This window comes from Cajanus cajan, chromosome 3 (assembly GCF_000230855.2).
Source record: "Cajanus cajan strain Asha chromosome 3, NIPB_CcT2T_4, whole genome shotgun sequence".
Lineage (NCBI taxonomy): Eukaryota > Viridiplantae > Streptophyta > Magnoliopsida > Fabales > Fabaceae > Cajanus > Cajanus cajan.
Window position 1 is genome coordinate 33,606,122 of NC_138519.1, and position 72,089 is coordinate 33,678,210.

At 34.4% G+C, this 72,089-nt stretch overlaps 3 protein-coding genes across 7 annotated transcripts; 2 read left to right on the plus strand and 1 right to left on the minus strand.

The window, feature by feature from the left end:
• The first annotated feature begins 5,364 nt into the window (after nucleotides 1–5,364).
• LOC109802687 (transposon Ty3-I Gag-Pol polyprotein) lies at nucleotides 5,365–14,896 on the plus strand. The gene is made up of 2 exons (XM_083070840.1): nucleotides 5,365–6,927; nucleotides 7,875–14,896. Exon 2 carries the CDS (start codon nucleotides 8,628–8,630, stop codon nucleotides 12,498–12,500), a length of 3,873 nt encoding a protein of 1,290 aa, XP_082926966.1. The 5' UTR covers nucleotides 5,365–6,927; nucleotides 7,875–8,627; the 3' UTR covers nucleotides 12,501–14,896.
• A 10,803-nt stretch (nucleotides 14,897–25,699) lies between these two features.
• Nucleotides 25,700–40,562, plus strand: LOC109797864 (putative ABC transporter C family member 15). Of its 3 annotated transcripts, none has more exons than XM_020358034.3 (12): nucleotides 25,700–25,864; nucleotides 27,546–27,628; nucleotides 32,289–34,636; nucleotides 34,743–34,829; nucleotides 35,192–35,845; nucleotides 36,323–36,487; nucleotides 36,823–37,117; nucleotides 37,505–37,719; nucleotides 38,386–38,691; nucleotides 39,200–39,263; nucleotides 39,353–39,592; nucleotides 39,932–40,562. In XM_020358034.3, the coding sequence occupies exons 2-12, from the start codon at nucleotides 27,586–27,588 to the stop codon at nucleotides 40,075–40,077; spliced, it is 4,563 nt and encodes a 1,520-aa protein (XP_020213623.2). In that variant the 5' UTR covers nucleotides 25,700–25,864; nucleotides 27,546–27,585; the 3' UTR covers nucleotides 40,078–40,562. The 3 variants fall into 3 exon arrangements, with proteins under 3 accessions (XP_020213623.2, XP_020213608.2, XP_020213616.2); XM_020358019.3 differs by lacking the exon at nucleotides 25,700–25,864 and adding an exon at nucleotides 27,271–27,431; XM_020358027.3 differs by lacking the exon at nucleotides 25,700–25,864 and adding an exon at nucleotides 27,276–27,451.
• Nucleotides 40,563–42,524: 1,962 nt separating this feature from the next.
• LOC109797547 (ribose-phosphate pyrophosphokinase 1) lies at nucleotides 42,525–53,309 on the minus strand. 3 transcript variants are annotated; one of them, XM_020357614.3, is made up of 9 exons: nucleotides 53,148–53,309; nucleotides 52,850–53,047; nucleotides 51,612–51,860; nucleotides 50,529–50,672; nucleotides 49,466–49,633; nucleotides 47,971–48,040; nucleotides 46,216–46,297; nucleotides 43,286–43,445; nucleotides 42,525–42,894 (listed from the first exon to the last, which is right to left on the minus strand). In XM_020357614.3, the coding sequence occupies exons 1-9, from the start codon at nucleotides 53,265–53,267 to the stop codon at nucleotides 42,856–42,858; spliced, it is 1,230 nt and encodes a 409-aa protein (XP_020213203.1). In that variant the 5' UTR covers nucleotides 53,268–53,309; the 3' UTR covers nucleotides 42,525–42,855. The 3 variants fall into 3 exon arrangements, with proteins under 3 accessions (XP_020213203.1, XP_020213211.1, XP_082926967.1); XM_020357622.3 differs by lacking the exon at nucleotides 42,525–42,894 and having other exon boundaries at nucleotides 43,110–43,445; XM_083070841.1 differs by lacking the exons at nucleotides 42,525–42,894; nucleotides 43,286–43,445 and adding an exon at nucleotides 44,111–44,317.
• Between the last annotated feature and the right edge of the window lie 18,780 nt (nucleotides 53,310–72,089).

Below are 72,089 nucleotides of genomic sequence, written 5' to 3' on the forward strand. Positions count from 1 at the left end.
ATATACATGTATTTATTTTATTTAATTATTTTGAGGAAAATTAGAAGTGGGTTAGAAGAGAAGGAAAATGGGTTGGGTTGACCCAGTCTAATAGATTAATTTTAAGAAAGGAGTCAGGTGGTGTTAACCCTATCTGCCTCATTTGCGTTCTGAAGGGTTAGGGAAAAAAAGAGGAGAAACAAAGAGCTCTAAGAAAGAGTACTCAGGAACGATCTTAGATCACACCAAGACCATTCATCTTCTGTTCATCCAGGTACGGGGGAGATGGGTTTCTTCATATGTGAATATAGGGGTGTTCGGGTAGTGAGGGCAATCCCTAAGTCCCTCTAGGAACTCTATTTAAAATTCTGAACGATTATCTGTGCAATCGATTTTCTAAATTCTTAATTCATTTGGAAAAACTTATTTCTTGAATTTTCTTTGAATTCCATTGGGGCTTTCTTGTTAATTCTTTATCCTTAAATTTGATGACTTGAATTTTATGTGTTAAGAAGAGTTTAGATTTTTTTTTGTAAAACTAATGGAAACCAATTTTTGAGGCTTGAGATGTGTATGGATTGATTTGGAACGTATGAAGAATATAAATGGAGTTAAACTGAACCAACGGGGTGTAGAAGTAGTGAAAATTGGTAAAAACCTTGTTGAAACTCGTAAAACGCAGGTTTAATTTCACAGAGGGGAGTCTGGGCAGAGATTTGGGCGCTCAGCGCCAGTTTTGGGCGTCGGGCGTCGGGACCCCGACATACGTTTGTAATTTTGCGATATCTTTCTGTGTAGTTATCCAAATCGAGTGTCGTTTGTTTTGTTAGAAACTAGACATCTGGGGCTACCATTTAGACACAAGAATCGTGTAAAAATATTAATATTTGATCAAGTTATGTGAGTTGCAATTTGAGCCTTCCAATCTGTGTGCGAACCACAACATCAATTTTTGTGAGCCCTGAATGGTAAGCTAAACGACTTTATTAGGATTTGTGTTCTTCATGAAAGTTGTAGATATTGATGTTAGGATTCTAATGGAGTTGGGATCACTTAGAAAGGATATGTATATCTCGAGTTATGGTTAAATTATTAACTGAATGTCATAGATATTGTGATGTGTGTGAAGAATTATGTGAAATTTGTGGTCTATGATGTTGATAACTTAATGATAGGTACCTAGCATGTGAGGATGATATTGCATGGATTGTTATTGACATGTGATGATGTTATATAATGGAGATGCATTAATTATGAGTTACGTGGGATGCATGAGTTGCATGAGACTTACGAGTTGCATGTGGTGCTTGAGAAGCCAGACGTGGCTATATTGCATTGGACCCTGGGCCCAGAGAGGGGTTGAGACAGGGGGGACCATGACGGGAGGCATTCCATGCGTGGGCCGTTGGGTGTTTAACTGCGCAGCTCACTGGCCACAGAGGGTTTAACGGTGGGTAGATTGCCTTTGCACGAGCCGCTGGGTGTTTAACCGTGCAACATACCGGCCCTGGGAGGGTGTGAGAACGGTATGCCCGCATTGGCAACAACTAAGGGAATTGACGAGGTACGCCCATTGTGCGGAGTGCCAAGTTGAGACTCTTAGGAGAGGAGATGTGTATGAGCATATAGTGAGCATGTGTATGAAAGCTTGTATGATTGAAAAAAAATGATGTTTGGTAATTATATGAGATGTATTTGTTGTTTATAGTTAATGATGATATATTGGTGCACGGTGTGGGGTGGGAATTGGGTAGCTCTATGTTCATATATGATGTTATCTATCTCTCACCGTCCTGTTTTTATGTGGTTTTCTTTTAGGTGAAGATGAAGGCACTCATAGTGTTGAGTTCTAAAGGGAAAGGCTTCTGCTCTGATAGGATGTGACATTGGGGCATGAATTTAGGATGCTTTAGTTATAAATTGTTATTTGTCGTTTGAGGAGACTTATTTTTAGGAGTTTTATATTCACCTTATATTTGTAAATTCTGGATCCCTTTCATTTTTCTTTAGAGACCTTGATAATTTTCTTTTAAGAGTAAAACTTTATTATTATTATTATTATTATTATTATTTCTATTTATTTCAAGACTTGTGAACCTATGAGTTTTTATTAAAATATGTGGATCCTTCTTGATGTTATATTTATTGAATTATTCTTATTGTTGTTACTTATCTATTATGGGGTAGAAGGGTGTCACAGAATTAAGGCATCACAAATTTTGTCTCTAATTTATAATATTAAATGTTCATAAATTAATAAATTTCTGTCACAAATTGTGACAAATTTAGTGAGGAATTTTTTTCCGTCACAATCTGTGACTTTGTCACAAATTTGTGACGGATTTGTAATTCTGTCTCAAATTTGTAACGGAATTTGTGACAGATTAACTCCGTCACAAATTTGTGCCTCTCATTAACGCTACACGTTGATAGGGATGTTGGCCTCTCAAGAGGGGTCTATTTTACGATATTTCACTTTTTATCGTGTTTTATCCTTGCTTGCACAATTTTTGGAAGACTTCCCAAAAGGTCACTCATCCCTACATTACTCCAAGTCAAGCACGCTTAACTGTGAAGTTCTTATGAGATAAGCTACCAAAATGTATATGCATGTTGTCAGTATAACTTGTACGAATTAATTCATTTAAGTCATCCTCAACTATACAATCTCATACTTGTACTATAATAATAATATATATATATATTACGAAAAAATAATAATAATAATATATTTAATTAATCTTTATTTATATATACTTACTTTTATAATTAACAATCTACTTATTTCTATTTAAAATTATAATTTAAATTATTTATTTTATAATTTATAATGATAATATAATTTATAAAATTATAAGTATTTATTTATTACATACTTATAAATTAAAATTTAACATTTTAAATAAATTATTAAATAATTTAATATATTTATTTATCTTAAATCAATGATATAAAATTCAAAAAATATATTTATCCATGTTTTATTTTCTAATTATCAACCATTAATAAAATACTAACTTAAAATCTTATCTAATTATATCATATTATTTTCACATCAAATTTAAAACAATATATTAGTTATACAAATATATTAAGATTATATAGTAAATTGTCAATAAGATTTTAGTTAAATAATTTAAAATAATTAATGTTTCAATTATATTGTTAATTAGCAAATAATTAATTCCAAAGCTAATTAATTTTTTCTATATTAATTATTAGTAAAATGTAACAAAGTGTAGTTTTAGGATTATGTGGTACAAGGATAATTAGAATATTTAAAAAATAATATTAAACGGGTACCCGCGGGTATGGATATCATCATACCCGCCCCCGCCCCATTTATAAGCGGGTAAAAAATTATCCGTCCCCATTATCCGCGGGTACCCAATTAGTTTATCCATTTATTATCCGTAGCGGATTCTCTCATCTTATTTTCTTACAAAAGTGAGGTTGATAAAGTTACCAACATGTGTTAAGCATGTTATAAAATTATGTTGGATGTAATTTGATTAATTTTCTAGCTTTGATTGGACCAATAAAATTTATGTATTTTAAGTTGTTTACTTTCATTTGGAATTATTATATTAAATTATTGTAGCTTTGTGATGAGACTTTAACTTACTTGTGAGATTGATGTATTTTAAGTTATTGATTATCTTGAATTTTTATTATTATTTCAACAAAATTAATGTTAAATAAAAGTTCAACATTAACATTGAATTTTTATTTTTAATATTTCAATGACATTAAAATATAAACTTAAAATTATTTGTAATATAATTTTTTTTAATTTCTTAAAAATTTTATAAATATCCATGGATATCCGTGGGTATTCAAGAAATTCATAGATACCCGCTTAAAGGATACCCGCGCGGATATGGGGTGGGTATGGACCAATTTTCATTAAGCGGGGCGGGGGCGGGTTTACTATTATCCGCCCCCATGGGGCCCCGTTGCCATCCCTAAACACACGCCATGAATTATTGAGCAGAATAACTTTACCAAAAGTTATTTTGTAAGTTATTTGATTCCTCCACTCTCTCTCTCTCTCTCTCTCTCTCTCTCTCTCTCTATATATATATATATATATGTATATATACTCTCTCTCTCTATATATACATAAAATTTTGTACATATGATTTAAGAGTAAAGAATTTTCAATTTAACGATTGGATTTACAAAATTCTCATTTAATATAAAGTTAATTGAGCGGTGTAATACTTAGTAAAAGTTAATTGTCAATTTTCGTAAAATTTTTTTACATTTTTGACAAATATAAATTTGTCGAACATATTCCATTGATAATATAACTTTTCTTACTAAATTTTTTTCATCAAAAATATAAATTTTTTGATGGATTAATTTGTCATAATTTTAAAAAACAATTTAACATATATTCTTTAATTCTGCATAATTCTTACATATAAAAATTTCATAAATAAAATTTAATATTTTGATAGGGATCAATAATTCTTCATAAATGTTGACAAAAATTCTGTTGCAAAATCCGATACTGACTTATTTATTATATTATTATGACGCATTTTTGTGAGAGAATATTTATAGAGGAACTTAATTTGTCACTAATTTTATTTTTTTATTCAGTGACGAATTTTGTGCCGCTCTAACTTTTTTCTCTAAAAAATTCGTCACTAATTTTATTTTTTTATTCAGTGATGGATTTTGTGACGGATTAAATTTTGTCTCTAAAAAATCCGTCACAAATTTTTTTTTATTTAGTGACGAATTTTGTGACGGATTAAATTTTGTCTCTAAAAAATTCGTCACAAAATCCGTCACTAATTTTTTTTTTATTCAGTGACAGTTTTTGTGACGAATTTTTTAGAGACAAAATTTAATCCGTCACTAATTTTATTTTTTTATTCACTAACGGATTTTTTAGAGACAAAATTTAATCTGTCACAAAATCCGTCACAAACTTCAATAAATGGTAGTCTGTCACAAAAATTAAAATTCCCTCACAAAATTCGTCACTATTAGTGACGATATTTTTTCGTCACAAAAATTCTTCATAAATATTAATTTTTCTAGTAGTGTAAAATGGCTATTATTTTTGGAGTAACATGTATATTTTAAACTTTAACTACATGTGTTTAAAATACTGTCAATTTTTTCTCCTTATTCAAATTCTCTTTTAGTTCTTTACACTTTCAGTCATTTAATTTTTTCATTTATTCTTCCACTAGTGTAAAACATAGATTTTATAACAGGTTTCTAAATCGATTATTTATCAACTGATTTTAAAAACAAAAAAGATAGTGGTATTTTGGTAATTAAATGAATTTTTTAATTAATTTAGTTGTGGTTTAATTATTGTAGAAAAATATATTTTTTCAATCGGTTAAATGAATGCCAATGTAAAATGTAGATTTTAGATTGATTATATTTTCAACGAATTTAATAAAATAAGTTTGTTATAAAGGCCCATCACTTAGACCCATTCATCTATGTGCAAACTTAACTCTTCTATTTAGCTTGTATCAATCATGGACATTCTTTCTTGTGCACACTTTCCCATTGAGACAATTACCTAACTCTTGTACTTTCAAGGGAAACCTAAAACTCCCTTTGAATTTGACATTCATTGAATATAATCAATTTAAATGTTTTCATTTACATTCATTGTGTCTTTATCTTTTACATATTTCATGTATTCAATCAGTTAGTCTATCTCAAAATTTGATTATGTTATATTAATAACTTTGAAACCCACAAAAGAATTTTGAATCTGTCGTAAATTCGATTTGGAGAAGAAAAAATCCAACATTTTTTTGTACGAGTTTGCATGTACTTGTTCTAAATCAGAGTTAAGATTATTATCAAATTCGATTTTAACAAATAGATTTCTGAAGCTTATTCACTAATCAAGGTCTCGAATGAATTTATTGCATAGAAGTAAAGTGATACAATCAGTCACATTTTCATATTTAAAATGGAGATTAAACACAACTTTTATTTAAAAAAATACAATTCTGAAATCCCTTGATGATTTTTTATTCCCTACCAGTTCTTTGATTATAGGAGTCTCATATAAAAATATATTGGTAAGAATAAAAATAAAAATTATCACTTTCACATTTGAGCTAAAATCGAAAATGTAAAGGTGGAAACAAATTTTGACCATAAAGCCAGTGATTTTAACATTTAATTATTGTGGTAATAAATTATTGAGAATCCAATTTAATAGCCTTACTCAAAGGTATGTCCCTAACTAATATTCGAATCTTGATGTCAAGCTTATTTTAAGAATCAGATAACGATCCAGTTGTAAATAAAATGAATCTCGACTACTTGGCTGACAATCTAAACTCAAAAATTTAGAGTTATTCGGATGCAAATTTTCAATTAGGAACCGATAAGATAATTAATGTGCAACTGTGCTAGTTGTTATGTAACACCCAAATTTTTATTATTATTATTTTTGTTAATGGCATTTTCGTAATTTTAATAAAGTTATAGGGATATTTTGGGTTTCGGAACGGGCCGTTCCAAATGTTGAAAATGTGAGGTTTTTGTAGTCCCAGAACGGGCCTGGAACGGGCCGTTCTGGTATGGAGAACGGGCCGTTCCGGATGGAGAACGAGCCGTTCTGCTGAGATTAAGAACGGGCCGTTCTGGTTTTAGAACGGGCCGTTCTGCTTTTTGGGAACGGGCCGTTCCGATTTTGGAACGGGCCGTTCCAGTTGAGAAATTTGCACAAATTCGAAGGATCCGGAACGGGCCGTTCCGAATTCAATACGGGCCGTTCCGGGTACACCAGTTTGCCTATAAATAGGGCAGGGGGGTGAAAATTTTTATACAGAGAAGAAGTGAAATCCTAGAGAGAGAAAGAGAAGAGAGAGAGAGAGAAAGAGAGAGAAAAGGAAAAGAAAGAGGGGATCCAGAGGAGGAGGTCCTGCCCAAGTTCCAACTCCGCCTATCCAGGTAAGGGGGGGAGTGAGAACCTCGCTCAAGGGTGTGGGGATAATTGTTGGATAGTTGTTTGTCGGATTGGCCCCCAATCCTTTGTCGTTATTCTGTTTAATTTCTATTTACTCTACTTTGCTTTTTGTTGAAGGTGCCGTTGTTCTGTCTAAATTTCTATTTACTTTACTTTGCTTTTTGTTGAAGGTGCCGTTGTTCTGTCCAATTTTCTATTTATTCTACTTTGTTTTTGCTGAAAGTGCCGTTGTTCTGTCTGATTTTCTATTTACTCTACCTTTTTCTTTGTTGAAGTAATAAATGAATATGAAATTAATGTTAATAATAAATGAGTTTTAATATGAACAAGAATGCTCTCTATGAATACCTATGCGGACCTTATGAGGAGTATTGATGACATGACCATGTGAAATATGGACAAATGACATGAGACCTAAGAATTGACTATTGAGACAAACTATGATTATGAGACTATGACAAATGAGGACATGATGTACTAAATGAAATTCTGTAATAAGTTAAATGTTGAGTTCATGAAATAATGAATGTATGACATGCATCATATGCATATATTACTCCAGGTGTGCCGCTGAGGCCGCATACCCACGACTAACAAGGTGTACTTTATGGTCACCCACGATGTAACATGCTAACAAGGTGTACCTTAGGGTCACCAGTGATGTAACCAGGTGTACCTTAGGGTCACCAACGATGAATTGTGAATCTTCCGTATGGCGCCACATGCATGCATTTATGAGTTGAGTCCATGACATCATAAGCATGATAAATGAGTATATATATGTGATATTGACTATTTATGTATTGTTTACATGTGACTTATATATGTTGTGTGTGTGTGTGCTATCTAGCAGTTATTTCTGCACCTGAAACTGAGTGAGATGTTTCTCACTCCCTTGTTGTTTTTGTATATGTTTTAAATTGTGTTGCAGATGATCAGCATCATGGGGATGTTGGTGATGAGGCTTAAGGCTTCAATTGGGCATGTTCTGATAGGATGTGACATCGGGGCATAGTTATTTTTAGTTTAATATGTTATTGTTTTAATAACTTTAGTTTCTCTTCTTTGTAATTTCTAACGAAGAGATAACGTAGATAAAGTTTATAATTCAAGGAAAATGTATGTTAAGAATTGTAATTTGAACGTTCTTGATAAAAGACCAGAATGAATATCTTTGTTATATTTTATTACATGATTTGGAAAATATAAATTGATTCCTAACCAGGAGGCACTGCCACCTTTACTGGAGTTAATTTATATTTCCTTTATTATTATTTGTATATATATGATTTCTTGTTTTTCACTAAATTGTATTGAAAATCTTAACTTCTTTTCTTTTATAATTCTTTTACACTGTAGTTATGATTTATGAGTTACGAATGTGAATCTTCTACCTTGTGATATTTGAAATATTTGTCAACTATGAAAGATTTTATTTACCCAAAAAGAAGAAAAGAAATATTTTATTGTTACATTTGTTGTATATTAATAATGGGGTAGAGGGTGTCACATTTAGTGGTATCAGAGCAGGTCGATCTAATCGACCGTGAGTTATGAGTTTACTATGCTTACTTGATTTATTATGTTTATTTGGTACATGAATGATGGACTAAACTGATTGTTAAACTTGTTATGCTAGTGTGATGATTGATTATGTTTATTGATTGTATTATTTTCTTAGACTATGGCTGGTAGAAATGATCGTGCGATTGCCGATGCTCTTCAAGCATTAGCACAAGCTATGAATAATAACAATAGGACTGAAGTTACTCCTAACTGGTTGGAGCAATTTCAACGAAATCACCCACCTACCTTTAAAGGAGGATATGACCCAGATGCTGCTATGAATTGGCTAACAGAAATAGAGAAAATTTTCAATGTTATGGATTGTCCCATCGCTCAGAAGGTGAAGTTGGCCACATTCATGTTGACTGCTGATGCTCACTTTTGGTGGGAAGGAGCACTTCGGAGGATGATTGATAAAGGGGTGCACTTGAATTGGGACAACTTCAAGAAGGTCTTTCTTGAGAAGTATTTCCCGGATGATGTGAGAAGTCGGAAAGAAATGGAATTCCTTGAGCTGAATCAAGGGAACGACACAGTGGCAGAGTATGCTGCCAAATTTGATGCTTTGGTTCGTTATTGTACACACTACCATGGTGAGGGTGGTGAAAGAGCTAAATGCATAAAATTTGTAAATGGTCTGCGTCCTGAAGTGAAAACTGCAATTAACTATCAGGAGATATATCACTTTCCCACTCTGGTCAATAAGTGCAGTATTTATGATCGGGACAACCGTGATCGTGCTGCTTTCTATAAAGGAGTTGGAGGTCCTATCCGTGCTGTGAGTTCTAGTACTTCGGGTAGGAGTAAGCCTTATTTCGCTCCTACTAGATTTCAAGGGAATAAAGTTGCTGCTAATAAAAGCAAGTCATTTACTAGAGGATCCACTGTTAGTGCTACTGAAAGTGTTGGAGGATCTGTGTCCACTCCTTCAGGAAGATGTGGAAAGTGTGGACGTATTGGTCATAATCGGTCTGAGTGTAATGACAACGAGGTTACTTGCTTCAATTGCAGGGGTAAGGGTCACATCAGTACCCACTGTCCCGAACCACGAAGAACACGTGTTATTGGATCGGGTTCGCAAACTGAGCGTCCAAAGACTGTGGGGAGAGTATTTGCTCTTAGTGGTACTGAAGCTTATCGGTCAGAAAATTTGATACAAGGTACTTGTTTCATAGCTGAGACTCCTTTTGTTGTACTATTTGATTCTGGTGCAACTCATTCCTTTATTTCTGTCTCTTGTGTCCAAAAATTGAATTTGCCTGTGTCTTTGTTAGATTTTGATCTAGTTGTTGAAACCCCTACTAATGGTCCTGTGACTACATCCCTAGTGTGTTTGAAATGTCCTTTGACAGTTTCTGATAAGCAGTTTCTAGTTGACTTAATTTGTTTGCCTCTTAGTCAATTAGATGTAATTCTTGGCATGGATTGGTTATCTTCTCACCATGTCCTTTTAAACTGCTTTGAGAAATCTATTTCCTTTGGTGAATGTAAGAGTACGGAATTTCTTAGTGCTGCTGACATTAAAACTTGTTTAAAAGACAATGAAAGAGTGTACATGATCTTAGCTTCTTTAACACTTGAGACTGATAGTAAGCTAGATGAAATTCCCTTAGTGAGAGAATTTCCAGAAGTATTTCCTAAAGATGTGTCTAGTTTACCACCTGAGAGAGAGATTGAGTTTAGCATAGACTTAGTACCAGGTACCCCACCTATATCTATAGCACCCTATAGGATGTCCCCTAAAGAGTTAGTTGAACTTAAGAAACAAATAGAGGAATTACAAGGAAAACAATTCATTAGGCCTAGTGTTTCGCCTTGGGGAGCGCCTGTTTTATTGGTTAAGAAGAAAGATGGGAGCATGAGGTTGTGCGTAGATTATAGGCAACTGAATAAAGTGACCATTAAGAATAAGTATCCTTTGCCTAGGATAGATGACCTTATGGATCAACTAGTTGGAGCTGGTGTGTTCAGTAAGATAGATTTAAGGTCAGGATACCATCAGATTAGAGTGAGAACTGAGGATGTTCCTAAGACTGCCTTTAGAACCCGCTATGGGCACTATGAGTATTTAGTTATGCCTTTTGGTGTGACTAATGCACCTGGTGTTTTTATGGACTACATGAATAGGATCTTTCACCCTTACTTGGATAGATTTGTAGTGGTCTTCATAGATGATATCCTAGTGTATTCCAAGACTAGGGAAGAGCATGTTGAGCACCTTAGGATCGTTCTTCAAACCCTTAAGGAGAAACAGTTGTATGCTAAATTGTCAAAATGTGAATTTTGGTTGGATAGTGTGAACTTTCTAGGACATGTGATATCCAAGGGTGGGATAGCTGTAGATCCTGCTAAGGTAGAAGCTGTGTTAGAGTGGAGAACACCTAAATCAGTATTTGAGATTAGGAGTTTCTTAGGACTAGCCGGTTATTACAGAAGGTTTATAGAGAATTTCTCTAGGTTAGCTCTTCCTTTGACTAAGCTGACGAAGAAAGACCAACCTTTTGTGTGGGATTCTAAGTGTGAGGAAAGTTTTCAAGAACTTAAGAGGAGATTAACTAGTGCTCCTGTGTTAGTATTACCTGATCCTAGTAAGACTTTTGAGGTATTTTGTGATGCTTCTAAATTGGGTTTAGGAGGAGTGCTTATGCAAGAGGGTAAGGTAGTAGCCTATGCTTCAAGACAACTTAAAATTCATGAGCAAAACTATCCTACCCATGACCTTGAGTTAGCTGCAATAGTTTTTGTGCTCAAGTTGTGGAGACATTACTTGTTTGGGTCTAGATTTGAGGTTTTTAGTGACCATAAAAGCCTTAAGTACTTGTTTGACCAAAAGGAATTGAATATGAGGCAGAGGAGATGGTTAGAGTTTCTTAAGGATTATGACTTTCAATTGAATTATCACCCTGGCAAGGCTAATGTTGTAGCTGATGCTTTGAGTAGAAAATCTTTGAGAATGTCTTCCTTGATGATTAGGGAAATGCAAATGATTGAGGAGTTTAGGGATATGAGCTTAGGGTGTGAGTTGACCTCTAAGAGTATTAAGTTGGGAGCTTTAAGAGTGACTAATAGCTTGATAGATGAGATTAGAGAAGGTCAGAAGATGGATCCTTTCTTATTGAGTCGGGTAGAGAAGTTGAATCAAGGTGTGAAAAGTGAGTTTAGAATTGGAGTGGATGGAGTTTTGAGACTTAAGGATAGGTTGTGTATTCCTAATGTGTCAGAACTTAAGAGAGCAATCCTGGAAGAAGGTCATAAGAGTATCCTTAGTATCCATCTAGGAGCCACTAAGATGTACCAAGACCTTAAGAAGATGTTTTGGTGGCCTAAGATGAAGAGGGAAGTGGAGGAATTTGTGTATGCTTGCTTAGTATGTCAGAAAGCTAAGGTAGAACACCAAAAACCTTCAGGTTTGATGCAACCTCTAGATGTGCCTGTGTGGAAGTGGGATAGCATCTCTATGGATTTTGTAGTTGGGTTACCTAAGACTGTGAAGAACTTGGATGCTATATGGGTCATTGTGGATAGATTGACTAAGTCTGCCCATTTTATTCCCATTAATATTAGGTACTCTTTGGAGAGGTTAACCAAGTTGTACATCAGTGAGATCGTGAGGTTGCATGGAGTTCCTACTAGTATTGTGTCTGATAGAGATCCTAGGTTCACCTCTAGATTTTGGGAGAGTTTGCATAAGGCTTTAGGCACTAAGCTTAGATTGAGTTCAGCTTACCATCCCCAAACAGATGGCCAAACTGAGAGAACCATACAATCTTTGGAAGACTTGTTGAGGGCTTGCATCTTAGAACGTAGGGGTAGTTGGGATAGTTTCCTACCTTTGATAGAATTTACCTACAATAATAGCTACCATTCTAGTATTGGGATGGCACCATATGAGGCTCTGTATGGTAGGAGGTGTAGAACACCTTTATGTTGGACAGAACCTGGAGAGAATGTCATGTTAGGACCTGAGATAGTTCAACAAACTACTGAATAGGTTAAGATGATCCAAGAGAAGATGAGAGCAACTCAGAGTAGGCAAAAGAGTTATAATGACAAGAGGAGAAAAGACCTTAAGTTTAAAGAAGGTGATCATGTATTCCTTAAAGTCACTCCTTAGACAGGAGTAGGCAGAGCACTGAAATCCCGTAAGCTTACTCCACGTTTCATTGGTCCTTATCAAATTCTTAAAAGAATCGGTGAAGTGGCCTATCAAATTGCTTTGCCTTCATCTTTTTCAAATCTCCATAGTGTCTTTCATGTTTCCCAACTCAGAAAGTATGTCCATGATCCTTCCCATATCATTGAGTCTGACAACATTCAGTTGAAGGATAATCTTACTTATGAAACGGTTCCTCTAAGGATTGATGACACGAGAGTGAAACAACTAAGAGGAAAGGAAATCCCTTTGGTTAAGGTCGTTTGGGGAGGAAATATTGAAGAAAGTGCTACATGGGAATTAGAAAGCAAGATGCGAGAAGCTCATCCATTTCTGTTTTCAGGTAAATTTCGGGGACGAAATTTCTAAAAGGAGGGGAGAATTGTAACACCCAAATTTTTATTATTATTATTTTTGTTAATGGCATTTTCGTAATTTTAATAAAGTTATAGGGATATTTTGGGTTTCGGAACGGGCCGTTCCAAAAGTGGAACGGGCCGTTCCAAATGTTGAAAATGTGAGGTTTTTGTAGTCCCAGAACGGGCCTGGAACGGGCCGTTCTGGTATGGAGAACGGGCCGTTCCGGATGGAGAACGAGCCGTTCTGCTGAGATTAAGAATGGGCCGTTCTGGTTTTAGAACGGGCCGTTCTGCTTTTTGGGAACGGGCCATTCCGATTTTGGAACGGGCCGTTCCAGTTGAGAAATTTGCACAAATTCGAAGGATCCGGAACGGGCCGTTCCGAATTCAATACGGGCCGTTCCGGGTACACCAGTTTGCCTATAAATAGGGCAGGGGGGTGAAAATTTTTATACAGAGAAGAAGTGAAATCCTAGAGAGAGAAAGAGAAGAGAGAGAGAGAGAAAGAGAGAGAAAAGGAAAAGAAAGAGGGGATCCAGAGGAGGAAGTCCTGCCCAAGTTCCAACTCCGCCTATCCAGGTAAGGGGGGGAGTGAGAACCTCGCTCAAGGGTGTGGGGATAATTGTTGGATAGTTGTTTGTCGGATTGGCCCCCAATCCTTTGTCGTTATTCTGTTTAATTTCTATTTACTCTACTTTGCTTTTTGTTGAAGGTGCCGTTGTTCTGTCTAAATTTCTATTTACTTTACTTTGCTTTTTGTTGAAGGTGCCGTTGTTCTGTCCAATTTTCTATTTATTCTACTTTGTTTTTGCTGAAAGTGCCGTTGTTCTGTCTGATTTTCTATTTACTCTACCTTTTTCTTTGTTGAAGTAATAAATGAATATGAAATTAATGTTAATAATAAATGAGTTTTAATATGAACAAGAATGCTCTCTATGAATACCTATGCGGACCTTATGAGGAGTATTGATGACATGACCATGTGAAATATGGACAAATGACATGAGACCTAAGAATTGACTATTGAGACAAACTATGATTATGAGACTATGACAAATGAGGACATGATGTACTAAATGAAATTCTGTAATAAGTTAAATGTTGAGTTCATGAAATAATGAATGTATGACATGCATCATATGCATATATTACTCCAGGTGTGCCGCTGAGGCCGCATACCCACGACTAACAAGGTGTACTTTATGGTCACCCACGATGTAACATGCTAACAAGGTGTACCTTAGGGTCACCAGTGATGTAACCAGGTGTACCTTAGGGTCACCAACGATGAATTGTGAATCTTCCGTATGGCGCCACATGCATGCATTTATGAGTTGAGTCCATGACATCATAAGCATGATAAATGAGTATATATATGTGATATTGACTATTTATGTATTGTTTACATGTGACTTATATATGTTGTGTGTGTGTGTGCTATCTAGCAGTTATTTCTGCACCTGAAACTGAGTGAGATGTTTCTCACTCCCTTGTTGTTTTTGTATATGTTTTAAATTGTGTTGCAGATGATCAGCATCATGGGGATGTTGGTGATGAGGCTTAAGGCTTCAATTGGGCATGCTCTGATAGGATGTGACATCGGGGCATAGTTATTTTTAGTTTAATATGTTATTGTTTTAATAACTTTAGTTTCTCTTCTTTGTAATTTCTAACGAAGAGATAACGTAGATAAAGTTTATAATTCAAGGAAAATGTATGTTAAGAATTGTAATTTGAACGTTCTTGATAAAAGACCAGAATGAATATCTTTGTTATATTTTATTACATGATTTGGAAAATATAAATTGATTCCTAACCAGGAGGCACTGCCACCTTTACTGGAGTTAATTTATATTTCCTTTATTATTATTTGTATATATATGATTTCTTGTTTTTCACTAAATTGTATTGAAAATCTTAACTTCTTTTCTTTTATAATTCTTTTACACTGTAGTTATGATTTATGAGTTACGAATGTGAATCTTCTACCTTGTGATATTTGAAATATTTGTCAACTATGAAAGATTTTATTTACCCAAAAAGAAGAAAAGAAATATTTTATTGTTACATTTGTTGTATATTAATAATGGGGTAGAGGGTGTCACATGTTACGTTATGGCTACACCAATAATATATATATATATATATATATAAAGAGAGTTATAATTACACTGGTGTAACTTTTACTAAGTGTACTGGCTTAGCTGAGTTGCCGACTTGTCCCTCACCAAGTTGCCTACTCGGTCAAAGGTTTACCAACCTGACCAAGACTCGATCAAAGGTTTATCAGCCTGACCAAGCAGTAAACTCATTATTGCCGAGTTCCTCAGCTTGGTCATGAAACATGGACATCGGAACACCACATCGGCCCAAAGAGGTTATGTCATCAAACAGATAAAAATACAATCTTGTCACCGCGCCGCAATCACAAGGTAAAACCCTAAAAATGTCAATGTGCCGGTAGACAGTAAAAACCCTAATATCACTGAGGTACGTCTAATATATATACGAGACATCTACACTATCAAGTACTAACTTTAGCATCAGGGTCTATTTTGCAGGTACCACCCCCACCTTGGAGCAGACAACCTACGAACCAGTGGAGGCTTACCAATCTCATCGGAGAAATCGTCACCGATCCAATCTCAGGTGAGAACACTAAATATTACACCACTCAATAACTTTATATTAAATGTGAATTTTGTAAATCCAACCGTTAGATTAAAAGTTCATATCTCTTAGATCATATATACAAAATTTTATATTAATCCAAGATTATTTGATACTTCATTTTTATAAAACAAAATTGACATAATATATTCATTTCAAAATACACTAAAATGTGAACACTTTGATTACCTTCAAGTTAATTTTAACAAAATTTGATATACACGTATAAAGTGATATGAACTTTCAATCTAACGGTTGGATTTACAAAATTCATAATTAATATAAAGATATTGAGCGGTGTAATACTTAGTAAAAGTTACACCGTTGTAATTATAACCCCGCTATATATATATATATATATATATATATATATATATATATATATATATATATATATATATATATATATATATATATATATATATATATATATGAACGAGGAGAATTCAAACCATATCAATGTACCTTTTATCAACTATTAGATTGCTCTATGACTTTTTATTAACTATGAACTTTTCAAAACTTACGATTAAATTCAAATATTTTTACTCCAAGATCGTACATACAAAATTTGATATTATAATCAAATATGATTTGATGTTTCATTCTTATAGATCAAAATTAATGTAATATACATTTAAAAATTACATCGATGTCATTTGAACTCTCTCTCTCTATATAGAAACAAAGGAGAGTTCAAACGATATTGATGTAACTTTAACAATTATTACATAACTTAATAACCTATAATTAAATATGAATTAACCGCTGAATTATATATAACTTCATATCATCTTGTATATGTATATCAAATTTTGTTAAAATTAAATAACAATTTGAATGTAATCAAAATGTTTATATTTTTGTATATTTTGAAATGAATATATTTTGATCTATAAATTAAGAACTTTAAATTCAACGATTGAATTGTTGAAATTTGATGTAAAATATGAGTTATTAAATGAAGTAAGTCTAGGTAGAATTACTCCTAGAGTATATATAAACTAGTATTTTAGTATATGCAATGTTCATACTAAATATAACTAAAATTTATAATAAATTATGTATATAAATAAATATTATATTTAAATATATAAATTATATATAAAATTTAAATAGATAGATATTTTTAAACATATAAATTATAGTTTAAATTTATGATAATTAATTTACATTGTAGTACAAGATTGTTTTTATTTATTGATAATTTATTTTAATATTAAAATTTTATTCATAAATAATTATGATAAAAAAAATAAAATTATATATGTAGTTAAAATAATTCTACAAAACCCTCTCTTTGAAGTAAAATTCCTAAAAATGCTCTTATACTTTATAGTCGTTCGTATTTAATTTATATGGATTGAGTGATTGATTTTAGCATTAACAATTACTTTTTAACTTATAAGATAAGATAAATCTATAATAAGTAACTATAAATAAAGGCAATAATTTTTTTTTGGTGGATCGATTTTTCACCCTGTAAAATGTAACTTACTAATTTTATTCTTTTTATGTAGAGAATGTCACACATCTAAAACAAATGCGTCCTATTGGGTTGTGCAATGTTTCTTACAAGATTTTAACCAAAGTATTGGCCCACCGGCTCAGTAACGTGATGGAAAAGTTGGTGCATCCCAATCAATGCAGTTTTATTCCACATAGACATAGCAAGTATAACATTATCATTTTCTAGGAAGTTATTCATTCTATGAGAAGCAAGATAGGTAAGAAAGGATGGATGATTATCAAAATCGACCTTGAGAAAGCCTATGACAGGTTAAGGTGGAGCTTTGTGAAGGATACACTTATAGATATTGGCCTTCCGCTTAATCTTGTAGACCTAATTTCAGCTTCATTTCCTCTCTTAGACTCCACATGCTTTGGAATGGCGAGGTTTTGGAGGAATTCCTACCATCACGTGAAGTTCTTCAAGGCGATCCTATTTCTCCATATTTGTTTGTTCTTTGTATGGAACGCCTCTTTCATCTTATTAAACTAGTTGTTGATTCTGGAGGTTGAAAAGCAATTAAACTTTCTAGAGATGGCCCTCCCCTCCCTTAACTTGCCTTTGCAGATGATCTTGTGTTATTTGCGAAAACATCAATGGATCAAGTTGAAGTAATACAATCATGTCTAGACCTTTTCTACAGTAGTTCGGGTCAAAAAGTCAATGTGGAGAAAACAAGAATCTTCTTCTCTGAAAACGTAGCTTATACAGTGATAAGTCATAATTTGATATGTATCTTATCCTTCAATTTAGCTATTTTACATTCCATTCATGGTTAATTATAGGATTTAGATAGATATGTGTGTTGTTGGGCCAAATTGGATAGTTGGGAATTATTATTCTAAATTTTCGCTGTTTTTGGGCTGATGAACATGTCTCGGTCTTCAGGGCATAACTTGGGCTGTAGTGATCCAAATGGTGCAAACTCGGTGGCCCTGGAAAGCTAAGACAAAGACCTAAATATTTGCAGAAGGCGCCGTCGGCCAATTCGATCATCTAGAAGGTCTAATTCGGTGGAAAACAACTCGGTGCGGAAAAGAATATGGAATCCAACTCATCCCACCAACTCATCCCACCAACTCTCCCATTTCGTTTTGTCTAAGCTTTTTCCATTATTTTATATTTCTTATGTGTTATATGAAGGCTATAAATAGGCCTTCACTCTCCCATTGTAAGACATCCCTGAATACACCTTCAAATAAGTTACTCTTGGGTGTTCTTCTTCCTCCCTTCTCTTTGTTTTCTTTGAGTTTATTTTTTCTGTTGTAGTTGTAGTTTATGTTTTATTGTCCTTTCCTTTTGTATGTATTTTAGTTCTGTTCTTTGCCTCCTCCATGGAAGGCTAGATTGTAGTACTCTTTAACTTGATTTAATGCATTTTCATTTTCCTTGCATTTTCATTTCCATTTCTAGTTTAATGGAAGGCTAAAACCTTTGGGTTGGCTTCTTGTTATGGATTGTAATCTCTGTTTGAGGTTGGGTATGTTTGTGTGTCTCTGTTCTACTTTGTTCTTCTTCATTCAACCTCTATATTAGTATGTCCATGCTTAATGGGCTATGCTTAATGACACAGTTGCTTAATCTGTGAAGAGGTTGATGTTGTATACGTTTTCTTAATTCGTGTAGGGAAATCTTGAGTTAATCTTCGCTTAGTTGGTTAACTCGGATGGAACAAGGATTAAGTAGTTAATAGAGCAATCTTATTGTGAACCAAGGATAAGAGAGTTACAATCCGAACAAGGAGCCAATCTATTTTACTTATTGTGTTATCTGCATTTTATTGTGTTAGGTTGTTGCTACTTTTACTTTGCTGCTGCACACGAATTTAATTTCAAATTTATGGCTTTAATGTTGATTAGCTTAGGATTTAATTTAATAGCTAATGCTATGAGTAGCTAAGTAGCTTTGGTTGGATTTCTTAATGTGGATAGCAACGTCTCTTTGAGGTTAATGGTATTGTAATATTGTTTTTGAGTTGAATTATGTTCCATAATCTCTAATTAAGTCCTTAATGAATGGTTCTAATATTTTCGCTTAGTTAATTGACGAACCATTAATAATTTCACAAGTCATATAATTGGGTTTTCGCTTAGTTAACGAGATTATGTGAATTGTGATGAGATTTACAAATAGAGAATTGAAGTGGGTTGTGTAAGTGCTTAACTGCAACTTACTTTGTTTAATTCTTAATTAATCTTCGCTTAGTTGGTTAATTAGGAGCTCGAATGTGATTTAACTCAGTAACTTGCATGTTTAGATTAATTGAGGATAAGAGGTCAAGCTATCTAGTTAAGGAATCCAACTGTTTAAATTATTGTTTGTTACCGTTTGGTTACCATTTATTTGTTTCTTTTTCAATCAAAACCCCCCCTCTATTTTAATTTCCGTTGCTTGAATCCTATGGCTTAAATGCATTATTCCTTGAGAGAACGACCTAGGAGTCACTTCCTAGTACTACATTTAATTGTTTTTATTTGATCGGATACGGCTTCGATCAAATTTGGCGCCGTTGCCGGGGAATAATGGTTTTTTGTCTTAGGATTCTAGTTTGTGTGTGTGTGTTGGGTTGAATAAATTCTCAGTATGTTTATGTGTTCAGTTGTGTTTTATTTCAGTTTGGAGTGATGTAAAAAAATGAAAAAAAAAAAAAAAAATCTGAATAATTTTAGTGTTGTGTTATGTGTTAGTTTGAATCATGTTATGGCGATGAGTAGCACTTAACAGTAATCATGTTTTGGTCTTTTGTTATTTTTTACGTTTTTGGTTTTCCTTGTGAATTCTTGGATCTGTATAGGTAATAAATACTTGTTTCACTCTTGGTTTTGAGTTTCCGAATATTTCATGGACTGAATTCTTGTATTCCTTGGCATGTTGAGTTTATCTTGAGGTTTGAGAGGTTGTTTTGAAAGTGAATTATATACCCTGTGTGAGGATTGGAGCCTTCATGATTCTTTCTTGGAAATTTTATGCCTCTTGACTGCTTGCACATGTGCCTTGGCTTGACTCTTTTTGATGATTCTTGATTGATATGCATGTATGGAAGTGATAAAGGCAATTTTGTTCTTGATCCTCTAGCCAAATAAGCTTACCTTGATTTAACCCCTTGATAGCCCCTTTGAGCCTATGTTTATCCCTTTTCTTTGTTTTGAAGCTCATCATTAGCCTTAAGTGAAAAACCATGATTACCTTAACCTTAGGGAATTTTGGAGCTTTGGAATTGTTTTGGGAACAAGTGTGGGGGCGTGTGTGCTCATTGGATTCATGTGAATTGGCTAGTTGATTTTATTGGCTCCTTGTACTTTTTATTGTGTAAATATGTTTAATATCTTGTCTCTTGCAAAAAAAAAAAATAGAAAAATAGAAAAAAAAAAATCATTATCAAATTCGAAAAAAAAAAATGAAAAGAAAAAAGAGACAAGATAAGAAAAGAAAAAAAAAATAGTAAATAAAAGTGTTTGGTGGAGTCAAGAAGAGGATTAGAATTAGGGGTTTTGGGTGTGTTTTTATTGTATTTTCACTTGTTCCCCATTGCTCCTCTATTCTCTTTAGCTTTCAGCTTCTCATCCATATTTTATCCTCCCTTATCCTTGGCCCCATTACAACCCTGAAAAGTCCTTTTGATCTGAATATGTATATGTTTTCGAGTGTTTGATTGTAGAGGCTTGCCAAGTCTTGTGTGTTGCTTGCTTTCTTGAGTGCATTGAGCGGAATTTCATTTACCTTATACACTCTACACTTGAGAGATACACTTGAGTGATCCTGTGAGGTTTGGTTGCTTTTGATTCACCTCTTGAACTGATTGATGTGCTTATCATGTTTTGAGGTATTTCAATGATGTTCATGGATATTTGGTTGCTTTGACTGAAAGTGTACAAGTTATTTGTTCCTTACATTTTCCTTGGATTCGTGCTGGTTAACAAAATCTTCTCTTCCTTATGTTTCTCTTGTTGGGTTGTTTCGTGATTTGATTTTGCCCGGGAGTGCAAAAAGCTAAGTGTGGGGGTATTTGATAAGTCATAATTTGATATGTATCTTATCCTTCAATTTAGCTATTTTACATTCCATTCATGGTTAATTATAGGATTTAGATAGATATGTGTGTTGTTGGGCCAAATTGGATAGTTGGGAATTATTATTCTAAATTTTCGCTGTTTTTGGGCTGATGAACATGTCTCGGTCTTCAGGGCATAACTTGGGCTGTAGTGATCCAAATGGTGCAAACTCGGTGGCCCTGGAAAGCTAAGACAAAGACCTAAATATTTGCAGAAGGCGCCGTCGGCCAATTCGATCATCTAGAAGGTCTAATTCGGTGGAAAACAACTCGGTGCGGAAAAGAATATGGAATCCAACTCATCCCACCAACTCATCCCACCAACTCTCCCATTTCGTTTTGTCTAAGCTTTTTCCATTATTTTATATTTCTTATGTGTTATATGAAGGCTATAAATAGGCCTTCACTCTCCCATTGTAAGACATCCCTGAATACACCTTCAAATAAGTTACTCTTGGGTGTTCTTCTTCCTCCCTTCTCTTTGTTTTCTTTGAGTTTATTTTTTCTGTTGTAGTTGTAGTTTATGTTTTATTGTCCTTTCCTTTTGTATGTATTTTAGTTCTGTTCTTTGCCTCCTCCATGGAAGGCTAGATTGTAGTACTCTTTAACTTGATTTAATGCATTTTCATTTTCCTTGCATTTTCATTTCCATTTCTAGTTTAATGGAAGGCTAAAACCTTTGGGTTGGCTTCTTGTTATGGATTGTAATCTCTGTTTGAGGTTGGGTATGTTTGTGTGTCTCTGTTCTACTTTGTTCTTCTTCATTCAACCTCTATATTAGTATGTCCATGCTTAATGGGCTATGCTTAATGACACAGTTGCTTAATCTGTGAAGAGGTTGATGTTGTATACGTTTTCTTAATTCGTGTAGGGAAATCTTGAGTTAATCTTCGCTTAGTTGGTTAACTCGAATGGAACAAGGATTAAGTAGTTAATAGAGCAATCTTATTGTGAACCAAGGATAAGAGAGTTACAATCCGAACAAGGAGCCAATCTATTTTACTTATTGTGTTATCTGCATTTTATTGTGTTAGGTTGTTGCTACTTTTACTTTGCTGCTGCACACGAATTTAATTTCAAATTTATGGCTTTAATGTTGATTAGCTTAGGATTTAATTTAATAGCTAATGCTATGAGTAGCTAAGTAGCTTTGGTTGGATTTCTTAATGTGGATAGCAATGTCTCTTTGAGGTTAATGGTGTTTTAATGTTGTTTTTGAGTTGAATTACATTCCATAATCTCTATTTGAGTTCTTAATGAATGGTTCTTAGATTTTCGCTTAGTTAATTGACGAATCATTATTAATTTCACAAGTCATATAATTGGGTTTTCGCTTAGTTAACGAGATTATGTGAATTGTGATGAGATTTACAAATAGAGAATTGAAGTGGGTTGTGTAAGTGCTTAACTGCAACTTACTTTGTTTAATTCTTAATTAATCTTCGCTTAGTTGGTTAATTAGGAGCTCGAATGTGATTTAACTCAGTAACTTGCATGTTTAGATTAATTGAGGATAAGAGGTCAAGCTATCTAGTTAAGGAATCCAACTGTTTAAATTATTGTTTGTTACCGTTTGGTTACCATTTATTTGTTTCTTTTTCAATCAAAACCCCCCCTCTATTTTAATTTCCGTTGCTTGAATCCTATGGCTTAAATGCATTATTCCTTGAGAGAACGACCTAGGAGTCACTTCCTAGTACTACATTTAATTGTTTTTATTTGATCGGATACGGCTTCGATCATACAGTGTGGGAGGAGATTAGTAATGCTTTTGGATTTAGTCGCACTGATAATCTAGGAAGATATTTAGGTATTCCTGTTCACCATACTCAAGTTCGTCGTAGAGATTATCAAGTTGTTATTTGCCAGGTGACCACGAGACTCAGTGGATGGAAAGCTCTTTCTCTTTCCTTTGTAGGTCGTCTCACTTTGTGCAAGTTTGTTCTTGCTGCCATTCTTGCTTACACAATGCAGTCAATTCATATTCCTCATAACGTCTGTGATGAAGTGGATAGATTATGTCGAAGCTTCTTATGAGGGGAATATTCTAATCATCGAAAGATCCATGCTATTGGGTGGGATAAAATTTGTCTTCCTAAATAGTATAGTGGTCTAGGGTTGCAGTCCATGAGAAATATCAATAATTCAGTTATGATAAAAAAAATGGATGGAGTTTAATAATTGAACCTAATAAACTATGGGTTCAAGTAGAGAGATCCAAGTATAAATGCTTAAATGGATTAATCCCTCAATTTCAGAGGAAGACATCCATGTTTAATTTATGGCAAGGAATCTGTGCAAACTGGCAACATGTCACTTCAAATATTCGATGGCAGGTAAAGGACATAAGGATAGTGAGATTTTGGTATGATTCTTGGTTGCCTAATAGATCTTCTATTATTAGGCAAGCTAATTCCTTTATTACACCCGTGGAACTGTTTAGATATGTGCCGGTGACTACGTCAATGAGCATGGCTTTTGGGACATTGAACGTATCAAAGATTGGATTCCTCATGAAGTTTTTGAGAGTATTATACATCAGCCTCTTCCTATAAGTAGTGCAGGATCATATGTAATTTGTTGGGGCCCGGCTTTGGATGGTGTTTTTTCAACAAAGTCAGCTTATGTAGTTGTATCTCCAATAAACATGCCTACTCGACCATCGATTTTTTGAGCTATCTAGAAGTGGCAAGGCCTAGAACAGATCAGGAGCTTCCTTTAGCGTGTTGCACATGAAGGACTTCTGACGAATGAAATCAGGGTTGCTCGCGGATTAACTACCACATCAATTTGTCTTTATGCATGCAAGGTGTGGAGACCACTCTCCACATATTATGAGATTGTAGTCTTTCTCGTGAAGTTTGGAAGAGGATTCCCGGAAGGGATTTAATTATGCAATCTACTGAAGGTAACGTACAATCCTGGATGTTGCACCATCTTGCAAGGCGAAGTATGTGGCCCTCTATATTTGTTGTGGCATTGGATTCTATTTGGCATAGAAGGAATTCTTTTGTCTTTTAACACTTTTCCATCAATGCTAATTAGTTGGCGTATGAAATTGAGTCTCGGATGACTTCACTCCTTTTTAGCCATTCTTTTTTGGCTTAGAAGATAAACCAACATACAACCCCCTCTCTGGTTCTTGGATTTGTCCTCCTAGGGGTTTTATTAAAGTTAATTGTGACGATGTAGTGTCTAATGGTAGAGAGAATTCATGTGGAGCAGTGATCTGAAACTTTGAAAGTGGATTAATTGTTGCTTTTACTAAAAGAATGGGTAGCTGCTGCTCAGTTATACAATCAGAATTGTGGGTCATTTTGCAAGGGTTTCAGCTTATTGTGGATTGTCAACTAGGCATGCAAGTCATACTTGAATCAGACTCTTTGGAAGCAATTAAACTATTGAAAGACAGGTGTGCTAGGAATCATCCTTGTGCTGATATAATTCAAAAGATTCGTTGGTTATCCAATATTTTTTTCAAATTTTTCAATTTCGCATATTTTTAGAGAAACCAATTCAATGACTGACTTGCTAGCCAAACATAAAGTTGTGTCAGGGGAGAATTTTATTGTTTATGACACTCCCCCCCCCCCCCCCCCACTTTCTCCTTTCCTTATTAGTCGCTGATCTAGCGGGTGTAGTTTAAATTTTGTTTTCATTTTTGGCTTTTAAGCCACCTATTTCACAAAAAAAATGTAAATTCAACATTGTAAACTAATAACACCTTTACCTACAAATCGTTAATCTGAATAGTATTAAACTCAATCTTTTTAAGTAAAGTCTCATACTCAAATCTTGTGTATAAAAAATGTGGTTTGAAGAAACTTTGCTAAAGTGGTCGATTAACTTGTTCAACAAAATTTAGTCATTGACAAAATTGATGACACTTCGTATCAATAACATAGTTATAAAAAAAATCTAACAACACTTTTAAATTAACCACTCGCTTTTTTTCAATTTATATATTATAAAAAATTAGAAAGGCATGGATCCCCGAGTAATAGGAAAGTGTTTTTTCTATTCAAAACAAAAGTAATTTGATATTTATACTTTTTTATTAATAAGAGATTCGATTCTTAATTGATATGAGTTGCAACTAATTTTACCCTTATAATTAGTCGATTAAGTGAAAGACAGTTAATATTTTTATTAAATAAAAAATCAATTTTTTTTAAATTCCAAAAATATATTTTTTAATAAAGGAAAGCCACTATTTTTTTAGTCCTATTCCTTCTAGGTAAAATTGCGATCCAAAACAAAGAGATTTCCTTTTTTTTTTTTTTTTTTTGTAATACATTATTACTCTGTATACTAGAAAATCAATGGAGACTTGAGAAGCAAATTCAACCAACTTCCACGTATTTTAATGTTTGGAGGTGGAGAGAGAAAAGAAAGAGTTAAGTTTTCAAGATACATTCCAAACATCTTACCCACGTCGTGACAAAAGAACAAAGCATCAATCAAATTAAATTATTTGTTTGGTGTGATTTTGAAGGGTTAATTCATAACCTCTCAAACAATTCTGATCTTTAAACCAATCTCAAACCCCCTTCAATCATTCGTCAACCACAAACTCGAAGGGATTGTACTCTATCGAGATGTTAACATCTAGGTATGTTTAAATTATTGATTTCCTTGCCTCTTCACAATTTCTTTGTTCATATGTGTCCAACAAACGTACCAAATTTACTACTGTACTTGCTTACGCAATTTGAGATCGTTCTTATTCAAGTTTTGTGTATGATTGAAGAAATTTAAGTGTTTTTTTAACCGAGTGTTGGTTGTTTCAATGGGGGTATAAGAATTCTAGTTGAATACCATGTGCATATAGATGAATAGAATCGTAAATGATATTTCAAAAAAAAAAAAGTTGTTTGTGAAAGCTTTTGTAACTCCCAAATATTCGATACCCAGATAACTCAAAATGTGGAATATATTCTCCATGTATTACCAAATGCTCTCTATTTTAACTTCTTTACTTTGTTTCTATGATGTTGATGGCAAATACTCTTTTGTAAAAGGATTAACATGAAAGTTGTAGAAAAGAAAAAAAAAATAGTGGTTTTTGACTATTGCTATGTTGAATCGTTAATCTCTGATTTTTGTCTCAGACCAATTTTAACTTTTTGTTGAATTTCTACATTGAGTTCCAGCATATAGTGTCTCCCCACTTTACTACCTTTTTCATCCAAAGAAGAAAAAAAATTGTTTTCACGAGGGTCACATATATATAAAATCCAGGTAAAAATCTCTCTTATTATAAAAACAAGACTTTATACATCTAGTTTGAGGTAAAGTTAGAGTAACTCTGGTCGAGAACCAGAAACTAATTGCTCGAAGTACAAATCATGTAAATGATTGACTGTTAAGAGATATATTTTCATGCATGAAGAATACTAACAATAATCTCTTTTGTTACTTAAAATTCATTAAACATTACAAAATTAGGAGATATGATCATTAGATAGTATATGTGATTCATCAAATTTTTAAATTTTTAATAAATTTTAACTATTCAGAAAGTGTATTTAAAAGAATTTATCGATTAGGGTGTTATTTAGTATTTCTATTTCATACATCCAAACCTAGAAATTGTATTCTTAAGCATGAGTATCTCTACCAACCAAACATAACATGTTGGTTAATTTTATTCATCTATGCTCCTAGGCTTATCAAGTAAAAATCTTGTGCACTAGATGATTCCTGATTATTATTATTATTATTATTATTATTATTAACAGTTTCTTAGAAATTGATTTACTAATTGATGAACTCTAGTACACCATCCCTTCATGGATTTGCTCATGACTCAAATGGGTCCATCATATCTGTTTTTTGTAATTTGCTTAGCTTTTGCTATCCTACTTTGAATGGTGAAGACCACGAACCATCCATCAAACATAACATGACAAAATCCAATTATGCAGATTCTCACGTGACGTCTAACAGTCCAATTTTCTTTCTCACCACGAAAATTTGACCTAAAATAAATAAATACTTTGGTTATCACATGATTTTTCCCCTTAAAAAACACTAGTTCCCTTCTTCTTTCTTCCTATTGGTTCAAGCACTAGTGCTCTTCTCTCTCTATGACTCCAAACCCTTTTCCATTTTCCTCTCTACTTCCCATATTTGCTTCCTCGTTCTCTCAATAGCTCTAAACCCACTATATGTTAGTGGTTAGTACGTATATATTCATGTGTGTATAAATTATCGTTATTATTATTATTACTATAATAAGATAATATATGAATCTAAGACCAATTAATCATTTGTAACACTTCTTGCTGCAGAACTAAAGGCAGGATTTGAGCTTCAAGTTGAGAAGCAACCATGCCTTTGTTGGAGGACTTCAACAACATATTTGGTGGCACAAGTAAGTTCTAACCACTATTTACAAGTTCCATGCACCTTTTCCTTGCATCATTATGTGAAAGTACACATAAAAAAAAAATGCTTGAAAATTGAAAGGGAGAGAATGAGTTTTCATTTTTCTTTAATTTGCACTAGTGAGTTCATACATAGAGAAATTGTTTGAAGCAAAAAGTAGTAATGAAGTTCTTGTTAACCAAGAACATGTGCATTTCACTTCATGTTTCATTCCAATTGTCTTTTATTCTTCTTTATCCTGAATTATCGACTCTATGTTATCTCCAAAGTATGAAAGGATTTTGGTTTTTCAGTTACAAGTGATTTTAAGATTTGATAAAAGAAGACATGTGTGTATTTCATTTTATTTTTGTCCTATCATGAATACTTTTTGGTATACTAAATTAGAGACTAATCACATTACAATAATATACATGAGTTGGGGGAGAGGGGCCATAACTAACATAAAAAAAAACTCTAAAATCTTTGAAAGAATAACACTTACTTGTGGACTGGTGGTTCTGTTCATGTATAATATGTAAATATATGTATTTTTTTTTTTTACAAATACATACTATCAGCACACAATAATTGGTTGAAAACTTGAAATTCATGTAAGATAAATCAAGTTTTATGAGTTTTACTCTCTACTGATCAATCATTAAGTAAGAAGTAACGTCATTAATTTAATAAGTTTCACATGGATTTAAATCAGTAATAAAAAGAACTGCTTTATAGAATATATTATCTGGCATTTAAAAATTTCCAATGATCACTCTCAAAATAAATGCATATAGAAACCGGAAAATTTCGTAGATCCACAAATAATTCATCGTGCCATTCCGATATAGATTCTAAATATGAATTAAAATGTTCAATTTCTAAGCCACAATTTAATCATTTATTTTCTTTCAATTTAAGAGAAAATACGATTAGTTTCCAGAAAAGAATAATAACTCTTTAAAGTATCAACAAGTTATTGGTTCAAATAAATCTTTTAAATAAGATTTTTATTTCATTGTAAATGAAAAAAGAAAATATAATTAAAATTAAAAAAATTCAGTAAAAATATCAATCATTCAAATTTATGATAAAAATTAGTAATCAACATTTTTCACAATAATATATAATATGTTCCAGAGTCTCATACCATTGCTTTTTCTCTTTTTCTTAAGCAAAAATCACAATATTAATGTTGTGTCTTCTCAAAACTCGAAATTCCCATCTTCCATACATCTTTGTCATTCTACGAGACTATTCATTGATTAAACTATGATTTTCTGACGTAATGTAGTTATGGGTGTTTAGAAATTAATCGAGTTTTTTATTATCGAAACATGGATTTTTTCTTCATGTGCAGAATCATCATCATATACATAGTAACTAGCTAACATTTTAGTTGTTTTGTTACGTATCCAAAGAGAAGTGAAACACTTATATGATAATAATAATAATAATAATAATAATAATAATAATAATAATAATAATAATGAATTATTAAATTGGTGTGTTGTACCTAGGTGGGTTCCACGAAGTAGGAATTGGTTGGTCTGAGACTGAAGTGACAAAGCACATGTCGTAGCTGTCAGCAACGTTTCATCAAATTATTTCCACCGCTTTCTATTAATATCATTTTCCACGTCTCTTCTTCCAAAAACCAAGTTTTCCATTTTAATTTTTCCTTCAACTTGTGGAACAAAACAAAACCTCTCAAGCCGACTCAACTTTAAAGACTTTTTCTTTATTATTATTTTAAACGAGGGGAAATCCTAATTTCTCCGAAAATGTGAGTAAAAATTTGTCGACCCTATTTCTGTAATGGATTGAATTAGTATTTCCTTTAATTTCAATTATTTAATTTATCAAAAAAAAAATTGTCGACCCATTTAAAAGTTTATCACTTGTCAATGCATTTGGTTATAGAGTAATTGATTTTAATTAACTTTTTAAATGAGATCTATGTTTTAGGCATATTTTACATTTGTATCTTTTTATTTTATAAAAATTATTAATAAATAATCTTTTAATTAAATGGTTGGGAATTTATACTATCGACTACAAATAAGATTAATTTATCTTAGTGAGTTATCTAAATAGTATTATCAATATTTGATTATATAATATTGTAAAATTATAATATTATTGGTATCTTTCATAAATATTTTTTAATAGACTTAAAGCTCGTGAATTATTTAAGTAAAAATAATTTTCAACTAAAATTACTCATAGAATTTTAAAATGGTGGTTATAGTCTATGGGCATATATAATTTTTTACGTCCATTTCAATTTATGTTATCGAGAGGACAAATATTCTTTGTCTTATTTTCTTAATTTGGTTTTGTTTGTTCTGTGACTGTGACTGTGACTGTGTGCGGTAGGCTGTTTGACAACGCACACTCAGCGGTGATTTCAAAGCTATCTCATTATTTTTTATTTTTTTTTTAAATTTTTGTGATTCTCACATTTAACTTTATTAATATTATTAATTTATTACAATTGTTGATGACTAAGTCTAAACTCTAAAAGGGCAATGGTGACTTAAAGTTGAAGAACATAGGACAAAAATGAATTAAAACTAGGAACTGGACAAAGTCTTTCTCACCATCATTACTGAATAATTTCGTACCATTGCTTCGAGTTTGATGGAAACAATTTAAAGTAATGTTAAAAATAATTACTCAGTTGGATACACGTATACCCAAGTCTACTTTATGCTATTTTATTAAATGACTATTATATACTTAAGTATAGTCCAGTGTATATATATTTTTTTATTATTACAAGGAACCTAAGTCTACTCTTTTGATTATTCAAACAACGGCTAATTTAAGTATTAATGATAATTATAAACGTAAGACTTTCATATAACCCTTTACAGCTAGCACCAGCCGGTTTATTTTATTTTATTTTTTATTTTCTTTCATCAATAGTAATCTAATTAAGTAAATTTTACGATAACTAATCCACTGTTTAATTAATTGAAATAGCCTTACTTAATATAGCAGTTAGTTTATTTTTTTATTGAAAAGAAATTATGATGACGATGATAAAATTTGAATCTAAATATTTAATTTATCTATGAAAATTACACAAAAAGTAAATAAATTTTAAGTACAAAATGGAAAATTACATTAGTTATTAAAATTATTTTTGGTGAATCGATGTATTCCCTAGTCGAAAATCATATACTAACTTTTTCCAAAATATATTCCTTTGGATACATGCACTACGTGATTGAACTTTTAATGGGGTACTGAAATGTTGTGGTTTATTCCATGAAATACATGGACTATGATAATCTCTTATATTGATACTTGTACATTAACTATTGTAGTTTATATTTTTTAAAAAAAATAGAATTAAGGCTTCTTTAATCACTTCGCTCAAGAAGTTTACGTAACGTTTAATTAGGTATACAATAATTTTTATAATAATTTTATAACACTATTTTTTATTTTTATCTATATATGTATTTATCTATTAAATCAACTATCTTAATATATTCGGTTCTCGTTTTTCTCTTCACATCTCTCTTTGTTATGTAAAAATTGTATAAAAAGAGGTTATAAATATAACCATTTTTTTTTTTTTACAAATTGCATAAACAAACTAGAATCAAAACATAGATGAAAAAAATACATAAATGCATCTTAGTCAATGTTTCATGTGTTTCACTTTGTGTTACAGTTTGAGGAGAATATTTGGTACCTTCATGCAAGATAAAGAATCCAATTTGACTTCAATTAGTTTGTCTTAATTAGATGTTATGTTACTAACTAATATGCTTGATACTATTAAGATGATTGCTTTGTAGTTGATCATAGCTTAGCTTCCAACTAATTGAAATATAGATTTTCATTGAGACTTATATCTGCAAGTTTATTATAATTTTGACATTTAACAACCTGCTATGATGGTCTTTCAATTTTTTCATGTACAATGTCAACTTTAATTTGACATTTAACTTGGTTAGGATTCAAAGTTTAGTCTGATTCGGTTTAGCTAGTAGTTACAATTCAAATCCCCAACTATTTGAATCATGTACCAGTGTGATTTGTATAGATAAACAACCTTTTCACTTGCATCAACTAATCTTAAGTTAATAAACTATTTATCATTTATTTCAATCATGTATTGTAAGTGATTCAAGTGAAATTAAATTCAGTCAACGATGCTTTAGTCTGATTGAAGTTAAGGGTGATAAAAAATTAACAATACCCATGAAAAACTCAAATTGTATACAGAAGGGTGCACTATACTACAGACTTTACAAATACTTAACTTCAGCATGACAAGGAAATAGAAGAACCAAGTTTTATATGCATGGATCACATGCCTAATTTTGAACTATAAGACCTGGACTATGTGACAATCTTATCACATTTAGGGTCTATTTGCATAAACTTTTCCAAAAATACTTTTAAGAGAAAAAATATGATTATAGAAAAGTTAATAGGAGATACTACAAATTCTACAAATTAGTTTATTTTTAAGCTATTTTAGCTTATGGAGAAAAAATTTTCATATTTCCTTTCTATTTTTCTCTCTTAGAAGTGTTTATGAAGAAATTTATTCAAATAAGCTCTTAATCTTAACTTCTAGTCTGAACTACATAGCATTGGATGTATCTTTATGAAATTGACATCAATGATTGTGACTTTGACAGAGCTCAAAAATCTGCTTTGGACTTCATGGCAATCACTAGAATCACCATGCTTGTTAGAGCATGTAATTCTACCTGTGGAGCTTGGGTTCTTTGTGATCTTGTTAGTCCAACTCCTAAGAAAATATGTGAACCTTTTCAGCAAGCAAACCAAGGTCCCAGATAGTGCCACAGAGATGATGCACCCAACTGCAATCAAATTTGGTTTTGCTTACAAACTCTGCTTAGTATGCACCACATTGTTGTTGCTTGTCCATGCATCACTGCTACTACTGATGCTCAATCATGAGACTCAATGCACCTCAACACTCAAGGCCCTCACATCAGAGATAGTTCAAGTGTTGTCATGGGTGATAAGTCTTCTAGCAACATGCAAGATATCAAAATCAAATGCATATTACCCTTGGCTTCTAAGGACTTGGTGGCTTTGCAATTTCATTTTGTGTGTTATCACCACAGCCATTCATGTCCATTTCAGTGTCACCAACAAGGGTCATATCAGTACAAGAGAATGTGCAGATTTCATTGGTTTGATTGCTTCAACAAGCCTTTTGGTTATTTCCACAAGAGGGAAAACAGGCACTGTCTTGCTTGCATCAAATGGTGCATCAGAACCACTTCTTGGAGACAAAACAGAGAAACATTCACAGACTCAAAGTCAAAAGGAATCTCCATATGGAAAAGCCACTCTTCTCCAACTCATTAACTTCTCATGGCTCAACCCTTTGTTTGCAATAGGGTACAAGAAACCCCTTGAGCAGAATGACATTCCTGATGTTGACATCAAGGACTCAGCTGAGTTTCTAACCTGCTCCTTTGATGAGAGCCTGAGACAAGTCAAAGAGAGAGATGGCACTGCAAATCCTTCTATCTACAAGGCAATCTATCTGTTTGCTAGGAAGAAAGCAGCAATGAATGCACTCTTTGCAGTGGTGAATGCTTCAGCATCCTATGTTGGTCCATACTTGATAACTGACTTTGTGGATTTCCTAGGAGAAAAGGAAATGCGTGGCTTGAAGAGTGGATACCTTCTGTCACTGGCTTTTCTGTGTGCCAAAATGGTTGAGACCATAGCTCAGAGGCAATGGATTTTTGGTGCCAGACAATTAGGCCTTCGCCTTAGAGCGGCGCTGATATCGCATATCTATCAGAAGGGCCTTCATCTGTCGAGTAGATCACGACAAAGTCACACTGGTGGTGAGATCATGAACTTCATGAGTGTAGATGTGCAGAGAATCACAGATTTTGTTTGGTATGTGAATGTAATATGGATGCTGCCAATACAAATTTCCTTAGCAGTGTTCATTTTGCATACAAATCTAGGACTGGGTTCATTGGCTGCATTAGTGGCTACATTGGCTGTAATGGCTTTGAACATACCCTTAACAAAGATACAGAAAAGATACCAAGCAAAGATCATGGATGCTAAGGACAACAGGATGAAAGCCACTTCAGAAATCCTAAGAAACATGAGGACTTTGAAACTTCAAGCATGGGACAGTCAATTTTCTGAAAGGATAGAAGCACTTAGGAAAGTAGAGTACAATTGGTTGATGAAGTCTTTGAGGCAAGCAGCATTCACTGCTTTTATCTTTTGGGGGTCACCTACATTCATTTCTGTGATAACTTTTTGGGCATGCATGTTCATGGGGATTGAACTTACAGCAGGAAGAGTCTTGTCTGCATTCGCCACATTTCGAATGCTGCAGGATCCTATCTTTAGTCTACCTGATTTGCTCAACGTCATTGCTCAAGGGAAGGTTTCAGTTGATAGGATTGCTTCCTTCCTCCGCGAGGAAGAAATTCAGCATGATGTCATTGAATATGTTGCAAAGGACAGAACAGAATTTGACATAGTTATTGAGAGAGGGAGATTCAGCTGGGATCCTGAGTCTACAACTCCAACAATTGATCAAATAGAGTTGAAAGTTAAGAGGGGAATGAAGGTGGCAATTTGTGGATCTGTAGGTTCAGGAAAGTCTAGTCTGCTATCAAGCATTTTGGGAGAGATATATAAACAGTCAGGGACAGTCAAGATTAGTGGAACAAAAGCTTATGTTCCACAATCAGCATGGATACTGACTGGAAATATAAGGGACAACATTACCTTTGGAAAAGATTTGAATGAAGATAGGTATGAGAAAACTGTTGAGGCATGTGCATTGAAAAAGGACTTCGAGCTATTCTCAGGTGGTGACATGACAGAGATTGGAGAGAGAGGGATTAACATGAGTGGGGGACAGAAGCAAAGGATACAGATAGCTAGAGCAGTTTACCAGGATGCTGATATATACCTTTTTGATGACCCTTTCAGTGCTGTGGATGCTCATACTGGCACTCACCTCTTTAAGGTTAGTTAGATTTTCTTTGTAATTCAAATATATGTTGATGTTTCATGGTATGAATACAGGTTTGAGAAACAATTGCTTTACTATTTGTTCCACATGTTTTCTGCAGGAGTGCCTTATGGGGATTCTCAAAGAGAAAACTATAATTTTTGTTACACACCAAGTTGAGTTTCTTCCAGCAGCAGACCTCATTCTGGTAAATGCAGTGTGACAGTTTGTTAATTTTTATTATTGTTTTTTTTGGGGTATAAAGGTGGCAATGAGGTTACCTAGTACAATGCATACTATCCAAAATCCAGATCCCCTACTACAAGATCAACCCTTGTGGTTCATTAATTTCTTTAATCACTAAAGAATAAGTCAAATTATACTAGTAAAAGACAATAAAAATATGTTAAACTACTCATGTTGTCTAAGGGAGCTAAATGTTTGACTTTGGCTTCTTGTATGTGCTATTTTCCATTTTTCTCATCATGTATATATCATAGTAAATTTAAGTAGGATTGTGATGGTATCACATCGTCATTGTGTATAACAACTGACACAAATGAAATCCAGGTGATGCAAAATGGAAGGATAGCACAAGCTGGAAAATTTGAAGATCTTTTAAAGCAAAATATAGGATTTGAAGTTTTAGTTGGTGCCCACAGCAAAGCTCTAGAGACAATCTTGGAGGCTGAAAATTCAAGTAGAACAAATTTAAATTCAATATCTGAAGAAGGGGAATCCAACTGCAACTCCAAGACAAATCTTCAACATGTCCACATACAGCATGACACAGTGCAAGACAATCCTTCAGAGGGCAAAGAAAATGATGGAAAGTTGGTGCAAGATGAAGAAAGAGAAACAGGAAGCATAGCAAAAGAAGTTTACTGGGCTTATTTGACCACTGTCAAAGGAGGAATCCTGATTCCTCTCATACTCTTGGCCCAGTCTTCATTCCAAATACTTCAGATTGCCAGTAACTATTGGATGGCTTGGGTTTGTCCCACAAGTAGTGATGCTAAGCCTTTATATGACATGAATTTTATACTACTTATTTATATGACACTCTCAGTTGCTGGTTCATTGTGTGTTTTGCTACGTGCCATGATGGTGTTAAATGCTGGACTTTGGACAGCACAAGCACTTTTCACAAAGATGTTGCATAATGTGCTCAGAGCCCCCATGGCATTTTTTGATTCTACACCAACTGGAAGAATCTTGAACAGGGTAAGCATTCATATCAATTCTATTTATCTATATTGTTACTATCACACTAGTATTTTTTAGGACAAAACTTAGCTGTAGTTTTTTAAGTATGGTTGGGTATTATTTTCCAATCAAAATTGGAATTTTATCTTAGTAATATACTTTTACATTTAATACTGATTTCAGTAATATATATTTACATATATTACCGAGATCAAACTCCAATTCTTATTGAAAAACAGCATCAATAGTATCTAAGGAACTACATCTAACTTTTGATCTATTTCTTAACACACCCAAAATTGACCATAAAAAGGATTACAATGGAATGGACTATTGGTTTTGATTGTAGAGTGCCAAAACGTAGAGTAAAAGTTCATCCTTGGTTATCTCGATATGTTCTGTTTCATACTTTTAAAAAACTGTGAATGTCTCTCTGGATCTTCCTTGAAGTGTTCTTTTTACAATGATTCCAAGACTTGAAAACTTTTATTTCAGGCCTCCACAGATCAAAGTGTGCTAGACTTGGAAATGGCAAACAAAATAGGATGGTGTGCTTTCTCAATAATACAGATTCTAGGCACTATTGCAGTGATGTGTCAGGTGGCATGGCAAGTATTTGTCATCTTCATTCCAGTAACTGCAGTCTGCATATGGTATCAAGTATGTGATCCTTTTTCCTTCTTGATCTATCTATAAAAGGATGTAGAAAAAAGTGAGACATTCCTAGTTTCAAAATTAATACAAGATATAATATGATTTGTTAAGTTTACCATATAAAAAGCCATATCGGTAATGCAACAAAGTTAAACAAAGACATTGGTATTGGATGTTACAAACTGTGAAGTATAAATATTTAAATTTTAAATCAAACATTTAAAACATAATAAGAAAGTGATGGTACTCATCTTCAACTTATAGAGCGAAAATGACTATGAAATTAGAGTCTCTTTCTCACAGTCTCCTCCTGACAAAAGTTGAATGATGTTTTATTTCAGAGATATTATACACCAACAGCAAGAGAACTGGCTCGCTTGGCACAGATACAAATTACTCCAATTCTCCACCACTTTTCAGAATCTTTAGCAGGAGCAGCATCGATACGAGCTTTCGATCAAGAGGGTCGTTTCATATACACAAATCTTCTTCTTGTGGATGGCTTCTCAAGGCCATGGTTTCACAATGTGTCAGCAATGGAATGGCTTTCTTTCAGATTGAATTTACTTTCAAATTTTGTTTTTGCCTTCTCACTGGTTATGCTGGTGAGCCTCCCTGAAGGAATAATCAACCCAAGTAAGTACTAAGGCTATGTTTGATTACACATTTGCATCTTGTAACCTTAGTTAGTTGATCTCAAATGCAACCAACATGTTAGGAAAAAAAAATTTCTGTTCTATTGAGTGTTAAAATGCAAGGAAACCTCAATTGAATCAAAAGGAAGGTGTTGCTTTTCTTTTAAAGCTGATTTGGAAAGTTAAGTTTAACATAACTTAATTTTCTAACTGTAACCAAACACACACCAAGTCTTTACTTGGAAACAATTATAGACAAGAAAGTTAGAATCCTTTAACATCATCGATCACAATCATCCATGCTTCATTAGAACATACAAAGTGATCATCAGATAATGCACCTCTCATGAATTAAGGATTACATTTTTCTGCATTGGATTTGTCACAGGTATTGCCGGTTTGGCAGTAACATACGGAATCAATCTAAATGTGTTGCAAGCTTCAGTTATATGGAACATATGCAATGCAGAAAACAAGATGATATCAGTTGAAAGAATTCTTCAGTATACAAATATAGCAAGTGAAGCACCTCAAGTGATTGAAGACTGCAGACCACCAAGCAACTGGCCACAAACGGGAACGATATGTTTCAAAAATTTGCAGGTTCAAGATAGCAAAAATTTAGCACATATGAACAGACATGTTCCTATATGTGTGTTCACTTATCAACCACTAACATATTTATATAACTCCGTGTCGGCTTGTCTGACAGGTTTTGGACACAATTGTCAGACTTCTTAACACACATCCGACACCTTTCCACCATGTCACAATTAAAATTTATATTTTTTGTTCGGACACCTCTTCGACACAACTTTAACAACTTTTCGGCAAGAGTCAAGTAAATGAGTCTACACCTGTTCATAGCTAAAACACTTATTTAGCACTTCTAGTATATAAAAAATTAAAAAGTAAACTTATTTATAAATATTGAAAGGCTCCTAACATTTATTTTATTTGGCATGAAGCTCAATTTCATAAGAATTACTCGTTTTAACTTTTAAAGGTATGGTTCTTCTTCATAGAGTTATTATCATATAAAAATTGTAAAGCTTATATATTATATTGTTTCTAACATTTTGGACATTGGCCATGTCCACGTTGTGTCTGGTATCCGGGTCACAGTCAGTGCTTCATAGATGTTCACACATATAAGAAATATGCTATTATATGTATAAACACACATGCATAAAATAACATATTTCATTCAATTACTATTGGTTTCTATTGTCCAGAAGTTTTTCCTTACTTATATTCTACTATATACAGATACGTTATGCTGAACATCTACCATCTGTGTTGAAAAACATCACTTGCACATTTCCTGGAAGGAAGAAAGTTGGAGTTGTAGGGCGCACAGGGAGTGGAAAATCAACTCTCATACAAGCCATTTTCAGGATGGTTGAACCAAGAGAAGGAAGCATTATAATTGACAATGTGGACATATGCAAGATAGGTCTCCATGACTTGAGGTCAAGGCTTAGCATTATCCCACAAGACCCTGCATTGTTTGAAGGCACTGTTAGAGGAAACCTGGACCCTCTACAGCAATACTCTGACACTGAAGTGTGGGAGGTAAATGTTTTAATCAAATAGTTAGATCAAGAACATGAAAATGGATACCAAAGTGTCTCTATCATTATAAGCACAGTTAAAAATATCCACTCATCAAGAGTAACCAAAAATAAATAAATTCACCGATTTCATACAATACAATTTCATATAAGCAAGACTTTCTTAACATAAAAAATATTACAAGTAAAAAGTGTATTCCTACACTAGACACTTTTTTGTTTCAGTCCCCATACATAAAAATTAAAACACTACATTTAAGTCCTCCATGAAAAAATATATATATATATATATATATAGATAGATAGATATATATATATATATATACAATCAGTTCTCACTAATGGTTTAAGAGAATTTTACATGTAAGATCCAAAGTTAAAAGGGTGTGTTGTAGGACTGAAATGTAGATTCTTTTTCATACACGGCCAAAATGAAGTGTGAATTTTTTCTGAGAGATTATCACCATTTACCAGATATCTATTTTTTTCTTCTTTTTTTTCATTTTCAGGCTCTAGATAAATGTCAGCTAGGTCACCTGGTGAGGGCCAAGGAAGAGAAGTTGGATTCTCCAGGTTGAATTCATCAGCTTTGTACTTGCACATTTTGATCATGCTTGAGTTAGCAATCATTACTAAACTGACTTAAATGTTTTTTTTTTCAGTGGTTGAAAATGGTGATAACTGGAGTGTGGGCCAAAGGCAATTATTTTGCCTTGGAAGAGCCCTGCTGAAAAGAAGCAGCATATTAGTACTAGATGAAGCAACAGCCTCAGTGGATTCCGCAACTGATGGGGTGATACAGAACATCATAAGTCATGAGTTCAAAGATAGGACTGTTGTCACAATAGCTCATAGAATCCACACAGTTATTGATAGTGATTTGGTTTTAGTGCTCAGTGATGGTACGTATATGTATATGTATGTATATATGTAAATATGTATATCAATATATATGAGTTTGTTTAGATATAAGTTGAAAAGTGTTTTTAAGAATTTTTCTACTGAAAAATGCTCTTTATTTTCAGTAGAGAAACTTATAAAAGCACTTCTAAACTCTATATGTATGTGTATTTAAGGCCTTAATGAATACTCCACATCCAAACAAAGTCACAAACACATCATTAACAGTTGCACAAAAACACCAATACACGTAATGACAAAAGTGCAACCATGACAATGGAACAAGAAATTTGATATGTAAGGCTTCCAAGAAAGTTGCATAACACAATCTTATGTTACAGGGAGAATTGCCGAGTATGATGAACCATCAAAGTTACTTGAGAGAGAAGAATCCTTCTTCTTCAAACTTATAAAGGAGTATTCTGGAAGATCACATAACTTCAACACCTTGGCAACTCAACATGTCCAAAGCAGGGAACAATCATGAGACTTATGGAGAGAAACTTCTTGGGACACAGATGCTCCGTCCAAACTATTCAAGCCAAAGCTTCAATAAAACCACCAAGGATACATATAAGGGGTTCCAGGCTCCATGTGAGATAGCACTGTTGTACTTTTCCACAGCAAAAAGGGAAATGTTCAAGTGACTCTTCATTAGATATGTGATGATGAGACGTAGGCACCAGTTTTGAGCATGAAAAAGTAAAGTGGGAGAGAAGTGAAAGACCATCTACAAATCCAGAATGAAAATATTTTTCAGAGAATGTGATGAAACATAGGGGTATTTAACATGTGTAGTTCATATGTATTTAGTTATGAGTAGTAAACTGTAATGATCATTTCCCTAGAATCTGCTAAGAAAGTGCCCTTTAAATGCCCTTGGCCATATAATAGAATTAGAATTTTATCAATGGGTTTGGAATTTGGGTTGACTTTTTTGTTTAATAATGCAATTTCCTAGCTCTCACCTTATTTATTATCTCACAACTTAAACAAGCATCAAGAAGAAAACCTTATTTTCTTACAACTTGAACAAGCATTAAGAAGAACAAAGATTGGTCGTGTTGGTTTTCTTTTTAATTTTTTATTTTTTATTTTGTAGGGAGATATTTTTCAATAGCTTGATATATTTTAATTCATGAGCCTAAATATATAAAGTAAAAAACATAATACAAAAATTCAATTATTGATAGCATCCTATTCTTAAAAAAAATTCTAAAATAATCAAAACAAATAGTTAATATATGTAAATCTAAATATTTGAAATATAAATAACATATTTCCAAAATAAACAATTTTATTCCTTTTTGTAGCTAAAGATATTTAAACATATTCTCAACAGTCCTCCTTAATTTAATATCTATCACCTAATTTGAATTTTAATTGAAATATGGTCTGTGTTTTTATGTTTGATTTCTTTATTATTTTGTTTATAATTCCTGTCACGGTCTATTGAGTGAGATTGTCTAATTATTTGACTTGAGTTTTTTCTTTGAAGGTAGTTCTTCATCATCTTTATTCTCCTGTTGAGCACCTAGCTTATTCAAAACACACGCACCTTTGTGATATAGTTGGTTCTTCAATTAAATATAAAGTAGAACTTTTGCCTTTCATCTAAACTTTGATCGCTTATGCATTTTTGTAACTTTAACTACTTAATTTTTAAGTTTATGTATATTTTTAGTCCCTCTAATTTAAGATAATTTTCTTTTTTTTGCTTCAAATTTAAAATTATAATTTTTAGCCCCTTTAATTTTTAAAAATTTTATTTTAGTCACTCAGGTCACTAATAATATATTTAAAAATGACATATTAAGACAGTTATGTACAGTTAGCTAGGTTAAGTGTGAAATTTTTACTATCAGGGACACCAATAGATAAAATTCATGTAATATTTGACAAATTTTTTAACAAAATTTGAATATAAAAACTAAAACAAGATGTTTTGAAATTACAAGGACTAAAAAGATCAATTTTAAATTTGAGAAACTAAAAATAAATTTATCTTAAATTTAAAAGACTAAAAACATATTTAAATCTAATTTTGATCTTCAAGCAATACCTTATGGTCATTTTCCAACAACTAAGCAATACTTAAAAGATTTTGATTAATTTCATGAACATATGAAACACTAAATATTAATTTAAAACCCTAAATAGTTTTTAATACCAATAATTCCTTTGTTTTTAACTTTCTTGACTTTAAAAATATCAATTTTGTTGTGTTCTGTAAGGAGATCACAGTCATAAATCATAATTTATATTAGCGCTATCAATAAGTCAAAATGAGTCTTTTAACTTAATAATAAAAATAATAATAAAGGCTATTTTAATTATTTTCATAAAATATTTAACAAAAAGATGCAGAGTGAAAATAAAATAAGAATGTTATAATTATTGATGAAAATAAAAATAAAAGTAGAATAAAAAATATATTTTCAAATAGCTTTTCACACATTGGTTTTGGAACTCCCCTCATTGTCCATAGTAGAAAGCAGAAAGGTCCCTTTTTTATGGTTTAAAACCAGAGATATTGATACCACGTTGGGCAGTTAACTAATCTAATTTTTTCCATTAATTAAATCCTTTCAACTCTCCTTTGCAACGTTAAGTTACGTAACCTGCCGATAAACATTTTAGCATCGAATAAAACCATATTAGATTATTATATACAAATTAAAAAAAAAATATTTAAAATAAAAAATCTGACCGAGATACTGGATCAGCGAGCTCTTGAAACAGTTAACATTTACATTTTACTAAGCATTTGTATCGACCCCACTCAGTTCCCAGAAACAACTCTTCATTCCAAAGGCCTGTCCATTTAAAGAGAGAAACGAAGAAACACGGAGGTTCACACAGAAGTTTATCCTTTGCATCATCATAATCTATAAGAGTTTACTTTAGTTTGTTTAAAGAGCATAAGATTAAAAGTGGGCATAATTAAATATACATGGTTGAGTTGGCTTAATGTTGAATTGAATACACAAGGAAAAGGAATTAAATGTCTGAGAATAACTTAGGCACACATTTCAATACCATTAATGTTCACCATTTTGACAGAAAAATATGCACTCAAGGCCACGCGACTTCTACTGGATTTCTAATACCTATAATGTATTTTGTACGTACAAAAATCTGCTGAAACAGTTCTCTATATGGTATCCTTAAACAATAGCTTTCACTATAAGGTAAACTCTACAATTCTGCCGCTTGTTACCGCAGTGTCACAAGCTGGAACGAGCATACCAATGATACAAATTGTTCAATCAATGCCCAAACTTGAATAAGGCTCAATTCCACCCTGAGAAAGAAGATAAAAGAAGAAAAGAGAAAAAGTTTGCAAGATAAATCTATTTTTCTCACCACTCCCATAGAAAACGAGGAAAAAAAAATCTAGCTTAACTGAAATTTTGTTTAAGAGCAAAGGCCAACATTCTACTCTATGTATAGAAATCAATTTAACCACCAGATATGCGATTATCAATACAAGCTAGTGATGAGAACGGGAAAGGAAAATTATTTACAACATCAAATTTATTTATTTATTTATTTTATATTATTTTATTTTTTAAAAATAGATGCATGTGTACGGAAGCATGCATGTGTATGAGTATTTGAGGGTGGTCTCGTTTTCTCTATCAATGAATGAGAAATAACAAACTAAATTATTTTTACAGAAATATGCTACTCACTGAGCAATCATCATGAACACGCCATACAGTCTCGCCCAGAAGGTTTGCCACTGATAGGACAGTTAATTGGGGAAAATAGTTCTGTTCTGCCACTGGAATCGTATTAGTTATGATAACTTCTTGGAACAAACCACTTGACAACCTCTCAATAGCAGGAGGACTGCAAAGTCAAGAACAATTGCTCAAGTCATGAGTAAAATGGCTCTGCATTAGAAGACATAATTTGTACATTTCTACTATTCGCCATAATTCCAATACATACTTTAATATATCCATCAATGTCACAGGAAAAGAAGAGAACAAACATTGAAAATCTTTTCTATCTTTATAAATGCAAAATCCTTATGGTGGGAGGGAGTTACGGAGGCCAGAAAAGAAAAGATGAGGCTCCCACACCATTACAAAAATAAGAAGCAAAAAAACTTCTACAGTTTTCAAATCTCCCCGCACTCTCCTTTTGCTAAAGGAAGAAAAGTTGTGCAAAGTGTCAAAACACGGCTCCCAGATAATAATATCACAAAAAGGAGAAAAAAGTAGGTGTTTTGGGGTTCATGTGGGAGCAGGGAAAGAAATGGGGCTGAAATCAAGTAGACAAAACAGGCATCATCATCCCAAATATACCAATTATCATTAAAGCAGAACAATGTAAAGCATAAACCTCTTCCCTACTTATTATTACTGACTGAATAGCTGTGAAGCTCGGTTACTTAGTATAGGTACAATATGACATGGATGGTTACGGGGCAACTTTCTGAAATATAGGATACTATATCTTCCGGATATGTTAACAAAATTTTGTGGAAAAAATTATATACATGCAGAATATTGGTAAAGAAAGAAACACTGATCATTTCTTATTAATTCATAACTATGATGATCACAATTTACAAAAAGACTATTGTTATCATAAAAATAAAAAAATAAAAAAAAAGTGAAGTTTCTGCCCATTTCGTAACCAGTCTTGGTTTATCTATATCAATAGACGCATCTTTGTCAGAACTCAAATCAAGTTTGGCTACCATGACCCGTATCCTACAAACAAACAAAAAGAGAAAAATGGATACTTATCAGATACAGGAGAACCAGTGTCCAACATGGGTACTTTTCCATTGTTAGAGTCTTAGCTAAATAACCCATTATCAATCACTAATAACTAATCCAACTGGCAGGCTCCAATTGCAACTATGCTGCTGCAGCTGACCAATGTAAAAATTAAGATTGATGCAAGGAGTGCTATGGAAATTGAAAGTACTTTAGTACCAACTTTGACACGATGAACAGTTACATATCAAGAGAAAGTAACATTTGTTGGCCAAATAAAGTGAGACAACCAACTTCAAACCCATTCCTTAATTCTCTAGGGAGTTGGGATTTAGAGGGATAGGGAAGGGGAAGGTAAAATTTTGACTTCTAAAATTCCAATATTCCTTGAATAGTATACTGCCAGCAAAATAAATATCCATCAATTAGAGTGAGTTGAATTAGCTGCAGCTGTCATTGAATCCATTCTAAAGAATATCATATTGCTCAAGTGCTCTTAGCTTGATGCCTGAGAGAAATTCAGAACGGAGAAAAATATAATAATTATTGTGCTATCAAGTTTCCAAGTCCAAGAACCAGAACACATTGTTTAGGCTTACAATAGGACTCCCAAATAACCAAATGATCACTTCGCATCCCAAACCAGTGCCACCCATAATCTTTTCAATCATATTGGTTGGAGATCACACATAGATAACTTCACGCTTGAAATGTCTAGTCCTCAGCGTCAAACAGGTGTGTTGGAGGTCTTACTTTGACTAATGAGATAATCATAATAACATATATAAGTGAAGAACAATCCTCACTTTACAAACCAATTTTGTAAAGGTGAATTAGGCTCAAACTCATTTTCTTAAAATGGTATCAGAATCTATCCCAGTGATTATTGTTAGATTTATTGTGTCACCTACTATCGGGCCACTATCGAACCATACTCAAGTGTCTAGTCCTAGTGATTATTGTTAAGGGAGGTGCATTGTAGATCTTTGATCTCTCACATAGACAACTTCAAGCTCAAAATATCCAATCCTCAGCATGAAAGAGGTGTGTTAGATATCTCACATCAATTAGTGAGATTGCCATAATAATGCATGGAGAGCAATCCTCACCTTTCAAGTTGGTTTTGTAAGGTTAATTTAGGCTCAAACCTTTCTTAAGAAATAAAAAGAAAAATCATAAGTTTTTTACGATAAGCTTTTATGAACCATGTGGTAAAGAAAGTTGGTATGAACCATATGATAAAAATGATAAATAGGTGACAAAGAAAAATCTTAGTTTTTATGAAGTACATGATAAAGGTTCACTATATTTTCACTATATAAGGACTCATGTGGTTCACTATATTTTCACTATATAAGGACTCATGTGGTTCACTATATTTTTTATATTTTCCTCTTGCGAAGGGGTGTATTGGAGATCTCATATCAACTACTCTGCTTGCCATAATAATGTATGGAGAGCAATCCTCACCTCACTATATTTTCTATGTTCACTATATTTTCATCAACTAGTGAATCACATGTCACATGAGTCCAAGAGAGTCAAATATAAAGAAAAATCATAAGGCTGAATGAGCAGCACAACCTCCTTAAGAGAAGAAATAATTTTTTCTTCACTCGTTCAATCTTTTTACGATAAACACCCGGTATCTATCAGTGCACAAGTATCTTTTGCACAAAGATGTTGAAAACAGCTTGTGCTGACTGATTCCCCCTCTCCCCCTTTTATGTCAAAATAATGAACAAAGAACTCAATCAAAACCTCAAGGAGGACAATCATATGATAATTGGTCCTAGTTGCAAATTCACCACAAAATGTCACCATAAAAGTGTTTGGTGAAAGCCATAACTTGAAATAAGTGATTTATAATTATATTGCAGCCATTATACCTGAAAACAGCATGTGTAGAGCATGCATAGACTTCTCTTGCCCCTTCTTGATGCAAAAGAGCTGCACCTTTGGCAATAGTCCCTATAAGACAGTAAAATTTTGTTGAGGATAATTGATAAGACTTAGCCAGTCATAGATGCTGAAGTAAGACAAAGAATTCACATAAGCAAGACTCTTAACAGTGTAAGCTATCCCTTGTGGCACAAAATTTTAGTTAAAACAATTACAATCATACAATGAAGGAATAGACTGGTTAGGTATACTGCAAGGAAAACTCTATTTCAAGTTTAAGGTGTTAGGTACAGAACCATTAAATGGTTTTTCATCTCTAAGATGCCCGCTCAAGCAAAAGCTAATTGCACTCTACTTTAAGCACAGGCCAAGAATAATTGTGTTATAATCTAATTAAATGTGAAGATATGAGCAAAGATCAAAATGTTGACCACTTGGTCAATAGATGGATAGTTGCCATGTCAAGGAATGATAAATAAAAAAAGAATGACACAGCAGCAAATACAACTGAATTTGGACTCCCATTTTAACTCCAACCATGATAATGTCATTTTAGAATAGAGGTAGCACAGGTTCAACATTCCTGAGAAGGAATTCACTGTTGTGTTTATCCCTCCAAAATTGACAATATTAAGTTAGAATGTAAAAATTCAAGCACTAGATGATTTCAATTACCTCCACGGTTCTCTGCAACCATTTGTTTTTACTGAAAATAACTTCTACCAAGACAAAATAGGAAAGTACAAATAAGGGTACAAACAATAAGACCTTTCATCCTTCAAAATAGCATAAGGAACTTATCTTGAGTACAGAAACTGCACAGGTCCATAACAAATCAGAATGACAACTCTATTCAAGTTTTTCATTAATTCCCAAGCAAGTCATAAATTCAAGTATTGCTCACATGCACCAATGTCTAAACACAAAGCAACATCAATAGATACCAATATATCTATTTTAGAAAATGTCCTCCAACAAGACAACAAGCAAGGCAAGTAATTAGCAGAGAATAAGGACTTATTTGACTTGAATTTGCAAAAAAAATAAATAAATAAATAAAAATCAAATTGTATGTGCCCTTTTGTTACAAGTCAGTTTTACAGAAAAGGGCTCAAAAACAGTTCCCAGTTCATCAGGCTAAACATATAGTATCGCCATTCCTTTTATCTATCATTTTGGGGCAGGGGAAGTTGATATATGTCTATCCTTCAAAAAATTCAAGAAAGCATTAATTACTAACTTATCAACAATACCCTTGTCTTCACCTAATTCTTAAATGAGAGAGAAAGAATAGTAGCGGGAATGTCGAAGTTTAATTAATAATGAGATAAATAATATATTAAGAAGTTGAAAATAATTTTAATATAAACAAGTACTACAACTTTAAAAGACCAATAAAAGGAACAAAGTAAATAGGAAGTGTAAGTGTATTCACGTAAAGCACATATCTTGATTTGAAGTGATTGAAACTCAAGACAAAATGACAAATAGAGATTATTGTTGTTAATCATAATGATACAGTTTCTCTACAGCATGAATTATGACTTCGGGTTACATACCAATATACCATTTACCAAGAAAAAAAAATTACTCCATTTTTTCGGAAAGAATGTAATGAGAGGAAGGGAGGGAGGGAGGAAAAGCAATTGCACTAGTCTTGAGGGACTAGTCAAAGTGATTATAGGGTCAGAGACAAACTATCATTATTGCACTAGAACATCAGGAGTTTGAAACAAACTTACCAGCAGTATCAATCATGTCATCTACCATAACTGCTACCTTTCCCCTTACATCACCTATCAAATTCATCACCTGCACGATGAGATTCACCAAATCACAAAGCCAAAAAGGTGCTTATAATTTATCGTCAATTTTAAGGGAACAACATTGGTTGGTGGTCACCCCTCACAGGTCTTGGGTATTATTTTATAACACAAACAGCCCTGGTTACTGTTATGGATCTTACAGCAGAACCATTATGATGATCAGACTGGATTGAACTGTCCCATACTGCTCAAGTCAGGACAAACCAGTGAACCATACTTGATTTGGTTATTCAAAACCAACTGCCTAAAAATAGGGGTGTCCGGGTGTGTATAAAACTTCCAAGCAGAGGTTACCAGAACACAAACGCACAAGAGATGCAGGGTAAGTGGCTGCAACTTCCAAGATACCTTATTTCTCTAGCAAACACACATTGGGGGGCATATCTAGTGAAAGCATGAGGAGTTAATCTTGGTCATACAAACATACAGATATGGTTCAGATTATTCTAGCTAAATCTAATCTTAACCATCCATTTTAAATGTGTGGCTAAGATTTACTCCTCTCACACTCTCAACTGATACACATCATCAGTATATACATACAAACATACACACGCACATATGGACAAATTGCTAATTAACTGTATCTTTGAACTGTTAGCAAATAGCCCGTGGTTTCAAATTTGGAAATTAACCCACATAACTGTTGTGGTTTTACTTCGAGCAGTTAAGTAACTGAAAGTCTTCAACATATGGAAAATACCCCCTATGCATTCAATTTTTTGCAATTAACCACACAAACTATTTGAAACTACAGGGAGTAACTTTCCAGGTATTGAATATCTAATAGGGTAATTGTCAGAATTGAAAAGAAACGGTCAAAATGACCAGAATTGAAAAGATAGGAGGTTGGGGTAGTATGTGCAGAGTACAAGATTCGAACCATGTTGCTGTCATTGTAATTCCGACATAAAAAACTGGTCAAAATGGAAGTGGACAATTTGCAATTTAACCTATATTTGTTATAAATCTACTATATTTTTCAAACATTATTTCAAAATTTCAAAATAATCAATTATTTATTATATTCTCTGATTATAAATGTGGATATAGTATTAGAAAATAGTTCACTACCACCAACTTTTAGCTAGGTTATATTAAATTAATTAATATTCAACCAGTACTTCTCTTGTGCAAAAATTAATAAATTCTCTACTTAAACTTTTTAACCAAATACATGAGAATGATTTAGTTACATCTAAATTGCATTATTGCTAAATCTATTCATGTGATTCGAGTATTCGACAAAGAATGACAACATATCGTGAAATTTTTCTATAAAATTCATGGAGAAATTGAAAATGCTTCGGGGTGGAAATGAAGGAATGTCAACACTACTTGGATTGAATCAGCTAGAATTTGAAGCATTTTGTAGTTAAGAATAAAAACTCAAACTTACAAAGAATCATACCTCAGCAACATTATGCCCATGGCGCCTTTTATCAACAATAGCTAAAGGAGCATCGGATAATTTTTTTGCAAAAGCTCGTGCTCTAGCAACACCACCAACATCTGGCGAGACAACTACCAAATCGTCGGAACAAATAGTCTTGCTGGCAAGGTAATCAAGAATAACAGGCTGGCAGTGGCACAAAAGAATATATGATTAACCAATGAACCAAAATTCATTGACAGTTTCAAGATAAAAACTTATTGTTCGTCTAAGTAATAAAGTTCAATACAATGTGAATATATCATTAGGAGATCTCAACTATTTTTATAGAAAATGACGGGCACCAATTCGAATACTATATTATGTATATTTTCCAAAAATAGTCCTACACATGACATGAGTACTGGAAATCCTCCAAGAACATCAATTTGCTAACCCCAGTTATTAACAAATTCACGTCTCAAGAACCATCCAAGCTTAGACTTCAACATGCATCTTGCAGTTAGACATTCTATTTTCTTAAAAACTGAACAGCAGCACAGGCTAGATACTTTTCATTTTTGCCACTAATCACAATCACCATTACATTTAGGCATTAGCATTAAGACCAACATTTGTTTAATCTAACCTGCCCCGAGTGCATCATTTGACATAATAAAATTGCATGAAAGGGTCTCCATACCAAAAATTATGTAGCATGACATCATATAACCAAGCAGAAAGATACTAAACAGGTAGCTCAAAGGCTTATTAAAAAAAAAAAAAAAATAAGGTAATGCAAATTGTTAGAGTCCATGTGTGACTGAAAAAAAATAGGTTACAATACATCTGAACAAAACTAAATATAAAGCTTCTTTACAACATAAATATAAAATATTGATGTACATATAATTGTAAACAGTAAAACTGGCCCGTCCCCACAAGATTGTCATTTCAATTCAGAATTGAGATGCATCAATACAATAAATTAACATTATTGAACTGACTATCAATTACAAATAAGCAGCATATCCAAGGCATGTTTGTTTGAGTTTAATAGATGAAATGTTGTTTATATGCTAATTATATAATAATCTATTACCTGTCCATACACATGATCAACTGGAATATCAAAATAGCCCATTGACTGCCCAGAATGGAGGTCACAAGCAAGTACACGATTTGCACCTGCTTCTGTAATTAAATTTGCTACAAGTTTGGCAGCAATGGATTCACGCCCTTGAGTCTGAAACAGTAGATGTAAACCATGTTTAAACTAAGCTGAATTTGGATGTTGGATATTTTCAATTAATCATGAAACTCAGTTGTGAAATAACTTTTCTATAGCACTATACAAATATGCCAGGTAACATATTTAGAGCTAACAATTTTATAAATTCAGCTGTTGTACTTTTACAGTTCCAAAAAGGCTGTGATTGTTCAAATGACGTATATATCATCATTACAACAAAACTACAATGAACAGGTACACCAAAATGACTAGTATATTCATATTATAAGCATGTATGATACAGATACTCATGATATTGCTCGAAATGTATTTTTGTAAATTTTTCATCTTTTTCTTAAAGAGACAATTGCTGGTTTATATTTTTCATATTTTCTCATCAACTCTCAAAGGAAAGTGTTAGATATGAAGTCATTCATTAGCCTTTGTATATGTCTAGTTCAGCTTATTTTAAGGAAATAATTACTTATTTTTTCCAAGTTCCTGAAAGTTCTTTTAAAAACTAAGCAATTATTTTCCCCATATTGATAAACTATACCAAAAATGCATTTCATCTAACACTTGAGCTTTCAGTTTATTACCAATCAAGATAAAGAAACTAATGCAAAGGGAGGAAGTAGTCATTGTTAATTTGGTATTAAAAATGTTACAAACAATTAAGAAAATGGGCCATATTTAAAGGTTAAGCAGATTCAGACATGAATCTTACGTAATACATCTGGTTTTTACATTGTTATTCAATCATACATGTACTGTATCCTATGTTTTCAGAAAACAGACATTCTGGTTTATGGATAACTGTATCAGAATTTGTGTAACTTAGTAACAAAAACACAATTGAAAACAAAATCCTGGGGAAGAATATGGGGGATGAGAAGGACAAAATATCATTACAAACTATAAATATATTATGCATATGAAGGCTGACAAACAGACCTTTCTATCAGCTCTGGCATATCCAAAATACGGAATGACAGCAGTAATATTTTTGGCTGAAGCCCTCCTGCAGGCATCAATCATTATGAGAAGCTCCATAAGATTCTCATTCGCAGGAGGGCATGTGGGCTGCACAAGAAACACATCACAGCCCCTGACACTCTCTTGCAACTGAACATATATCTCACCATCAGCAAAACGCTTTATCTTAATTTTTCCTAGCTCCAGGCCCAGGTAGCACGCAATTTCCTACTTGCATACATACAAATCAAACATTTCAGTAAATAATTAAAGACTATCTGTGTGTAACATAAGACTTCAAATATTAATAAACAACAAAATTACATTCAAGGAATGGTATACCCATACCCATTCATTACTGACCTAAACAAATATTTTCATTTTAGATAAAATAAAAAAATAGAAAACAAAAGGAAATGGAAAAGAGTAGAGTGGTGTTTGGTTTAACTTCCATTTTCCTTTTTAGTTGACATGTATACACTGTCATATTAGATATAACTTTTAAATTAATTATTACAGAAGTCGGCAATTTCCAATATAAGAAAATCTATTATGACAATGTACATGATTTTTACATTGTCAAGTGTCAACCAATAAAAACTCATCATGTAGGATAAGTTTGGTGACTTTACCATAATTATAAATCATAATTAACATGATTTCTGATTAATTAACAAAGTAAAAGTTCTTATACTGTCAACACATAGAAATTAAACTCTTTTCTAATTAAATTCATAAGTTTTGTATGTATAAATTTTTCATTTCGTACTTATGGAGGAAAAAACAAAAGGATAAAATGAATCGAGCTTCTGGCATAAGCTAAAATCAACTAATGCACCTAATTTTCTAGAAGTTCTTTCCATTTAACATCCACCAAACCTAAGAGTTTGATTGAATACAAGCTAGAAGCACTTTTGAGAGGTTCTCCACCGAAAATAAGAGTATTTTCCAGTAGAAAAGCTTTCAAAAGCGATTCTAAACTCGCATACAAAGACTCTAGGCTGCACAAGTTACTTTTGGCTTACGAAAAAGCTCAACGCATCCTACCACCTTATTTTCTCCTCCAACAAGCGTTAAAACATACATTTATCCAAACATGACCTTATTCTATTACTACACACTCCACATATCCAAACATAACCTACCATAAAAATTGAACTCTAACTTTCCTATTCCAAATTTTCCAACAGCAAAACGAATCGTTTGAGAAGCGTGACCTGAGCGAGCGCCGGATTAGCGGTGCCGGAAAATATCCGAAGGCGAGTGTCGTTCCGGTTAACCAAATCCTGAATACGCGCGTTTGGCGCCACGACGAAGCTCGGAATAGCGCTTCCGCTTCCGCTTCCGGTGACGACAAACTCGCTCGCACTTGGCCTCCCATTCTCCAGCTTCACTGCGTCCACGGCCCTGCAACGCTGAAAGCGGATTCTCGGCGCCGTTAGAAACGCGCTTCGGAGCGAGCGAATAAATAGAGGAAATTGAGAGGAAACGAAAGGAGGAGGAGGAGCGACTTACGACGCCGTTTCGGAGGGAGATGCGAGGCGAAGGAGCGAAGCGAGGAGTGGTGATCTGAGAGAAGGAAGGGGAAGAAGCGGGAGGGGAGTGAAGCAGAGTGGACATGGCGTTTGGAAACATTTGGACTCGATGTTCGTTTCTGATTGGGTGTGTATGTATTTAGGAAGCTCGATTCTTACATTTTTTGTCTATAATTATAGTTTCACTTATTTTTTTTTTTATAACATTTACTTTCTTTTTTATTTATGTAGTTTAAAATGTCAATATTTTAGTTTTTACATATTTTTTTATTTTAATATTTATCGTTTATTTATTGTTAACATGGCTTATGATGTGATAAAGTAATAAGTCCCACTTTGATGTGACATTTATTTATTTAAATATATTTTTGTTTTATATAGTTTTTTTTTTTTAGACAGCATGGTTTTATTTAAATTGTTTTTAAGTTTTTATAGTTTAAAATATTCAATTTTAGTCTTATGTATATCTTCTTCTTTTTTATCATTTACTTTTCTTAAACATTTTTTTTATAGTGATGATCAAGTAAAGATTACTTTGAAATGTCATTTTAAATGTGTATTTTTTTTATTTATTGAAGTTACCTTATCTTGGATTTCATCTTCCAACTACAATGGCTTTAGGCGTGGTTTTAAATTGGAGATCGTGATGACCATTATTAAGCTTTGGTTGTTTCTTTTTTATGCAAGAGGCATTGTTGGAGTCGAAGGTGTCGATAACTTAAGACTATAAATGTTTAGATTGTGATTAACATGAACATGAGTCATTGTAATTTTGCAATTAGTGAAATACCCTTACTAGTCATTTGATCAATTGTAGTTGCATTTTAGATATGGTTTGTTGATGAAAAATATCTTTCATTCTAAACATGCCTCATACATGTCATTTGTGTAGTTATAGTCAATGGTTTCGATCATAATTGTTTATAAGACATGCAAGAGATAGTTTATGTGGAGAAAAGACATGCACTAGAAAAGGGGTTGAATAGTGTGTATCAAAAACTCACACATTTGTGTAGTGAAAATAAAATAGCTTATTAGATAAAGTGTTGGAGAAGAGTCAGATGAAGCAATAGACATTTTTATACTAGTTCGTCTCAATCACTGAGACTACGTCTAGTTTTTAATCCAACCAGATTGAGTTCCACTAACTTTCAACAAAGTTACAAGTATTATTTTCCCAAGCCACTTTTAGCTTAATCATAAGTAGTCTTTGACTTACCTTTTCAAGAAACTACCCAAGTATTCTTTGAACAACAATGGTCATTGCAATCCTGAGTTTATAATCAAGCACAAAGTCATCGTAGTTAGATGATGAAACTTAATAGAAGGTAACATTAACAAATAAAAGTTCACATCAAAAGTGTCACTTCAAAGTAGTTTTTACCACGTCATCATAACACAAATGGTGCTAATGAAAAATAAATTACAAACATTAAAAGGGGGGAAAAGTTATGTATTAGGACTAAAATGGGATATTTTAAACTGTAGGACTAAAAGATGAAGTAAAATAAATTATTGGGGCTAAAAAGAAAGTAAATTGAAAAAATGTATTTAAGCATAAAAAATGTCATGCCGAAGTGGTCTTCTCCATGTCATCACAACATAAACAATGTTAATGAAAAATAAATGATAGAGACTAAAAGGGAAATAAATGATATGTATAATGACTAAATAGGAATATTTTAAACTATAAAGCCAAAAAGAAAAGGCAAACGAAACTATATGAACCAAAAATGTATTTAAACATAAAATTAAAAAAAGAAAAATATTTTCATGTATGAGTATAAAGGTTTGATTGGTACATAAGAGGGGAAGGGTTAAATGTTTTATGCAGTTGCATTGACATACTTGTATGACCATCTGTCTAACGATCGTAAGGCTAACACCAAGCAACTGGTTGGTTATGTGACCTTGTTTCAAGTAAATAACTATTTCTAAATTTTGTTAGTTAATATTGTATTCATAAATTTAATGTATTAAGTTGTTACAAACTTGGATCTATGAGCATTTCCCTTCAATTGGTTTGAGGGATCAAGCTACTACTTACTCTAAGGAAAATCCACGATCCAATCATTGGATAGTTGGAACATTTTTATCAGTTGTTACATACTAGAGGCAATTGGATAAGCTCATTGTGGATTATGATTGTTGGATGCCTTATAAGGACCACCGATAACATGATTGTTTCGCCTCATCTCAATATTCTATGTTTTCCTTATATGGGGTCCCATGATATTCCTTCACCTTCTATAGGGAGTATTGTGCTAATATGGATACATTAAAACTATTCCTTGATCATTATTTGACCTTCGAGTTGCACTTACTACACTGTCTTAGATGGATGATAGGTGGTTGCATTTTGAAAACCATATAACATTTATTGTAGAGCGAGTGATGCACTCTTATGATATTATTACAAGCTACATGGAATCATAATAGAGGATCTCCCACCCTTTCATGATATGCCCACCTGATGGGCTACTACATAAATCCCTACCTATCCTTTTCCATAAACCAAGGACATATGTACCTTCATCTAGTGCCAATAGTAGTCAAAAGTTGCCTTGTGCATTGGTAAGTTACAATAGATTATAAAGAAACTAAGGTAATAGTCATATAATCTTATATGTTCAGGTGTACACTAGAGAAAGACTTAATTATGATAATGCCTAAACATAAGGCCCACTTAATAATAGTCATCTAGCCATAATGAGTCTTGAGCATTCATTTTAGGCTTGGTGTGATTCATGAATGTTGATTGTGTTGTTGAGGGCCTATCAATACTTTGGGGCATTTGCTCCATGCTCCTTGCATCTTCCTCCACACACTCATCCAAACCTTAAAATCCCAATAATACCCTTGTTTTCATATAACACACTTGTTTCTCATTCACCACAGTTTTTCCAATTTGGATCTCCTTTCTTCCCTCATCCCCTCTCCAAACCAATCTTTGAATCTCCATTTTGCTTCTATCTTTGGATTGTTTGCCTCCCTCTTCAAATCTCCCTTTCTCTTACCCTTTTTGGAATTGCCTCTACCATCACCCATTTTTGCTTCCTTGTTTCTACCTTTTCCCCTTCGTCACTGGATCACAATTAAATATGTTTGCCTAATTTTTTTTTGTCTTTTTGGGTTGATCTATATTGAACAATCCATGTACTTGTTTTAAATTGGGTAATTTGGATGACCATTTTTTTGGATCAAAGCCCTTTTGGATTACTTAATCCAGATGGAAAAAAATGTATAAAAAAGGTGGCTACCACTCATCTCGAGCTTCATACATTATCCATGGATTTCTTTGCCCTTAATTCATGCCACCAATTGGGGTAACCATGTAATTTGAATCAAGTATCTCGAGTGTTCTTACCGGGAATCTGAGGTAGGGATGATCCACTGGGTAAGATCGGTGAGCCTCTTTCACGGGTACGTTGATGCTCCAAGATGGGGGTGATACCTGCAAATGAGACTCCGATGCCAAAGTTAGCGTTTGTGTGAATATGAGTCTCGTATAAGTAATGCACGTACCTTTGTGTGTATTAGGGTAATTTGTTGGGCCTTGGGCCCGAGATCAGTTTATGACCTAATTGGATAGCGAGTCGATGTCGCCTAGCGCGTGTCCGAGGTCACTCCGCGCTGTGATGCCGAGCTCGAGCTCGGCATAGCGGTACGGATAGTACACTAGCCCCCCGAGCTCCGAAGACCGTAGGTCGAGGAGTTAAGACCGAGCTCGACAAGGGGTCATGACTTTTCGCGTACGCCTATTTGTCATGACGCCATGTGTCATAACCGTCATCTCATTCCCATAACGCGTGGGCGGCGCGGTGACAAGATTGTATTTTTATTTGTTTGATGACGTGGCCTCTTTGGGCCAATGTGGTGTTTCGATGTCCATGTTTCATGGTCGGGCTGAGGAGCTCGACAATAATGAGTTTACTGCTTGGTTAGGCTGGTAAACCTTTGACCGAGTCAGTAGATTGGTGAGGGACAAGTCGGCAACTCGGCTGGCCAGTACACTTGCCCCCCAAGCACCGAGTGATGTAAGACCAAAGGGGCTTCTGAGGAGTTCCCAAATTTGTTGTTTGAAGGTTCAAATTCGACCTTGTTAAGTAGATGTGATCTCAAGGTTCAGACCTGACCTTGACATATCCAGGTTCGAACTCGACCTTGGTTAAGAAAATGTGATCTCAAGGTTCGGACTCGACCTTGGCATATCAAGGTTCGAACTCGACCTTGGTTAAGAAAATGTGATCTCAAGGTTCGGACTCGACCTTGGCATATTAAGGTTCGAACTCAACCTTGGTTAAGAAAATGTGATCTCAAGGTTCGGACTCGACCTTGGCATATCAAGGTTCGAACTCGACCTTGATTAAGAAAATGTGATCTCAAGGTTCGGACTCGACCTTGGCATATCAAGGTTCAAACTCGACCTTGGTTAAGAAAATGTGATCTCAAGGTTCGGACTCGACCTTGGCATATCAAGGTTCGAACTCGAACTTGATTAAGAAAATGTGATCTCAAGGTTCGGACTCGACCTATGCATATTAAGGTTCGAACTCGACCTTGGTTAAGAAAATGTGATCTCAAGGTTCGGACTCGACCTTGGCATATCAAGGTTCGAACTCGACCTTGGTTAAGAAAATGTGATCTCAAGGTTCGAACTCGACCTTGGCATCAAGGTTCGGATTCGACCTTGCCATCAAGGTTCAGATTCGACCTTGGCAAGGGGTCGTGACTTTTCGCGTACGCCTATTTGTCATGACGCCATGTGTCATAACCGTCACCTCGTTCCCATAACGCGTGGGCGGCGCGGTGACAAGATTGTATTTTTATTTGTTTGATTACGTGGCCTCTTTGGGCCAATGTGGTGTTCCGATGTCCATGTTTCATGGTCGGGCTGAGGAGCTCGGCAATAATGAGCTTACTGCTTGGTTAGGCTGGTAAACCTTTGACTGAGTCAGCAGATTGGTGAGGGACAAGTCGGCAACTCGGCTGGCCAGTACACTTGCCCCCCAAGCACCGAGTGATGTAAGAGCAAATGGGCTTCTGAGGAGTTCCCAAATTTGTTGTTTGAAGGTTCAAATTCGACCTTGTTAAGTAGATGTGATCTCAAGGTTCGGACTTGACCTTGAGATATCCAGGTTCGAACTCGACCTTGGTTAAGAAAATGTGATCTCAAGGTTCGGACTCGACCTTAGCATATCAAGGTTCGAACTCGACCTTGGTTAAGAAAATGTGATCTCAAGGTTTGGACTCGACCTTGGCATATCAAGGTTCGAACTCGACCTTGGTTAAGAAAATGTGATCTCAAGGTTCGGACTCGACCTTGGCATATCAAGGTTCGAACTCGACCTTGATTAAGAAAATGTGATCTCAAGGTTCGGACTCGACCTTGGCATATCAAGGTTCGAACTCGACCTTGATTAAGAAAATGTGATCTCAAGGTTCGGACTCGACCTTGGCATATCAAGGTTCGAACTCGACCTTGGTTAAGAAAATGTGATCTCAAGGTTCGGACTCGACCTTGGCATATCAAGGTTCGAACTTGACCTTGGAGGTTCGAACTCGACCTTGGCATATCAAGGTTCGAACTCGACCTTGATTAAGAAAATGTGATCTCAAGGTTCGGACTCGACCTTGGCATATCAAGGTTCGAACTCGACCTTGGTTAAGAAAATGTGATCTCAAGGTTCAGACTCGACCTTGACATATCAAGGTTCGAACTCGACTTTGGTTAAGAAAATGTGATCTCAAGGTTCGAACTCGACCTTGGCATCAAGGTTCGGATTCGACCTTGGCAACGTAATTTGTATTTGAAGGTTCGAACCTGACTTTAACATCAAGGTTCGAACTCGACCTTGGAAAGTCGTCATGGTTAATGTGCCAATACCGAAAATGTATGGGAATGGAGTTGCTTTGTTGATTTATTTCTGAGGTGTGCCTCGTTAAAACCTTCCTTGGCCAAAAACCCTTTTCTTTTATTCCCTCAATGAATGGATCCTTCCCCTAATAGTTGTTCCTTAACTTCTAGATTTTGATTTTACTCCTAATGAATAAACATGTCCATGTTTTGTTAATTGGAGGGTTTTCATCAAATGCATTGATCCCCTACCACCTTTGGTTGCCATGATTATAGAAGTTTCACTTAAAGACATGTGCATAAGCTTGCTCAACAATTGGATAAAAAGTGGTCTACAACACGTCACTATGAATTTTGTCAAGTTTATCATCGAGACCATGTAAAAAGGTGTAAACATGATCTTCTTGTAAAAAAGAATTGTATTTTTGTATGTCTCTAGCACAATTATGGGATTTGGATGCCTAAAGTCAATATCGCTCCACAAACCTTGAAGAGTGTTATAATATAGCTCAATGGAACCTCCTACATGCTTGGTGTTGTTGACACATTTCTTGAAAGAAAACACTTGAAATGTATCATATCTATTAAAATTATATAATAGAGATGGAGTCTCATACTTGTTTGGTTATTGGAAACCAAATGAAGTTGTTAATTAAATTTGGATCCAAGGATTTGATCAACCAACTTTCTAATTTTACAATGGAATTTTCATCCTCTATTGTTAAAAAATTGGGTCGATTGATGAGGACTTAGGTATATCAGTTATGATATATCCAAGCTTATCTTTCCTAGAGGTATACATCTCCATGATCTGAGAACATAAAGTATTGTTGGTCCCATCAAGTTTCACTCCAATTGATTCAACAAAGTTATTGTTTGAAGCGATATCTGGTTATGGGCTAGAGCTTGAGCCATCTTTAAAGTTAGGGATTTGACAAGGTTAATGGAGGATTCTTTGAGTGGTGATTCCATGGATGATGTATTATCATCCAGGACACCAACATTGGCCATAAGAATAGTGTTAAAGATTACAATACCCACATAAGATTGTTGCTTCTAATACCATGTCAAATAATTTTTTTTAAAGAAGTTTTCTTCCCATATTTCATTATTTCATTGTGAAAACAATCTCTAATGTTTTTAGAGATATTACACAACTTATTTTCCCTACATAACTATCACTACACTAGTGGAAAACAAGGCTTTTACGTCACCTCTTTCTCATCAGACTTAATAAAAACTTACGTAAAAATGATGCGGTGAAATTTTTGTAATTTTTGTGAACTTTTTTACGTCGGACCTGGTAGGATTCGACGTAAAATTTACAATCTACGTCGGACACAACATACAACTGATGTCGATTTTACATTTTACATCGGACCCTACCAGGTCCGACGTAAAAAAGTAGCGAAAGCGAATAAAAAGAGTGCATGGGAGGCACACGCATGCATGCACTCACTCGGATCTCATCACTTTTCTAGATTCTTCTCTGTATAAACCCTCTCCCTCTACTTTTTTGCTAAATCATTTTTTCTATCTTTTGCAAAGTGGGGTGAACTCTTCGTTACTCGTTCGCACATTGTTGCAATTCAGGTATGAATCGCTAACACCTTTTTTCTTCGCATTGCTATTGTGGCTATTTGTTCTATTCAGTCTTTATGTTGTTCTATTTGTTTGGGTTGTTGGATTTTTCTGCTGGGTTGTTCTATCAAGCAGAACGACCCGTTCTCCAAGCAGAACGGCCCGTTCTGCTTGCACTCGTTATGTTGTTTTTTTTTGTTTACAATTTTTTTACGTCGGATCTTGGCAATGTCTGACATAAATTTACGTTGGATTTCATAATCGACGTAAATTTACGTCTCTCGCTTTAACATCGGACTTTTTCTGACATAAAAAGCATAAAATAACCGACATAAATTACCTCTTTTGTACTAGTGCTAGTTTATATAAAGAAATAAAACACAATCTTCTAAATAGTGGAGACTTTGTCAAATATCATATTTACATTAAAAAAATATTTACTCATTAAATTTAATTCTTACAACACATTGTAGACACCCAATTTCGTTCGGGACATCCAAACAAGACAAGGGACTATTAAAACAAGATAAGAGGTCCTTGAAGGCCCAATATGACATCAAAATGGACCAGAACAGTATCAGGAGGCCCAGAAGCTCAAAAAGGCTGAATTAGGAGCCTAGAACGGGCCGTTCCCAATCTGGAACGACCTGTTCCAAACCACCAAAAAGGCCTAGAAACCCTAGGTCAAAATGGGTCATTCCCAATCTAGAACGGGTCGTTTTGACCCAGGTTGTTATGAGCAAAAAAGTAGTTTGGAATGGGTCGTTTCGATTTTGAAACGGGCCATTCCAAATTCAAAATTTTGTCATAACAAACCAATTTGGAACGACCTGTTTCATTGATCAACACAATCGTTCCAGTTGGTTTTGACGCTTATAAATAGGTGCCTTGTGCACAGTGCAAATGGAGGAGATTTGGATCGAAAATTGATTGGATTTTTATCATAGATTATACCAAAGATTAAAAAAAATTGCTATTTTTATTAGTTTTAGTTCCTAAACACTTCTCTTATCTATCTCTTGTATTTCTTGAGTGTTGTGAGAACATATGTAGTGTGAAAAGGCTGCCAAAAAGTACCTTGACCCCACATTTGAAGAGAATTCTATAAAGCTTGCTCCTGGGGTATTATTATCTACTCTCTCTTTATGACTGCTTTATCTAAATAATCACTATAAACAAATAGATATGATGTATACATACTATTCTAAATGTTTAGAGGTTTAAATTCCCCATTTTTCTAAGAGATTGTAATGTAAAATAACATGTAAATAACTATAAAAAGGAAAACAAAATGTTTAAACTATTATTCATTATTATGCTAATTTCATCATAAGGTACTAATTTAAAGCGTTGTAAGGTGCCTAATACCTTTCCTACACGTAATCGACCCCCAAGCTCAATTCTTGCTATGAAGGCCGTAATTGACTTTTCAAAAACCTTTCATATTTCCAATGTTTTGAGTAAAACATCGGTGGCGACTCCTTCAAACTCTTTTCTAAAACCATTGATTAGAGATTAGTCTGGTTTTCAAGCATTCCCTAACCAATGAGATTTTCAAAATGGAGGTCTAAACCATCTGTGGGCAAGATCAAAATTGTTCGGGTTCCAACAGATGGCAACTCCATTGGGGAAGCTTTAAGAGGGTCAAGCCCAATAAATGGTGAAATTAGCAATATAAAAATAATAGTTCAAATATCTTTTCCCCTTTACTTTGTTTGTTTTGCATGTAAATATTTATTTGTTTGGCTTTGATATCTGCATGTTTGTTTAAATTTCGCACATGTTTGAAATAAACAATTGTACACAAACCTTTGCACATAATAGTTCCCCTGACACTCGAGGGCATGAACATATATATCATAGGGAGTGATTGACATACGACCGACCCAAGAATGGCCTTGAGCCTGCAGGTCTTGTTAGAAATCACACTCAAGGTGATAATCAATTACTCTAGCCTGAAATACTACATCAGACCCTAGAGTCTGTCAGGTGACAGCAATAGAGGTACTGGATTCCTATAATGGAGGCATCTTGGGAGCCTCTAAAGACCAGTGAGAACAGTTAGAACCGTCCTATACAACACACTTTCTTTTACAGGGACCCCAACCCATGCATTAGAACATGATTGTCCATGGATGTACATTGCTTGAGCATTTATTTTTTGCATTTATTTGTGCACATTGTTTGTCCTAATAAGGAGTGGATTTTAAAACAAGAAAATGGATAAGAAAGAAAGAAAAAATAATAAATAAAGAAATTAATGTCCTTTTGTACATTTAGGTCATCATCTCATTAAGCATCATATAGGTAGGCATGGCAATCTAACCCGCCCCGTGGGTACCCGCCCGATTTGGACGGGGAAAACCCATGTTTATCAGGTTCAGGTTCGACTTTTTCCCAATTGATAAAATTGGGGTCGGGGCCGGGGCCGGGTTAATACTCGCCCTGCCCCTGTCCCCGTACCCACCCCACCCCTGCCCCGCTTAATAATATAATTAAAAAAATTTATATATATATAAACCAAAATTAGAAATATTTATATGTAAAAAATAATATTATTTTACTTTTCTTTTATTTTTATAAAAAAAAATTCATATTTATTTAAAAGAAAAAAAGGAAAAAAAAAAGCGGAGGCGGGGGGCAGGGTGAGGAAACCCAAACCCTGCCGAGGGCAGGGATAGATACCTAGATTTTACCCCCAGTGAGTATCGGGGGCGGGGGCGGGGGTAGTTTAAAATTACGGTGGCGGGGGCGGGGAACATAAAACCTGCCCCCGCCCCGTTGCCATTCCTACATATAAGTAGTTTTTTTTAGTAAAAAAAATATAATATCCATGCCTTTATCATGCATCATCTCTCCTTAGATAACAAGAACATGCTAAAGTATAAGCAACAAAAAAAAAATGTGTCATGCATTCTTAGGCTAGCTCATTACTCCGTCATGCATATATTTTTCGTAGGTTAAGGAAGGATTTGGTAGCAGTATGTATTGAAAGTTAAGAAAAGTGAATGTTCTAATATACGATAGTATTTGCACTCTAAAGAAAGACCCAAATTGATTTTGAAAATACTATGGTTGGGCCCCTTACTTTGGTATATCTGTTGAAACAAGCCTTCTTAAAATCTAAAATGCATTGTTTGCAAAAAGCCCACTATGACAAAAATGATTTATTAATAAATTTTTTTAGGCAAATTACGAGTCCACTAAGATGACAATCTTGAACAAAAAAAAAAAACAATGCAGATTTAGGCATTAATAAGACATGTTTTACACAAACATTAGTCACCTTAAAATTTCTTTAGATTCTCACTCGATACTGTCAAAATTTATTTAAGTATTCACCTATAAATAAATCAATAAGACTGATATTTATCAATTCTTAACTCTCTATGCATAGCATTCATCTAGAGAATTATTCCTTCCTTGTAAATAAATAAATAAGAATAAAAAGGAAAATTGACCTATGCGCGTTAATTATGGAAAGTAAGACGTTGGTAATCAAGCCCACACTTTGGAGCGGGGCATGTTTAAAAGGTTAAACCAGTTACAAGTCATGTGGGTAACGGGAAAGGAATGTTGAAATAGTTAGCTATCAAGACGTCAAGCCTTTCCCCACATGACAAGGATAAAGTCGTGTCACGGGTCTATGGAATCAAGGCATCATCAATCGAAGACCCATCGACATCACCAGGATAAAAGGAATAACTAGGAGTGGATGGATCCACACTCCTAGTAAGCTACAAGATAAAATCTCCAAAGAGAAGGAGAAGTCCAAAGAAGAAAGAAAAAGAACTAAGGAGGAGGATGAACTTCACAAATGCGCGAGGTGGAGTGAATATATCTTTCTAATGATAAGTCCAAGATGGGGAAGAAGCATTATATTCAGAGGCATAACTAAAAGCCTGCTATAATGAAAACTCGCAAAGGGCATTCTAGGCAAAATTAGTGTAAGAAGAAGAAAAAAAAGGGTCCAAAAATCCCATAAGATACGTCCTATGCAAAACTTAGAGATAAAAGAACAAAAAAAAGAAAGAAAAAAAAAGTAATGTCTTCTCAAGTGGAAAATCGAAAGGCAACTCGAGTATTCTAGATAAGAAGTAAGACTCCATCAAAGTTCTACTCCAAGCTCTACTATCAGCCCCCCCCCCCCCCACTTATAGTCGCCTCCTAGGATGCATCAAGCGAAAGTTGTACTCTCCCCGTCAAGCTCGTGGCGGATGGCAAGTCGACAGTAGATTCAAGCTAAGGAATAACTATTCATCAATAAGCCATTCACCATCTCTTACATGAATATAGTAGAGGAAACCCTAGGGACCAGTCATATTAATAATGTCTCCAGCAATGGAAGTTTCATGGCACAAAAAAGGTAGCAACCAAGACAAAGGCTAGGTAGAGATGCTCAAGGAATAACCAAGCTACTAGACTTTGAGAAAACCCAAAGCAATAAGGTTCAGGATACGAGTCAACCTCATCTTTAGGGGAGGAAAAACTGAGACATCTCCCATTGCATGAAGATTTTTCGAAGCTCTAACATACAAATATCAGAAGAAGGCTCTATAGACACCCAATTTCGTTCAGGGGCACACAAACAAAGAAATGGACCTCTGTTATGAAGGGAAGGAGCTCCTGAAGCATGCAAACAACAGGACATGACATCAGAGGGCCTAAAGCCCAAATAAATTGGTTTTAGTGGCCCGGAACAGGCTGTTCCAAAATCGGAGTGGACCGTTCTAAGCCACAAAAAAGGGCCTAAAAACCTAGTTTGGAAAGGGCCGTTCCAAAAACTAGAACGGGTCGTTCCAAAGCAAGAAAAAGGCCTAAAAATCATAGGGTGGAACGGGTCGTTCCTAAACCATAACGGGCTGTTCCAAGCTGCTAAATAGCCTAAAAAACCTAGTTTGGAACTGGTCGTTCTAGCGATGCATTTTTTGTGTTAATCTCAACCCCAAACGGGCCGTTCTGGTTTCAGAACAGGCTGTTCCAGGGTAAGAATTTAACACATAACGTTCAGATCCAGAACGGGCCGTTCCGAATTTGGAACGGACCGTTCTAGCACCCTTCTGATGCCTATAAATAGATAGCTTGGGCACAGTTCTCAGGGCCACAAAATTTCGTCCAAGACTCTTTAGAGCTCAAAATTTTTTTCTCTCTCTCCTATTGTATTTCTTGAGTTTTGTGAGGCATATTGTAGTGTGAAAGGTTGCCGCAAAGCACCTAAAATCTCCATAGTTGAAGATCTAATAAAGCTTGCTACGAGGTATTACTCATCAATCTCTTGTTCTATCTTTCTCTTCTTTTATTTCACATATTGCTATAATAAACGCAATCATGTAGACATCTTAGGGTTCATCCTTTAATTTAATTTTCATGTAACTTATCATTAATAAAGGGGATTAAATATTTAAACTATTAACTCTTATTACATTATCTTCATCATAGGGTACCGATTTAGGGCGTTGCATGGGTGTTTAATACCTTTCCTACACGTAACCGACCCCCGAACCCAATTCTGGTTATCAAGGTCATTATTAGACTTTTAAAAACTTTTTCTTTTTCCAATGTTTTGAGTAAAATATTGGTGGCGACTCCATGAACCTATTTTCAAAACCATTAATTAAGGATTAGTCTGGTGTCCGGGAATTCCTTAATTGATGAGATTTTCAAAAGGATGTTTAAACCATAGGTCGCGAGATCGAAAATTTTTTGGTTGCGACAGATGGCGACTCCGCTAGGGAAGTTTTAAGAGGGTCAGGCCCAAATAAATGATGAATTAATAAAATAAGAATAATAATTTAAATATTTTTCCCCTTTACCTTGTTTGTTTTCTTTGTTTGGCTTTGATATCTGTTTGCTTATTTAAATTTCGCACCTGTTTGAAATAAGATTGTACACAAACTTTTGCACACAACAGTTCTCCCTACACCCGGGGGCATGAGGGTATTAAATATAGGGAGTGGTTGACGTACGACCAGCCCAAGTTTGGCCTAGGAGCCTGCGAGCCTTGTCAGAAATCACACTCAAGGTGATAACCGGTTACTCTAGCCCGAAATACTGCGACAAACCTTAGAGTTTTCCAAGTGACGACGATAGAGATACTGGTAGGGGTGGGTAGATGGACCCGGGTCCGCGGACCGGTCCGTAAGCCCGCGGATTTCGCGGATAACGGACCCGTTTTTTTCAAATCCGTATGATTATGTCTAATTTTTGAGCCCGGCCCGTTAAGTCCGCGGACTTGGCGGATTTAATCCGCGGGCTCGCGGGCTAGTCCGCGGACTTCACATTTAATATTTTTAAATATTATGATTTTAATATTAAGTTGTGTATTTATTTTTTTAAAATTATTATGACATTAAAATTATGTTTAGTTGGTATATATTTGTCATTTGAATGATTTTTATGACATTTTGATGTTTTTATTATTGAAAATTTGCTACTATTATTTAAGTATTTGTAATTATTTTTATTTTAATATTTTAATATTTAGTATTTTAAACCATTTTAACTATTGATAAATTTTAGTATGATAAAATTTAGCTTATAAATAAAAAATATTTTTTCTTCTAATTTTATGTATTTTTATTTTTAAAAAATTTATTTTTTTGAACCATTATTTAGGCCCGCGGACCGGTCCGTTATCCGCGGATTTTGGCGGGCCGGATACGGACTTAAAAAATAAGTCCATTTATTTTACGGACCGGACTTATCCGGCCCATATAAAACGCGGGTTTTACGGACCGGGCCTTAAACGGGCCGGACCGGTCCGTATACCCACCCCTAGATACTGGGTCCCTATAATGGGGGCACCTTGGGGGCCTTAAGACCGGTGAGATTAGAACTGTCCTATACAACGCACTTTTCTTACAGGGACCATAGACCAAGGATTTGAATGTGACTGTCCGTGGGTGTACATTTGTTTGAGCATATGCGTGTTGCATTCGTTGTGTTCTCTTTTTGTTCATGTCAAATAGATAGGAATCATAGACAAACAAACAGATATCAATAAAAGAAAACTAACACTCTTCTATATACCCTAGCTCTAAAGCATCATATAGGATAGTTTCTTTTAAACAAAAAAAAAACAAAAAAAACAAAAAATTTATAGCAAAAATCATGCATCATAACCTTTAGTAAAAAAAATGATAAAATCTAGGTAGAAAATAAATATCTTGCATCTCCTAGGATAGTACATTAGCATGCATCCATTAGAGACAGAAGACACATATAATAGTATGCAAAGATGTTCTCTAAACAAAAATCAATGAGAATGATATTCGTTGAAATTCTCAAGTGTCTTTGCATCCTATTTTACGTTTCATATAAATAACATGTCTTCCTTGTAAATAATAAATAAGAATAAAAAGGGAAATTTAATCTATGCGTGTTAGCCGAATAATGGAAATTACTGTAATCAAATGCGAACCCGACACATCAAATCGGGGAACACTTATCAGTAACTGGGGGCATCACACGCCCAAATCAACGATTCAAACACCGAGACTTTTCCATGCGAAAATGACAATTGCCGGGATAGCAGGAATGATCAAGAATGGATGAATCCTTGCTTCTAAGGAATTACAAGACAACCCAATTGAAGAATAAAGGCATTGCATGATGAGGACCCGCTAGGACGAAAACCCGCATGGGGCGTTCTAGGCAAAAATTAGGGCAAAAAAAAGGATCAAAATCCCGATAGGATATGTCCTATGCAAAAGTTAGGGATACATAAAAACAACAATGCCTGCTCGAGTTGAAAACTGAAAGGCAGCTTGAGTATACCCTTTGAGAAGCAAGAATCTATAAAGGTTTCACTCCAAATTCAAAACACCAACGTTCAAGTAAGTGGGGATGTGTTCCCAAAGTAGTCCGACCAATCATCAACCATGACTCTTTAGGGGGCAACCTTCGTCTATCTCTCCATGTACGAATCACGAACTCGGGGCATGCCCGAGCCTCTGAGCTTTGCTAAATGGGCACATGTAAATTGGAAGTATTGTTTTAATGCCATATCACTCTTTCATTTCTCTTCTCTTTAAATATTCACTCTAGGCCTCATCCATCAACCCTTAGTAAACAAAATGTATTTGCGATAAAGATGTTACTCGATAATAGCATGGAAAGGATAACAAAGTAATCACATGAATCCAAACATGACTAGGGTTTGACAAAATAAAGACATCCCATACCTCACGAGTGCTGCAAAAATGAAGGCCTGGCAGGAAACCCACTAAAGGGGTTACGCAAAAGTTAGGGCAAGATCTGCTAGGCAACCCACAATCAAAAAGGGTAACCTAGGCAAAAGTAAGGATCAAAAGAAAATGTCCGCTAGGGAACACATCTCAAGTAACCTAGGCAAAAGTTAGGACGTCAAAGCAGCGACCTGAGTTGAAAACCGAAAGGCGGCTCAGGGGGATCATTTAAACAAAGCACAACCCCGAGTCATCACTCCACTTTCCAAAAAGGCTAAAACACAATGATAGCTTCTTTGTAACAAATATGCTTTGTTTAATAGCCATAAACACTAAAGCCCACCTTGGCTAGCCATTCTTCTAAAAAAAACCCTTTTGAAAAAAAAATCCCTTCTAATAACCTTTTGAAAAAATAAAAACATTCTTTTTCTTCTTTTCTCTTGACCCTTATGGCATTAAAATGGTACTAAAAAGATACATGAAAAATGCACAGTGAATACTCATAGAGGGAAGGCTAAGGTGTCCCCGAATGGAGTTTAGAGACGTTTGACTACACACTGATAATTGAGGAGCCACTGAAACCTTGAGTTCAAAAAGAACATATCTCGACAATAATCACTATTAGTATATGATAGTTGTAAAGGGAATAGTTGGAGGAATAATAGAAACTTATTTGTATTGAGAGAGTAGTAGTAGTTGTGGTAATTGTTGTTAATGTTGTTGATGTTACAATGAAGTCTCAATTTGCCTATTTATAGGCATGGTGTTCCATCTCAAGATGATGGTGGAAATATCTAGAATTTTCTATACTATTTAAGTCTCTACACTCTTTTAGTTTTTTCTAGAGACTTATACATCTTCTCTTTTATGTTTCTAGATTTTTCTTCTTCTTTCTTATACAAATTATCTTATGTTTCTAGAATACTCTTTTCTTTTCTAGAATTTGCATCATAATTTAACACTCCTCCTTGATGCAAATTTCGGTAACTCCAAGCATATTTCGTAGTTGTTCAAACTTTGCTCTTGGTAGTGCCTTTGTAAATATGTCTGCAACTTGATCTTCTGTTGAGCAGTATTCAAGTTGAATTTGCTTCGTTGTCTCTGCTTCTCTGATGAAGTGATATTTGATGGCTATGTGTTTCGTTCTTTGATGATGAACTGGATTCTTTGTCATTGCTATTGCTGATTTGTTGTCACAGTATATAATTGTCGGTCCATCTTGTTGTTCACTCATTTCTTCAAGTATTCTCCGTAGCCATATTGCTTGACTTGTAGTTTCAGCCGCTGCTATATACTCTGCTTCTGCTGTTGATTGTGCAACTGTTGCTTGCTACTTTGAAGCCCAAGAGAAAAATCCAGATCCTAGTGAGAAGGCATATCCTGATGTACTCTTCATGTCATCTATTGATCCTGCCCAATCACTGTCGGTATAGCCAATCATCCTTGATTTGGTCATAGTTTTATACCATATACCAAACTCCCTTGTCCATTGTAGGTATCTCAATATTCTTTTTCCTGTTCCATAGTGAATTTGACTTGGCTTTTGTATGAATCTTGATAAAAGACTTGTGGCATACATAATGTCTGGTCTTATGGCTGTGAGATATAGAAAACTTCCGACTAGACTCCTGTATCGGGATGCATCAGCTTCTGGTGCTCCATCCACCTTTTGTAATTTCTCATTCGTCACTAGCGGTGTACTTACAGGTTTGCATCCGTACATATTAAATTTCTTTAGTAAAGCTTCTGTATATTTCTTTTGTGAGATGAATATTCCATCATTTCTCTAACTTACCTCTATACCGAGGAAGTAACTCATCAAGCCAAGATCAGTCATCTCAAAGGTCTTCATCATGTCTTTTTTAAACTCCATCATCATATTTGTATTGGTTCTAGTATAAATAAGATCTACATATAGAGAGAGTAAGAGAGTATGCTGACCTTGAGTCTTGATGTATAGTGTAGGCTCACTCTTACTCCTCCTGAATCCATGATCAGTGAAGTACCGGTCGATCTTGCTATACCATGCTCGAGGAGCTTGCTTCAGGCCATATAAAGCTTTCTTCAGTCTCAACACTTTTCCTTCATGGCCTTTCATCACAATTCCTAGTGGTTGCTCCACATAGATCTCCTCTTCGAGTACGCCATTGAGGAATGCAGACTTGACATCTAATTGGTAGATGTTCCATCCTTTTTGTGCCGCAAGAGCTATTAGAGCTCTTATTGTGTCTAGGCGTGCGACTGGAGAAAATCTCTCATTGTAGTCCACTCCTGGTTGTTGTGAGTAGCCTTTAGCGACCAATCTTGCTTTGTGTTTTTGTATAGTTCCATCAGGATTAAGCTTTGTTTTATATACCCATTTTACTCCAATGACATCTTTTCCATGAGGGCAATCTACGAGCTCCCATGTATCATTCTTCTCAATCATTTTAATTTCTTCTTCCATAGCCTCGACCCATACTTCTTGGTTTGCTGCCTCTTCAAATCTTCCTGGCTCAAGTATGACCAAGTTGCAGGTTTCATATATATCTACTAGTGATCTAACTCGTCTTGGAGTAGACTCAGGTGATGATTCTTCTTGTTGTGGAACTATTCTTGGAGATTTTGGAGAGATAACAATGTCTTGATTTTTGTCTTCCAGACTTGATGTAGTTGGTTGATTGATGGGCATGTATATAGTCTTCTTCTCAATTCGTTCTTCTTCCCAGTTCCAAGTAGCATTTTCATCTACTTCAATATCTCTACTGATTGTTAGTTTCTTTGTCTGAAGATTGTAGACTCGGTAGCCTTTTGATTGTGAGTTGTATCCCAAGAATATGCCTCGTACGGTCTTGTCTTCTAACTTATGCCTTTTTTCATCTGACACATGAATGTAGCAGATAGATCCAAAGACCCTTAGGTGCTTAGCTGATGGCTTCTTCCCGCTCCAAGCTTCTATTGGAGTCTTGTCCCGAACTTCCTTAGTAGGACATCTATTGAGTAGGTAGACTACAGTGTAGACTGCTTCAGCCCAGAATGTATTTGGCAGTCCTTTCTCCTTCAACATCGATCTCGCCATCTCCATGACTGTGCGATTCTTCCTCTCTGACACACCATTTTGTTGAGGAGTATATGCGACTGTAAGTTGTCGCTCTATGCCTTCATCTTCGCAAAATTTGTTAAACTCGCGAGATGTATACTCCTTGCCACGATCACTTCTAAGTACTTTTATTTGTTTTCCACTTTGCTTTTCGACAAGGGCCTTGAATTTCTTAAATATTTCAAAGACTTCTGACTTTGCCTTCAGAAAATAGACCCA

Bases quoted from the DNA above. Each gene is read 5' to 3' on its own strand.
- LOC109802687 (XM_083070840.1), top strand. From the start codon at position 8,628: ATGGCTGGTAGAAATGATCGTGCGATTGCCGATGCTCTTCAAGCATTA.
- LOC109797864 (XM_020358034.3), top strand. From the start codon at position 27,586: ATGCCTTTGTTGGAGGACTTCAACAACATATTTGGTGGCACAA. The intron at 34,637-34,742 runs GTTAGTTAGATT...TGTTTTCTGCAG, and splicing joins CTGGCACTCACCTCTTTAAG to GAGTGCCTTATGGGGATTCT. The intron at 36,488-36,822 runs GTATGTGATCCT...GTTTTATTTCAG, and splicing joins CAGTCTGCATATGGTATCAA to AGATATTATACACCAACAGC.
- LOC109797547 (XM_020357614.3), bottom strand. From the start codon at position 53,267: ATGTTTCCAAACGCCATGTCCACTCTGCTTCACTCCCCTCCCGCTTCT. The intron at 50,673-51,611 runs GTCTGTTTGTCA...CTACTGTTTCAG, and splicing joins ATGCCAGAGCTGATAGAAAG to ACTCAAGGGCGTGAATCCAT. The intron at 49,634-50,528 runs GTAATAGATTAT...TGCCACTGCCAG, and splicing joins TTGATCATGTGTATGGACAG to CCTGTTATTCTTGATTACCT.